Genomic DNA, 60,948 nt, shown 5'->3' with positions numbered 1-60,948 from the left:
CAGCCACAGATGGTCTAGGAAAGGTCCTGGTCCACTATGGTCAAAAAGGGGAAGAAGGGGAAAAATACTTCCCCTTCAGCTGGAACCACAAACACGGTGGCGTCCACGATTTCTAAGGCACCAGAGACGGCCAAGCCCAAATTGGCTGCCCCTCGCACAGCTGCAGTGGTGGTAACGCTGCAGCCAGAAGCGGAGCAGAAGGGCGTTACGTATGCCCAAGTTTTGGAGCGCGCCGAGCAGGGCGTGAAATTGCAGGACCTCGGGATTACTGGCGGACTCAAAGTCCGACGATCAGCTACAGGGGCCAGAGTGCTGGATGGAGTGGCCAGCGTCGTCCGCCCCATAAAAAGGGTGGATATAAAGGTGACGGGGCTAGACGACTCTAGACTAGGGCTAGAAAAAATTATCGCTGCAGTCTGTGCTGCTCGAGCAGGGAATTGCCCCACTGAAATGGTAAGATGTGGAGATGTGTCACGTGGACCCGGATATATGGGTATGGCCATCGTGACATGTCCGATAGCTGCGGCAAGAAAGGTGTCCAACGCCGGTCGTCTCCTGGTTGGGTGGAGCTCGACCAGAGTTTGCGTACTAGAGCAGCGCCCTCTGCGCTGCTTCAAGTGTATGGGCCTTGGCCATACAAATACAGTCTGCCCATCCAAGGCTGAACGCGAGGGCCTTTGCTTCCGGTGCGGCCTCGATGGCCACAAATCAGCGGATTGCAACGGAAAGCTGCGCTGCGCTGTTTGTGCAGACACCGGCAAGCCCTCCGGGCACGCGATGAGCACTAGGGAGTGCAATCCACCCATCACAAAGGGTAAGGTGGTCTTAGGCAGCCAGCACAATAACGTTGGACGGCGCCAGGCCGAGGAGGAAACTGCTATGTCGACATGAGAGTAGTATACAGATTCCTTCAGACGAATATCAATGTCACACAGGGGTCCGTTCTCAGCCCAATCCTGTGGAACGTCGGCTTTGACTGGCTCCAGCGTGCACCTGTCCTTCCCGGGATGGGGCTGTTGTGCTACGCGGACGACACTCTACTCACGGCGACGGGGCGAAATTTCCAAGAGGTGGCCATCCTGGCCGAACTTGGAACGTCGCTCACGATGGACTGGATAGAAATGTTGGGCTTGAAGGTCTCCATCTCTAAAACGGAGGCCCTCTTATTCCACGGTCCACGTCGGGGTCCCCCTCGTGGAGCGTGTATCACAGTCCAAGGGACAGTGATAAAGGTGAAGGCCCAGATGAGGTATCTGGGTCTGATCTTGAACGGAAGATGGAGCTTCAGGCAGCACTTTGTCCAATTGAGCCCGAAACTCATTAATTCCGCAGCCGCCTTAGGCCGCCTCCTACCTAATGTGGGAGGGCCGGAATCACCATGCCGGCGATTATACGCCGGTGTACTGCGCTCCATGGCGCTATATGGTGCACCCATATGGGTAGACGCTCTCACCGCTCGTAATAGAGCTCTTCTGAGGAGACCGCAGAGAGTTATAGCGGTGAGAGCGGTACGAGGTTACCGTACGGTGTCGTGGACGGCGGCGACACTTCTTGCGAGTGATCCGCCCTGGGAACTCCAAGCTGAGGTACTCGCGGAAGTGCATCGATTTCGGGTGGAAGCCAGGGCGAATGGCGACCGTCTAGGATCAGCGGAGGTGGGACGAATCAGGTCTGTAGCCCAACAAGCTCTCATTCGCAGATGGGAGGAGGATCTGGGATCCCCATCAGCAGGCCTGGCGACAGTGGAGGCGATCCGCCCCCACTTGAATCGCTGGGTAACAAGAAGCAGCGGCACACTTACGTTTAGACTGACGCAGGTGCTTACTGGGCACGGCTGCTTCGGTAAGTACCTGCACGGGATAGCGAGGCGGGAGATATCATACTCCTGCCATGAGAGTGGTGCGCGACTGGACACGGCACATCACACTTTGACGGAGTGTGCTGCGTGGGGGCCCCAGATGCATACCCTAGCGGCGATAGTTGGCGGAGACATTTCGCTGCCGAGCGTGATTAATGCTATGCTTGGCAGCGAGAGGTGTTGGATGGAGATGGTCTCTTTTTGCGAGTGTGTTATGTTGCAGAAGGAGGTCACGGAGCGAGAGCGAGAGGCGAGGTCAGCCGCCTCTGATTCGCTCCGCCGAAGAAGACCCGGGAGGAGGATTCGCTATGCTCACCTTCTTCCCCCACCGTAAGCGCCGCTGGGGTTAGGGGGGTACTCAGTACCCCGAGAACCCCCTAAGAATGGAGGCCGCTTGAGCGGGCCAACCGTCGATGCGTCACGGTAGGATGCGCAAGCGATCCCGTGACGCCCCTTCGACAAGACGGAGTGGGTACCACTGGTTTTTTAGTGGGTATTCCGGCGCCTTCAGTGCCGGCGAGCCCCACATACCCCCCCACCTCATGTGGGGGAAACGCGTAAATGCGTTTTTCCAGCGAAAAAAAAAAAAAAAAAACTTAAATGATTTTACAATAGGACTTTCTGAGTAATCAGGATAAATATATTCGAAAACATTAAAATATATTTAAAAGATAGCATAAAAAACTGTATATTATTTATTTATTATTATTAACTCTTTACAAATTAATAGTATAACCAAATTAATAAGACAAGGCATTGGCATAATTAAGCTGACATCGAAACTGGTATCCAGCATGTATTCAATAAACTGAAAAAAAAAAATATATTAGTATCCTATTTATTGATATTTTTATTCAATTAGTAACAATTAATAAATTCGTAATGTGTAATGTCAACTTATCCTTTATTCTAAAGTATATAATATGAGATGTGATCGTCTATTGTCAGTTATTTTTACCGTCTTCTAGATAAAATAAAAAATAATGTGCGATTAATCAGCGAGTGTATTTAGTTTCACACCTTAAGAAATAAACTTTACACATACTTACAAATTTCTAGAAAACAATGTCTTAGACTGTCTTAATATTTATTGTACTACGAAACTTATCGTTAGCTAAAAATTGGTACACTTTTTCAAATGGCTTGCTATTGTGAATTTTGATGTCAAGTTCATAAAACTTTTAATAACAGAAAAAAATATTTCGTAAAACATTTTGTTCATTGACCAACACTTTGAGAACTAAGTAACAAATGTATTGTTCTTATTTGACATACTATTTCGCACTTTACACTGTACGTGTATTTGTAAGTCTATGTACAACAGTTATTCTGTTGTGTTTAGTAAAAGCGCAACATTTTTTTAATTAACATCACCAATGCGCCACCAACTCTGTAAAAGCTATGTCCCTTGTGCCTGAAGTTTCACTTGCTCACTCACTCTTCCAACCGAAACACAACAATTAATGTGTTACTGAAACTGTCATTGTATGTGTGGGTGGTACCTATCCAGACGGGCTTGCACAAAGCGATACCACTGAGTGTAAGTATTTATGTAATTTTTTTGACAAATTTTTATCCCTGTATAATGATAGTTATGTTTTAGATGAAAAATGACGGAGAAAAATAAATAAATAAATTAGTAAATTATATATAAATCTATACTATTATTATATATATTATATATAATAATCGCTAATAATATTTGAATAACTTTGTGCAATCTTGTCTAGGTAGGTACCACCCACTCATCAGATATTCTACCACAAAACAGCAGTACTTGGTATTGATGGGTTCTGGTTTGAAGGGTGAGTGAGCCAGTGTAATAACAGGCACAAGGGACATAACATCTTAATACCCAAGGTTGGTAGCGCATTGGCGATGTAAGCGATGGTTAACATTAATTACAATGCCAATGTCTATGGGCTTTGGTGACCACTTACCATCAGGTGGCCCATATGCTCGTCCGCCTACCTACAATATACAAAAAAAAAACTATTATTTTTGGAACTAATAATATAATTGACATACAATTATTATATTAATAGTTTTTGCTTTACAAATGACCAAAAAAATACTTTATAATAGAATATCTCTTATTCAGCTCTCGCTGTCACTGATCAAATATTAATAAAATTATATATTAGGTCCTTATATTCATATATACGACAAAACGCTAATTATGAAATTATGAAATTAGCGTTTTGTCGCTAATTATGAAATTAGCGTTTTGTCGTACTGACATTTTGATCTGAAATATCCTTGGTTAAGAATTCCAAATTCCTATTTATAAATTCATTTAGCTGGTACATTTTTGAAAACTGTCATTCGTTTGTTTTTTCCTCATTATTTTTTTTTGGCGTCGCTTATTACCGCGCAATGGAAAACATGAAATATCGGTACATTTACGAGTACGAGTTCTACCGTGGTACCAGTGCTGCAGAAACAGCTCGAAGGTTTAATGATATGTACGGCGCTGGTGTCGAAAAAGAAAGCACGGTACGTTTTTGGTTTCAACGTTTTCGTTCTGAAAATTTCGACCTTCAGAACCAACCCCGTGGACAGCCTGAGACCAAAGTGGAAAATGAAGAATTAAAGGCTATTGTGGAAGCAGATCCATCACAAAGCACTTCAGAGATAGCTGTAGGCTTTGGGGTAAGTGATAAAACTGTATTAATCCACTTGAAGCAAATCGGGAAAGCAAAAAAACTTGAACGATGGGTACCTCATGAATTGAGTGAATCGAACTTGCAAACACGTGACGACTGCTGTGTTACTTTGCCCAACCGACACAATAATGAAGGGATTTTAAATCGAATCATTACTTGTGATATAAAGTGGACACTGTACGATAATCGGATGCGCTCGTCGCAATGGCTAAACCCTGGAGACCCAGCCAAATCTTGCCCTAAACGAAAATTGACTCAGAAAAAGTTATTTGTGAGTGTTTGGTGGACTAGCGCCGGTGTCGTTCTACAGCTTTCTAAAATCTGGCCAAACGATTACGGCAGATATCTATTGTCAGCAACTGCAAACTATGAAGGAAGAACTAGCTGCTAAACAACCGAGATGCACACTGAAGAACTACTGAGGACACTATTGAGAACACACATTGTACAGACAACCACTAAGTTAGATGAGCTACAATTAGAATGTATGCGACATCCACCGTACTCCACAGACCTTGCTCTAACAGATTACCATTTTTTCCGGAATTTGGACAACTTCTTACAAGGAAAAAAATTCAACTCCGATGCGACAGTCCAAACCGCCTTCAAAGAGTTTATTGATTCTCGCCCCCATGGTTTTTTTAGTAAAGGGATCAATGAATTACCTATAAGATGGCAAAAGTGCATAGATAACAACGGTGCATACTTTGCTTAAATAAATATATTTTACAAAAAAAAATTGACTTTATATTTCTCCCGTACAAAACGCTAATTTCATATGTAAGGACCTAATATTTTATTTTGCAATAGAAAGAGGTTTATCTATGCACCACTGTCAATAATATCGGTTAACTTTTCCTCATCACAGAGGACAATAGGCTAATATGCATAGAATGGAAATATAAAAAGACGGATGCTACGAGTGAGTCGTCGAGGATAATTATTTATCGATGGTGACATTCGATTATGATTTGTCGTCGACAGTGTCTCTTGGTCTCTTTAGTATTGTTATATTTGGACATACCTTGCTTAAACGCTTCATATATCCTATGATATAAACAAAATAAAAATATTAAATATAGCCTCTAAAAGTTTTTAATATTAAATTGAGCCTGGATGAAGCTAACTGCAATTAATACAATTATATTTACTAGCTCAAACCAAAATGACATCATATAATGCATAATACCAACAATTCTAGCCATTGATACTTCTGTAGGTGTGATTTTGCAACGCTTACAAAATATCATCGACCGTTTTGCTTTAGGTATCAATCATATGCATAGCGCGTTGCTTAAATTCAGCCTGACATTGGCCTAAAATATATTTTTGTCAAAGCATCTTAAGCCTTAATATACGCATGGAACAGTTTCAATACAATGATCTGGTTTCTTTAATTAAAAAGACCGTGAATGCAAAAAATAATAACTAAATTTATTAATTTGCGTAATTACTGAATTTTGAATATTGTTTCGATTAAATTTATTATTTTTACAATTATAGATAGATAGGAATTTAATGTTCTATGACCAACGGTATGTTGGTTAGATTTAGTAATAGTGTAGAGTTCTGTCTCCCCTAAGGTAGGTAGATATACCTACGTATAGAAAGTTTTGTGAATAGTTCCGCCACTAATGAACTTTATAAAATTGTAATAATAAAAGTTAAACTTAACTATAGGAAAGTGTCAAATTCGAATTATAGCTTTTTAAGGCCGCATAGCCTATAAAGTGCCAGTTCTAAATTGCTTTGGGTTGGATGATTCGGGACTTGTGATGTCCCTCAACAAGTGCTGACAGTAAAATAAAGTAAATATAAATTTATATAGTATATGTATATTGTAGAAGTATATTAATACCATAGCATTAACTTTACATCATCGCTTGCTTTCCTAAATTCAAAATTGGACTTGGTGCGCTTAGTCTACCTACCCACACTATGATCCTGACTTGATGCCCTTGGAGAACTAATGCAGTTCAAATATTCAATTATATTTAATTATAACTTATAAAATAATTTTTCCAATCTTTCGGTGACGATATTACAATTTATTATTATTTATATACATTTTTACACGACTCCCCAAATATGGATGTATGTTTTCAGGGTTCATGTATGTATGTATGTATGTATGTATGAGTATGTATATGACATTTCATAACTTTAAAATGCCTGATCAAATTTGGATGTGTGGGGAATCGTAGAATAATTCTGAGTGGCTCTAGCTTTAAAGTTCATTCATTAGGGCGGTCGTGATTATTTTTCCTAAATGTTATTTTATTATATAAGTTAAATTGTTGTTCTTCCGTTTTTTATTATTTTAAAATAAAAATCTTTTTTATCGCTGGAAAATGTATTAACTTCAAACATATTTAATTGAGAATGTATGTGCGGTTCTTGCCTGCGTACCAGACCACCAACTAAAAACCAGCGGTACAAGGTACTGGCTAGCTTTACAGGCCTCTTTCACATTGAAGGCTTCTCAGGGTATTGAGAACGCCATTAGCTATAGCTATTCTTTATTGGTGGTAGAACGCCAGTCGTATTCTTATAAAACACAAATTAATTCTAAGCAACTCTTGAAAAACTTTCGAAAATAGGATTCATGTAATAAATTCTATATTTGAATTTTAAAAAGTAATATCTAAATGCGCAATAAGTTATATATATTTTAAGCGTAAGTATTTATTTTGTATTACAAAACTAAATAAATTAAAGAATGTGATGCATGAACAAGATTTTATATCTACTGTATTGGCAGCTCATTTTCAATGAGGTGTTATATAGCTTGCCTGTCAGCAACTGTTACATACATCGTAGACAGTCATCAGTGTTGAGAAATTTATTGTTTATTTATGAGTAACCTTTGTAGGCTATACGTTTGTTAAGACGTCTACTACGAGAATACATAAACAATACAACGTGATTCGAACGCCAACCCAAATAAAATCTAAGCAATATCTATGAAGAGAAAGTGATGTATCGCTAGTAGTAGCTGTTATGTAATCAAAACGTGCTCTTAAGGATGTTATTGACCGAAGCTATTACATAAGTGGTCTAATTTACTCTTTCGTTTATTTAGATCGCTTCTGTTAGCAATTGATTTATTCGCATCGATTCGTGAAGATCGCTTGAATCGATTTTTTTATAATCGTCGATTGTGAAATTTTGGTTCCGATTTACGATGATGTAAGGATATATGATTATATAATAAAAATGTTTCTGTATTAATGAGTAGTTTTTTTATATTTTTAATGTTGTTTAAATCGCGAACATATTAAAATCAAATAGGTAACGAAAATATTTATTTAACTTTTTATGTATCGATGAATATACAAATTATTTACAATTAGTACTTGATTTTATTTATTTAATATGCAAGAGAAGAAAGTAGTAACATTTAACGTAAGTTAATATTTTTTAACACACATACGAAAAAAATTGCTAGCAAAAACGGACATATGCATAATTATAATGTATACATTCTATTAATATGTATTTTGTATTTGAAGTTAGTATAATTAAAAAAAAATCTACATGAATATTTATGTAATACTACAAATCATTTAAATAACAACTTTTTATATTGAATCGGGACATAGGACATAGCAGCTATGTCAATGCAAGGGCCTCGTTGACATCAAAGGCTTATAGCCGTCTCAAGCAAGTAACAGACAGAAACCTCGCACTTGAGTCAATACAGGGGTTCAAGCACCTTCTCGCTATGGCTTCAGGACTGAGCGATACTAGAAAGTCATTCCTTCAACGCGTTCAAAAGGAGCACTTTAATACCGAAGCGCAATTAATGAACTAGATGTATTTTTCTTCATATTGAGATATAAGACGATTAAATTGGTCATTATAATTTAGTAATTGATTTGTTCTCAATGCTCTGTTTTTCTAATTACTTTATAGGTATTTCAGTTCCATCGCTATTAGCTATTAATAAAAGTGGGTGGTATCCTGATATCAACCCAGACAAGCTTTCACCTACCTCTAGGTAAAGATTATTTTGTAATTTGTTTACTTAGAAATGTATTTTGTAATTTAATTTAAACATTCAATATTTAAATTGTTACTTGCAAATTTTTACGATTCCATTTTAATCTTTAGATATTCCTTGCTCTACTTGTGACTTTATTGTATTATAATAATGTATTAATTTCCTATTACATCACTATCAATGAATTATATAATATTTCACACAAGATTTTTTTAATGTTATAGTAAAAAAAATGCATTTCACTCTCACGGTAATAATTTATCCGTAACTTAATAACGTATAATTTCTTAAGGCGGGTCGCCAATATTAAAACCGTGAAATGTTAGCCAGTCAATTTTGGTAGGTCATCAGATAATATCCGAGGCGATATCTTCTTACGTTTATCTTGATAGCTCGAGTAATAAGATTTCGGGATCTTTGTCTTAATATAAATTGTAAGTTACAGCATCAGAATTACGTTTGTACGTCTTATACGCTATTACTCGGGTCGTTGGCTACGTCACGTAATCCAAATGATGTTGTATACCTCTGTAGGTAAACGAATTATGGAAAATCTTTACATCATAAACACAATATTTTGCAACCTCATACGTGCCTCATGTCAAGGGCAATTGATTACCGAGATAAAAAATGGGAACATAAAACAGAAAACATAAGGAAAACATGATATGACTATTATGTATAAGAAACTTATTTTGAAGTAGAGGTATTTTTAATTGCATTGTATTAATAATAATACAATGTAATGTTTGCTAACTTGCAACTTTTTGGCTATAAATATAGAGTATATATTTGTTCTGAAAGGGTAAATAAAATTTCTTCTAAAGTTCCGTAGCTATGCAAAAGCCACAATCAGGAGTTGGCTCTATTGTGACGATCTGCGGCAATCTTTTTTAATTAAACATTTTGCAGTTTTACAAAGAATATTAACAGCCTGTAAAAGTCTCATAGCTGAATTTATGACTCTTATTTAATGTCAACAGTGGCTTTAATGTTCCATGGTTACTTTCTTAATTGACTGCTTTGTTGTTCTAATGATTAGTAATTTGTCCTGTGTCCAAATATCAGTGGTCAAAAAATTCTAAGTAGCAGCCTGGAAAATAGAAATTTCCAGTGATTACACTTCTCCGTCTCAGATACTCTCTCCGCTTGTGTCGAATTGCTGTTCCGTCGAATTATAAACCTTATGTATATATATATAGGTTACCAGTGCTAAGCCTTTATATAGAATCTTCAGAGTATGTATTATACAATAGTGGGTAGTCATCAACTATTCTGCGCCTTACATTGTATTGTTCTGTTCCGGTCAGTAAGCTAAAGCGAATACAGGCACTTTGAATTTAATACCTCATATTCTCTTTCGTTTCCTCCTCTTCCTCCATCCTTAGTTTCATTGATTCTCTATTATAGGTACATATAAAAACGTAAAAATTAATCTTAAATAAAAAAAATATTTAGTGCTATAAAATTAAGGTAAAAATGCGGACTATATATCTCAAAAAATAATCTCTTCAAGTCAACCTTTTAAGTACCGTGTAAGATAATTTATAGTACTGGGAGAAGTATTTTATATTTCTAGTAGAAACAGTGTATATGACTGATAACCTGGTTGTTCATTAGGTAAAGAACTTGTATATAAAATTATTACATTACATATTATCATCCTTTATTTTACTACAAATAGTTAAAATTGCTTATATTAAAAACGAATTAATTAAAATATTATATATATTTATAATTCAAGTAAAATTAGTTCAATTAAAAATAAAAGTAGGAAATATAGAGATTTATTTTATATATTGTGATATCTTTTGATCATTCATAAAGCTTAAATAGTTACCATAAGTGTGCTCATTTGTACGTCTGCTTTATATTCTGTACACTATAAACTGTCGCGTTGTATGATATAAACTTGTACAAAATACATAGCAGTTGAAAATGTACAATTACAATCCGATTCGGTAGGATTTTTTTAGTCACACAGATGCACACAAATATAATGTACGATTTAAATAAAAAAAAAACATCTATTTACAATTATGAAAATCTAACAAATATTTGAATTATTGCTAAAGAATCGGTGTCATAAAATAAGAAAGTTTTAATATCGTTACATACATTTACGTAAGTATTAGATAAAAGCAAATAAAAACCAGCATAATATATGGTTAAAAGTTGGGCAAGGCCGAAATATTACTTCCCAAAAGTCACGCCACGGGGGAAAATGTAGGTACATTTTATGCAGGAAACGTTATACACGCGTCAGCTGGATATCGACTAACCCCACCTTAGTGGCTTCTATATCTCTATCAGGTTTAATATTGCCAGGAAATTTGTAATTAATTAGTATTCTAGATACAATTTCGCGAACACGTTACGAAACAAATTAGTAGTATTTTTTTAAATTATTTAATATTTTCTTGGCAGCTTTATTTTTTTAATATTTATCCACAAAAACTTTAGTGTTTTTTTATGAGTCTGACTCAAGTCTTCCACCAACTTTTAATTAAAAAGCGTAAAAGAATTATTAGTAATATTGTCTGGGTTGGAGACAGGCAGTCTTATATCAAAGTAATGTTACAAAAGCGAAAGTAATTTGGTCTGTAAGTATGTTTGTTACCTAATTCTAACTAAACCACAGAACCGATAGTAATTGTATGACTTAGAGGTAGCCTTAGGACCCGGATATCGACATAGACACTAACAAAGATTACGTGAGAAATAATAAATTTAAATTCAACTAATCAATGTACAAAATTACATTAAATATAGTTTATATAAATATTCATTCAAATTTTATAACTAATTAAAAACCAACAATATATGTACATATATAGTTATTTTTGTAAATATCATATGGTATAAATTAATTTATAAAAATACATTTTTATAAATTTAATATTTTCTTTGGATTTTAAATTTTCATGTTCAATCTACCTTGAATGTTTGGTTTTTTGACGTTTCCGTTCGAGAACTTGTTAAATAAAGGTTAATAATTTTATATAATATAATTTACCATTGACAAAATAAATTACGCAAAAAAAAATTCCGTCGTATTTATCCAGTGTCAACGTTACGAGTAACTCGATTGATCTATACTAATATCATAAGTGCGAAAGTAAATCTGTTTGACTGTTTACGTTTTCAAGGCTACTGAACCGATTTTGATAATATTTGGTATGGAGCAAGCTTAAGCCCAAGACTTATATGCTTCTTTTTTACATACTATCCCCTTACACGCGGGCGAATACTGGTAAATAATATATACGATAGTATTAACGCTACACATTATTCTATTAATATTATAAACATAAGTTTGGATGTTTGTTACTCTTCACGCAAAAACAGCTGGAAATATTTGGATGAAATTTGGAGTAGGCATAGTTTATGACGTAACACCAGCTGCCCTCTTCTCAAACGCGGGCAAAGGTAGTATTAACTATTTAACATATTATTGAGAGATCCATTAATTTGGTAATAGCCTGTGAATGTCCCACTGCTGGGCTAAGGCCTTCTCTCCCTTGTTGAGGAGAAGGTTTGGAGCTTATTCCACCACGCTGCTCCAATGCGGGTTGGTGGAATACACATGTGGCAGAATTTCAGTGAATTTAGACACACGCAGGATCACGATGTTTTCCTTCACCGTAAAGGACGAGATGAATTATAATCACAAATTAAGCACATGAAAATTCAGTGGTACTTATCCGGGTTTGAACCCATGATCATCGGTAAAGATTCAGGGGTTCTTACCACTGGGCCATCTCGGCTTTGTTCCATTGATTTAAAATCAATTAAATGTGTCTAAAATAAACAAGGATCGCTATCAGTTGTAAACTTTCTCTCTAAGCACTTAAAAGTTATCGATACCAAGGATTTACCTAGGCAGAGTTCAACTTGGAACCTGACACGCTGGTTAATGAGGACGTGACTCCATCCGGTCCTGTTTAGGTGCACTCTCTATCGAATAAATCGCTCAAAGCCACGCGGGAAAATAAATCAAATGATATACTAATACTATTTTTATTACCGTGTAAAAGTTTAATGATAAGATTAAAAAAATATTGTAAAAGCAAAACTGAGTTTGTTTGTTTGCTTGTTACCCTTTCACGCCTTCACTACTCTACCAATCATAATGATTTTTTTCATATACGTTGTCAGGGGAAAAGTAAAATGCAAAGGGTTTCTGACACACAACGAATCTAGTATTACCAATATATCAATTGAACAAACTGTACGGTTATTCGCTCCAACCTATTTGTCATTTAACATCTTCATGTTAGCTGCTCCACACGGTTGTTTTTATAGTATTATTAGTAGACCGTATAGACGTGATCTGACCACCTCATGGTAAACGGTCGCCACCATAGACATTAGATTTGTATGAAATAAACCATCCCTTGTGTCCCTTTTCGACATGTCGTTACACTGGCTCACTCACCCTTCAAACATTAACACAACAATATATGATAAGTGTGTTTTATCTACCAGACGGGCTTACAAGAAACCCTTTCACTAAAACCGTTATAACTCCCCCTTATGTGTAATGATATATAATAATAAATGGGCTATCTAACTATTCGTCTGCTTGAGAGTGGGGGGGGGGGGGCTAGCAAGGTGTTAGGTATCTCTTATGCCCTTTTCTGTACCTCTGACAACGTGTATGCAAAAATTCATAATGGTCAGTTGATTAGTTAAACCAAGAAAGCGTAACAAACAAACTCATTTTCGCATTTAGAATATTAGTAATCCTTACCAGTAGATTATACAATTTTATTGTATTAGTAATTGATATGCAAAATCTAAAATTGTTTAACATTGTTTTAAAAGAAAAGCTCAAGTAAGCGCCGAGACAGATCTATTTAGCATAAAAGGTCAACAACGGGAGAGCGTGGCATCGCATATCATTGTATCGTTTCGCGCTATACATTTAGTGGATATTCAGCTATAGTGCATTGAGAAAGACGATGCTGTATGAATATTTAGGTTACGTTTGACACGTGTCGTTGCGGTTAAGGGCTGTATCAGATTGCTAGATATCTCTATGCCTTATTTGCTTTACACAGAGACAGATTATTTCGGTCAAAATCAAGTGAATTGAATGAATAAATAAATGAAAGTGCTAAAGGTAGTACGCTAAGTTCTTAATTAATTTATAACAATGACAGTAAGCTTTATAAAATTTGTTGTCTATAACAAAACTAACAAAACTGTTTACATTTGACTTTTTATCATACGCATAACGACACTATTTTTATATAATACGTAGACAGACGGGCAAATGGACCACCTGGTGGTACCGACCACAGTAACGTATATACCCTATAACCAAGTGTACACGTGCTCGGGGTGGCAGGTCTAATGGGTCGGCAGTTACACATTTTTAAATATTCATTATTTGACTTTTCTAAACGAATTAGAAGAATCTACCTAACTAACATCACCTAAATACACTAAAGCTCATTATTACTTACTTACCTACTATTCATTGAAAATTAATAATTCATTAACACATGACGTGTTTTTCTTAAGAAGGTGCTGTTGTTTTTTTCGTGTCCGACGCTACAATTATTAAAAAACGCTAGTGGCCGACTGGTCGTAGATATTGGCGCGGTGAGAAATTTTATCCATTCCTTACATCGCCAACGCGCCACCAATTACGAATTAAGAACTAAGATGTCCCTTGTGGCTTTAATTATACTGAATCACACACCCTTCTAACCTAAACACAACAATATTAAGTATTACTGTTTGGCGGTAGAATATGTGATGAGGGGAGGGGGGAGGGGGCGCTACACAGGCGGGCTTGCACAAATCCCTATAACCAAGACATCTTGATTATGCTACGTTATATTAGTAGTTTTCTAAGTCATTATATAGTTTTTTTTAATTGTCATAGGCAAAAAATGTACCTTCATAACCAAAGATTACCTTTTTATATATAAAAATTATAAAAAATGGAATGTCTTGCACAATAATTAAGTTAACAGTGACAAAAATAATCACTCGACGTTTCGATCTGTTCACCAAGGCTAAAGACGTCGGCAAGGCAAACATTTCAGTTCGAAATGTACTGTAGACACGAACCGAACCGTTCCCAATCGAATTAAAGTCGATTTTTTTTTTGTTTCTTTGAATTCGACAAGGTTGTCTAACTGCTTTAAGCGGATACCTTAAATACGCTATTCATTACACTCTCGTTATGGTGTTCGTTTCACATTAGGGTCAAGTAAATCTGTTTCGTGGATAACCATAATTTAATTAAAGATTTGAACGTATTCATATGTTAATTAAAAATATAGCAAGTTCTTGGAGTTTGAGGTCCTGACTTAGAATCCTGGACGAGCCAATTAAAAATACATTTTTTTTGACAAAAAATTATTTGTAGCAGCCTGGAGTTAGGAGTTTGGTAGCGGCTCATTTCCGTGGCTCGGAAAGCACGTAAAGCTGTTAATCGTGAACTTCATCTCTCTCTATTATCGTTTTGGATTTTCAACATTATGAGAGTGAATAGAGAGTGCATCTGCGCTTGCGCGCTGCGCTTGAGTACTGTACAGAATGATATTTTTTAGAACGTTAAATACAGCTAATGGAATCAGTCAGGACAACGTCACGTAATTATTTTAAATATATATTTTATAATATTGCGCATCATTTGGAGTACCTAAGTAAGTAAGATATGCTACAATGTTTTAACGATGTTTTTATTAATAGATAATATAATGTAAGAATTTAATAGTTATTAGTAGGTTAAAGCACGTTAAAGTCTAAAGAAAAGGTTACTATTTGTCATTTAGTAAAGTATCCACTAGAAGTATCCCCTGTCTATTATTATACTTTTTCATTTAATATTTTAAATGTAGTTTTACTTTTTGTTTTTATAACGACCGATTTTTATGTTTTTTATTTAAATTAAATGATTGGATTACTAATTTCGCAATTCAATGCCCGTTGATACACATTTGGCAAAAAAATATCTGACACATGCACTTATGAGCCAATGTAATTACAGGCACAAGGGACATAACATCTTAGTTCCCAAGGTTGGTGGCGCATCGGTGATGTAAGCGATGGTTAACATTTCTTACAATGTCAATGTCTATGGACGTTGGTGACCACTTACCATCAGGTGGCCCATATGCTCGCCTTCCTGTCCAATAAAAAAAAAACTTACTATCACAACGTTTTCCTTCCTCACCGAGCACGAGACATATGAATACTCAGCGGTGCTCATCCAGCTTAGAACTTGCAATCTTCGTTTAAGATTCACGTTTTCTAGTCATTGGGCCATCTCGGCTTACAGTCAATGTCGATTTTATAATCGGCTCCGTAGTTACTCTATACTTTTACAAGGAACCCTTATAATACAGTCACCCTCATAGCTTCTGGAGTTTTTTAAAAGGTACAATTCATTCTTAATACTGATAATGCGTTATTTGTGATGTTAAAATTTCAAAGTACCCGCATAAAGTTCAATTTCAAAATAGTGCGTAGCAGCCAATACACGAACAAGAACCGTATCGATTAAACTATCAAACCACTTATGGTGTATTCATATACCTATTTTTTGATATATTTGTTACTAATCCAAATTTTAATTAAATGAATACTTAACCAATATTATAATATATCTATACTAATATGATACATACGAAATAAATCCTGTGTGTCTGTCTGTTTGTTACGTTTCATGGTAAAACCTCCCAACCGATTTTGATGAAAAGCATATGATTTGATATAAAGCAGTCTTTAACCCCAAGGAAAGACATACATTTTTTTCCTACCTAACGCCGTTTAATTTCGTTCTAACACGTAGGCGAAAATAAGTTATTAAATAAAAGTAAATGAATACGTATTTAACCTTTTAAAATTAAACAATAAACATGAGTCTATATATTCAATATAATATTAAGTTTAAGAAAAAGATACCTAAGATTATGACAGTTGGTATTTCCACATAAAAACCACATACCGGGTATCAAGCAGCGAGAATTCCCGTCAGCCAGCTTCCTTTGCTTCTATTTAAGTTTAAGTGTTTTTAAGATACAGCTGCATCCTTGTTTATGCGTTTAATACAAGTATTTTGAACCACTTTGTAATTACTTCTTTTAACACGTATAGTCTAAAACTTGTTTGTATATCAATTTTTATTCGTTGCGTATTAAATAATTTAATTCTTTGATACAAAATGACGATGATAAAGATGTATGAATTATATATAAGTTAAAATTTAGTATTAAGCAAGCTTGACTTTCAAGAAAGAATATAAGCTACTTTTTTACCTCATACCTGCCATAGTTGTGTTCAAGGCACTGAATAAAGTACCTTGAACATCATCATTTAGCTTGACTTTTAACTGCCTTGTAAAAGTAACGACCAAAAGAAATCTTCTATATAAATTATTATCGTTTTCAAATTTCTAGACGACTTTACTGTTCACTGAACCATTTTAATACTAGAAATTGAATAAAAAGAACCGCGTCTGAATTTTAAATAAAAAAGGTCCCTAATTGAATCTGGGATAAGTCAATCAGAAATATTAATCAACTTCTGACAATACACGATATACGGGTCGCTAGTTCCATTATATCTATTGCTAATAGAAAAAGGCAATTTACTTTTTTCCGTCGATACCAACATCCACATTTTTTTTAACGTAACTAATATTAGTTAATGTTTAACGTTTACTATATCATTTCCATCTAATGTTTTACTAACCGCAAATAAATCTATGTAAAGTATACTATGGATGTATGGTAATGTTGATTTTGAAATATTATATTATTTTGTCATTATTGTAAATGTAAATTCAAATATTTTTTCGTAAAGCTTTGATAATATTACACAATTTGATTTAAAAAAAAAACTTAATTTTAAAGAATAATATTATAGGAGGTAGGTAAGTTGTTAAATTTATTTGTAGCGACATCTAGTAAAAAGAAACAAAATTATTTGTGGAATAATATTTGTATGTAGTGACATCTAGCGATGAAATTTAGCAACGTTTAAAATATTGTTAGGTTGGTTCAGTCATTGTTATAGTTTATACAAAAAGCAATAGATGGCGCAAAATACTAAAAAAAAAGTATCAGTACTAATGTTATGTTATTAACAATAAAAATAATCTTATTTTATAAATAGCATCTCCTTTTGTGTATTATAAAATAATTATTATCATAGCATTTAAGTACAAAATATTATTTAGAAAGTGAGTTCTTGAAACATTATTTTGACAGGCGATAAAAGTACATTGAGTAACATTTTTTTAAGATGAGAAAAATAAGAGCAATTTCGCGCGTCATTGGCAATACTTCCGATTGAGTCTAGGCGCTCGGCTCTGCGCTTTGCCCATTTATCACGACATGAAATGCGAAAAAAAATCACGGGCTTACTGACCCGTTCCATTTCCATTTACAGAGTGTTCTCCTTTATCTCATCCGTGTAATACTCTTTACCTCATCTGGATAAGGCGCGATGTTTCTAGAATACAGATAACATTTTTTGTAGCGGAAAAAGAATTGAGTAAGCACTTATTATGTTAACAGTTTTACAAAGGCTTATTTTTTATTTCTATTATGTAGTTGACTATAATTATTATTTATCGTTTCCAGGTTTGAAAGAGCGTGTTATTATTATAATATATCTGTTACTCCCTTTGATAAATAAATTATTTTCATGTGATGAATGATTTTCAGATGATTAATTATTTTAATTGGTTAAGTTACAGAAATTATACAATAGCATTAAATTATAGTGTGATTTATAAGGTTCTTAGTTTTTCTTGTTTGAGCCAATCAATACAATAAATAACAAAAAATACCAATGAACCTATAACATGAAATGTAAAATTAAATTGGTTTTAGGTAAAATTCTGTAGAATGGTTTTGTGTTGTGTTTGTGTTTGATTTATATATAATAATTTAATTGGAATAAGCTCCAAACCTGCTCCACAAAATGGGAAAGGAGGCCCTAGCCCAGCAGTGGGACATTCACAGGCTGTTACTACTACTACTAGAGTAGCCTTACTGCTTGTGTAGTAGCATATTATAGCAGAGCTATTAGCAATTGACATATCGTACGTAGGTCGAAGATTTATTATCTTTACTCCTTCTTCAATTGCAAGTATAATATTATTATACTACAGCGTATATAGTATATAATATTATTTACAGAAAGCATGATAGTCAAATACGTCCATTCGTCTTATCGTTTTTTGATTTTATATTAATGAATATATTTTTTTGGTTTCTAGCTCTCTTTTTTCTTCTCCTACTTTACAAAATATATTCAAAATTTAATAATGTGTCTGCCGTATCTACGTATATTATATATAGCTGAATATTGATTCGCAAAGGACATTAGAATAGAATAGAATATGCTTTATTGTACACCAAAGGAGTTACAGAACCATTTTAAACACAAACACAAAAGAAACGAAAACTATTTTGTACAAAAGGCGGTCTTATCGTTAAAAGAGCGATCTCTTCCAGACAACCTTTGGGTGAAGGACATGAAATAAATAAATAAATAAAGCGGTAAGGAGGAACTGTACTGTACTGTACTAATCATCTCAATATTAGTGTAACATATTTAAAAAAAGATTAATATTTTTTTCATAATAGATAACACATATCCATCTTTATATAAGCCTATTAACTGTTATTAATAATATAATTGAAATAACTTTATAATATAATGATTAACTTTGTAATAAACAACAAAAATATTGGATTACTTCATTGTTTCATTTGCAGCTCTTATTTGAAAGTATAAAATAGCTTATCAAAAACAATATTAGTCTTTTCAAATGGTATGGTCTGTGCCGCAGTGACCTTCATTACAAACAAAGATGTGACCGCAACAGCTGGCACTATTACAGATTATCTATGCCTTCATTAACATAGAAAAGTTTTCGACGACAGAAACGTATATTTCACATAGCATATTTTATTCATTTAAAAGACTATTTTGTGCTTTGGTTAGTTGGTACTGTACTGATTTTGAATTTCTTACCGTAATAATTACCCGGCGCCTAATCTCAATAACGGTCTGCGTAGGAGATAATTATTATGTTGAACAATTAGACGTGTGAGAAAAGCTTCACTTCTCTCATGCTTAAAGTTTAATATCACGACCGACGATATTACTTGGTGGTATGGCTTTGTGCAAGCTCATCTGGGTAGATACCACACACTCATCAGATATTCTACCGCTAAACATCAATACTTAATATTGTTGTGTTCCGGTTTGGCGGAATGGGAGGGATGGTTATCACTTCTTACATCGCCAATGTCTATGGGTGGTAGTGACCACTTACCATCTATTACATAAAAAAAGAAACTGCTATCCGACCCATTTGGAGTACAAAGGCGATATCAACGGTTTTACGGGCTTTCTGATGCACTGGAGTGGTAGTGTGTGTTTGGAATGAGTGCTACTGTTATTCATCAACAGAAAATCTAATCACTTTTTATAGGCGGACTCTTGATTCGAACCCAGAATCTTGACATCGGCAGTCTTATAAAAGTACTAGTTACTACGCCGAGGCTTTAGATTCTATATAACATAATTTTAACATTTTTTTCATCATATTAAGGTGTTTTACTGAATGTATAATTTAAACAAAAAACTCAAAAATAATATTGTTTATCAGAATGAAGAACATTTGATAATGATGTAACGAATCTGCTTATTAAAGGGAACTTATTATTATTGCATATTATTTGCATTGTTGAGTATTATTGTATCTTGTTTATTATTGAGGAAATACTTTTCAGGACAAATCAAACGTGTTGTATTGAAAACGAAATATCCACTCAGTTTGTATGATATTGAAACGAGACACAAATACTTAAGTAATATAATTAGTTAAATATGTTCATAATAACGAGTACAAATAATGACATAAAATATTAAAAAATCAATCTCCTTTACAACAAAATGATTTATTATACAACAAATATATCTTTAAGCGATATCTGAAATCCAATTTAAAATCTGCGTGTGCCACCAGCTGAAGCCGCTTGTGGAAATATTGGAACGGTAGTATAAATATGTATTAAAAATTACGTGCCGCGTGTATTGGATATATGTATTTTTATAGCACGCTTAAGTGATATACTGTTAAATGCTAGCTATATATCACTGGCTTTCCCGTATAGAAATTTTATGTTTTAAGAGAACTAACCTAAATGTAATCAACATTAATCGCTTTAAAATTTATTAACATAGAGGAACGTGGTTTATACGCAACCGTTTTAAGTTTGAAAATGTTTTAAAATTTCACTCTTAAATTAAATAAGGTAATTTTTATTAGGGTAAAAGTTTAATATTATTACGCTACAATAGTATGCTAAAGTCCCAATGTCGGGCAAAGGCTATATTTTCTGTTAAAAAGAAGATTTGGAGCATGAGCTGGCGTATAACCTGACAAACATTTCATCAGTCACATGTTTCTTGACGATATTTTCTTTGATTCTTGATGATTGATCTCTAAGACTTACTTACTTCTCTCTCTCTTACTGGTGGTAGAGCTTTGTGCAAGCTCGTCTGGGTAGGTACCACCCACTCATTAGATATTCTACCGCAAAACAGCAGTACTTGTTATTGTTGTGTTCCGGTTTGAAGGATGAGCGAGCCAGTGTAATTACAGGCACAAGGGACATAAAATCTTAGTGCCCAAGGTTGGTGGCGCATTGGATATGTAAGCGATGGTTGACATTTCTTACAATGCCAATGTCTAAGAGCGTTGGTGACCACTTACCATCAGGTGGCCTATGGGCCACGAGCATATGTGCTCGTCCGCCTTCCTATTCTATAAAAAAAAAATCTTTTTTATAAAAAAAAAAAAATCTTTTTTATAAAAAAAAAAAAATCTTTTTTATAGAATAGGAAGGCGGACGAGCATATGGGCCACCTGATGGTAAGTGGTCACCAAACGCCCTTAGACATTGGCATTGTAAGAAATGTCAACCATCGCTTACATATCCAATGCGCCACCAACCTTGGGAACTAAGATTTTATGTATGTTATGTATCTTTCATTTTAGTACGCAATTTTCAACTCAAATTTTGTTTGTTCTATCTACGGAGTTATTTCGAATCTTTAATAATTAACTTTACATAAACATTAATAATGGTAGGACTATAACATTCGCTTTAAATTTACACTATTAATGTGACAAGCGTGAATTTAATGTTGTATAAAATATGTAACAAAATTATATTATTTCAAGGTTAGCCTTATAAACTACGATATACACGTAGAACTTTTTGCAAGAACAAACTCGAAACTCACCACAGAAAACGATCGTGAAATATCGGCAAGTGATATGCGACATTGACTAAAGTAATTATAACATATCAAGAATATACGCATCAAAATAGTATATCAACGTAAGTCGGTTGTCAATTCGCGGGTGAGTAATAAAGTGAGTTCTTATATAATAATTATTTAAGTATGATTACGTAATACTACACATTACATAAGATTTGATGACATGATTTTCGGTGTGTGAATATCAATATTTTTATAAAATGAATGATCTCTCAATCAATAACAAAACTTACATATATATTCATTGAATATTTCACATACGAAAAGGTAACAGTTTCCAACTAAAATATATTTATATAAAATTGTGCTTTCGAAAGTTTTTAATGATTACATCAGCGGCCCCTACAATGTTTCTGAACCGACCCATAATGAATAGTAATCTGCTTTGTCAGGCTTAAGGCTGACAGTATTGGTATAAAATACCTATTAAAAATTTATAAATCGACGATAGTTCGTTGTTTTTAATTAATCTATATTTAATGAATAGATTACGGAATGAATATATTTCTATAATATATAGAGTAAATGAGGTGTGAAATGTTCTTTTTTTTTCGAATTGACTTGTTGCTGTTGGTCCAAATGGCCTCGCCAGCGTCACCGGGCGGGGACAAATGTTCCGTGTGAAAAGATTCTAAAAGATTCTACAATTAAGGACGGAAAAGTATTCCTTATTTATTTATCTAAAAATATCGTTCCAACTAACAATCGCATTTGAAAGAGTCGACCCGTATTTGATATAAAAACTTATAGTCAACAGCAACGGACTTACGTGCTATCCGAGACACCATTATTTAATGATTGCTAACTTCTGAGCTCCGGGGAGCTACTATTAATTTTTAGTGTGACAAAAACAAAACATAGACCCGTGAGTCGAATTTAGACATAGGGTTAACAGCCTTATAAGTAAACCACTAGTCCTATGAAAGATCAACGTTCAAAATAAGATGGAGCAATATAGTTTGCGATTTATAAATAATTTGTCGTTAATATAATATAAAACTTGATATACGCAAACTTCTGGTAGTTAATGATATTTTATTGATATCTTTTGATATAAATAATAATTTATCATACGATATATTTGTATTTTGATTTTACAAAGAGTATGAAATAACAGAACGTTGCCTACATAGCCAGTTCCAATTGAATGAAGAGTAAATATAAACGAACTTTGTATTTATATTCCATGCGATTTGCAAATAACTCAGTAGAGTAGTAATGCTTTTCACTATTTAATTTCACTGATTAATGTATTGTTACGTATAATTATACAACACTATTAGAATTTATTGCTTATATTTCGTAATTTTACTTCAAAAGTTCTGACAACGACCTTTTGCGAATTTAGCTATTTTTTCGAGAATCCATAATTAATATTCAATATTATCCAAAATCTCGACCAATGATATTGCTTCATTTTATTGTTATATATTTGTCTTCGCTCCTCTGTGGTTGGAATAGGCTAACAAGTCCTTTTTCTCTTAAGGAGAAAGTTAACATATGATGAAATTTTGATAAATTCTGGTTTGAAATAAGCAAAGGTCACATGTTTCTTTGAAGCTAAGCCATAAAGTCGACTATTTAATTAGTTGGTGACGATGTTTGTTACATAGATTTCCATAATGTTATAGTTGTATAAAAAGTTATTTATAACGATGTCCTTGCGAATATGGATGCAAAGCCAAACAGGAAGTTGAAAGTAAAATATTCACTAAAAAATATAAAACGCCCCATACAAAAGACTACAGCGCCACTTCATATCCGGCGTAATGTTCTGAATCTTAAAACGAAAAAAGGACAGTTCCAAATAAGCACCTCGGAAGATCCCTTCGTGCGTGCTGTTTCATAACCCCGCAGAGATATTTCGTACTGTAAACGAGCGTAAAGAAAATATTTCATTTGCCCCGCGAGCCGGCAAAGCTAGCTCTGATCCTTTTTATGAGCTCTTACGTTACTAGCTCGCTGGCCAATGAATGTCGCGGAAATGTGACGTTTACTGTAATAATAGTGGAGCCTGTTGTCAGGAGCTTTTATCTAAGATCTTTAATTAAAATGTTGTTGGGTCATTTTTCATTTTTGGGGTCATATTAATAGCGAATGTATGCTTATCCTTTTTCTATTATTTTCTCTTCGTTTGCTCGGCGTTGCTTATGATTAACGGTCAATAGTTTTGGCATAATGTGGTTTTCATTGAAGTTTATAACCAAGAAAACCTGTACGTTATATCTGTACTTGTCTAAAATCAAGCTGTGTCAACAGCGCTAAAAGATCGAAATAAGACTCGACATTTATTTTATTTGGTTAGCCAGCTAGATACAATGACATAAAACTAAAAAAGAATATAAGGGTATCTCTGTCTAGCATAATATATCAGCTTAGAGAATATAATTAAATTAGACCCCTTTTTTAAGTATATGAATTAAAAAGGAAAATTGGTCTAAGTAAAGAATGCTATGTCAAAATTGTAAACTAAGATTACGATCATATGAAAAAGAGAACAATTTAATCAAACTAATGAAAAAAACATGTATTAAATTGAAATAATTAAATAGATTTTGAAGATATGGGTGTTGACGGCAGGATTACTGTTAAAAGAAATACGTTACATTCCAAACTATTGGTAGTTTTACATAAAATATTTCAACTTCACTTTTGATTCAAGACAAATCTGATTATTTATTAGTATTTACGTCTACACCAGTAAGCACGACTTTAATGGATGTGTTTTGTTTTTAACGCAATTATAAAAGTATTAGCGGAAAACCATTACAGTAGACCGTTTATTTATATTTTTAGCGTACAGCCATCTTTGCTATCAGTGTTGAAAAAATTTTAATTGAACCGAGATTAGAAAATATGTTCAGCCAAAATTATTTTCAATTATTTGTGAAGCAACAAATTTTAGTCACCTAAAATAATACCGTGTGAACTTGATGTTACTATAAGAAAGCTATTGCGCAAAAATACAGCGAAAACAATTTAACATAGAAATAAAAAAATCATGCAGCAGAAGCTATTCTAACTATAATAAAAAAATGACATTTAAATTATACTTACGTATATAAAGTCTAAAAGCAAAACATATTTATATTTATAGAAACATAATATTATTATTATTCAAACAAAGATAATTGAATTTAGGACAATCATATTTTATTTCGTGTACCAAACATAACCCATTATAATACATACAATTTTCCGCTCGGAGTAATCTAAACCAACTTAGACAGGATAAACCCTTACTTGAGCACATCTACTAACCAGAACCTGTTGTTTTAGAAGGCTCCGCTGATCTAAATCACTAAACGTTGAATATAATCCTATTCCTTACGGTTTCATGGTGAAACTTCTTAGTACTTTTGAAAAAGGATTTTGGAAATAGAATTAAATTAATTCAAGAAATATATATAAAGCAGAAGATACAAACTCCTTCTTTTTTGATTTCGGTTAAAAATCTAAAAGCAAAAGTAACAGCCCGTTAATGTCCCACTGCTTTACTTCTCCAATGTGGGCTCCAAAAACCTTTGATTTATATATTTGGAAAAAAACAGTAAGATTTTGTTGAAACGGTAAATGATAACCACAGATTTATCAGTTTTTAAGTTGTATATTTTGTATTGCAATGTTTTGTTTGTTAGCGCATAGGGGTGAAATTTAAGAATCATTTAATATTTCTTACAATACAAATTTTTATTTGAATACTGATCATTTACCAGATACTTTGTAAACAATTTGTTGCTTATTATTGAAATACATAATTTATAAATTATTACAAAGTATTAGGTACTTAAAATTATAATGATCGAATTATGTTAAAAAATAATAAATTTAAAATTCATTATTGTTTCGAAAATATTTTAGTTCGCTCTTTGCATCTTCATATTGGTATGATATTAAAATAACCAATGGACAAATGAGAAATATTAATGCGATACACATTTGATACCAGTTATTTACAAGAGCTAGGTACTATAATTTATGGCATTACCGTCATGTGGCTGTTATTACTCGGATATGAATTACAGCTGTCCAATCATAAGCTTTAATCGTATCTCGATAGCGTTTCATTTCACGTGAACCCAACTTTTCTTTATTACGTAATTATTTTCACACATAAGCATCATTATTGTTTTATTTTAGTCTCAATGTACGTGAGAGATATCGCTGAAAGCAGTTTTATCTCGTTGCAATCTCGGGGGTATCGTAAGCGCCGTTGTTCCTAGTAAATACCCATTTTAAAAGCCCAACAAAATTATCTTTGGGGAAGATAAAGTCTGTTTATAAAATCTAATATAAAAACATTTTGTTGCAGAAAATTCCAGTTTACTTTGCTGTGTGCTTAAAATATATTTTTCTCATTTGAACGACCTAATTATTGAGTCGGAAAACCTTTTCTAATTAAGAAAATTCCTTGACATTGTTTAGTCCGTATTACATTACCTGTTATTGTTATGAACATAGCATTGTCTTTAATTATGTATCTAAATTAAATTTTAATTACAATGTACTACCGGTTGCCGCAGTAATTTACTGTAACGCTAAGAAAGTAGTTTGCAAAATTTTAATTTTATTACGTTGTTATAATATACGTTTTTTAGACTAGATATAACGCAGATAATGTGATCAAATATATCATCAGTGGCCTAGTGCACATTTGTACAGAATTAACACATTCACAACAAATCTTATTTATAAAGAATGTCCCCGTTTTTGAAGATTATAGCTTAATTACTGATTCAATAATTAGTTGAATTAATAGGTACTACGGATATATACTATAATTAAAATTTTAATTAAATTAAAATTTGAATTATCAATTCAATATACCATAAATTGATCCACGATTCGCGACGACTCTACTAACAAGTATTAAGCTTGTTCATGGAATATACATTTATAAATCGAGGTTCGATATAATATCTTCTAACATAGTGTATAAGGAATGATGCGTGGAATTTGTGACGTCAAAGTAATCCTAGCTTTCAATTTTATCTACTAATTATGCTTTTCCCTTGAAATATTACAAAACTGATTATAATTAATATTAGAAATGTTAAAATTTGTTTGTTACGTTTTTATGTGTTAATCATAACAATGTTAATGTGTTAATCAATCAATAAATATCATCGTAAAATTTTGCATACAAGTTGTCACGGATTCATAAAAAGATATAGGCTCCTAACACCTGATCTCCTCACACTCAGAGTTTTTTTAAGCTGTTGCGTTGGTTAGAAAATATACTACTATTTTTTATAAGTAAAATAATCTTTTTGTTACAATTTTTTATTGATTAAGAGTAGGACAATAAAATAAAAAGGAATATTAATAATAATGGACGGAGAACGACTGGAGATGACTTATGCACCTAAAATAAAAGCTTCATTGTAAAGGTGCTTCATTGTAAATAAGTAAAATAACAAAGAGGATGTTTATGTATTCTAAAGAATAATATGGGAACGTAAAGAAGATATGATTTCAGAAGTTAAAGTAAAATGATAAAAAGTAATGTAGTAAAAAATAAAAAGTAAGAAGGAAATACAGAGTTCGCAATGTTATAAAACGTGACGGAAAGAAATTTTGAATAAATCAAAAGTTGTATCAGATTTTTTCTACCGCCTCCATGCCTTCCATCACGCAAATTTAAACAAGAGAGTTCTAAAATATTATCCTTAAAGATATAAGGCTTTGAAGGTAAAATTCTTGTGAAGACATCTACTATCTCTTTGACATTCATCTAAGCATATTTCTTCGAAGTTCATGAATTTGACATAATCTTATGCCTTTTTCTAAAAGCTAGACTACATCACCTGAATACTTGATAGTATAAAATTTAAACAGCTTCCTTCCTGAGGCTAGGAGGATATACATTTAAAAACAAAATATTTAAATTAATAAATTCCATAAATTAGGATTGATTGCTTGACAAGATTAGAGCAGGTGATGAAGTCCTCCTGACCAATTTCAGTCGTCAGACCAATGTCAAACCTCAAAAGAGATTAGCCGCCGATAACTGCGCAGGATATATTATAGTGCACAAGTGTGTGCGCAAACACATGTTCACTGTCTATTCCCTCACTTTCATAATCTGATGGGACGGCAATCCGACAAGAACGGTTTAAATCAACGAGCCAGTCAGTAGAGAAGGGTCCGAGATATTTACTAGTGGTAGGTACTTTTAATAGCTTCCAATATTTTATTGTTCTCTTTGAATAGTGAGTGAGCCCGTGTTATACAGTCACGAGGGACACAATAACCTTAGGTGCCGTAGTCGGCGTATTGACGATGTAAGCACAGGACACCTGACATCAGGTCCTTTTGCTTGTTCACCTCTTGAAAATAAATAAAAATAATTTACTTTTAGTACATTTTATTAATAAAATAAATAAATTACCATATCAGCTACATATACTTTTTGCCTTAAGCCCAAGGTACAATAAAAGGGAAAAAAAATTGATCGTTTATAAATTTGATGAATCGATAATTTGATCTATCATAAAATATATTTAATGATACCTTTTGCACTTAAACACTTACTTACCAATAGCAACATTTTAACCAGACTAACATTGTAAATTATTAAAATCAACGTTAAAAGTACACGTAATTAACTTCTCGTGTAAATATTGTAATTTCAGAAGGTTTATTATTTGTTGCATTTTATATAACTTTGCCTATTCCGATGGAAATTAAAACATTATTTGTTTTGTACATAAAAAAATAATATTAGTACTATCGCAACTAAAGGCCGTTACGCTAAGAGACTTATAATAATCGCATGACCATAAAACAGTTCAAACGAAGCGTGCTAAAAATGATAACAAAAATTAAGTTATAATTTTAGTTATACAGCGGCTTAAACAGCGAAGTTTTTGGTATTGTTTTCGGTATAACTTTACCTTTTAATACCAAATTATAATGAGTTACTTATAATTAAAACCCAGACCGTTAAAGAACGATAAAAGAATATTGTATTAATTTTAATTATTTAATAATTAGAAAATAATTTCGTTTACTTTTTCTTTTGTACAAAAAAAATGCTCACAGCAATAAAGGCGCAGAAAATACTGAAAAACTTTTTTAATAAAATAATAATGGCCGAAATATGATCACCTCGAATTTCTTATTCAAAACTCTTTCTTTTAATATATTATTCGTAAGGTTCGTAATTTATAAAGAATTTTTAATAATTAAGAAGAAAATCATTAAATAATTAATGTTCTTTATCGTTATTGATATAGGGCTGAATTGTAATAGTAATAAATAATAGCAATTTGTCAGTTAATTAACCATTTAAAGGATTATAATATTTTGAAATACGAATGCTGCTCCAATGCGGGTTGATGGAATACACACGTGGCCGAATTTCAGTGAAATTAGACACATGCAGGTTTTCTCACATGTTTTCCTTCACCGTCAAGCACGAGATGAATTATAATCACAAATTAAGCACATGAAAATTCAGTGGTGCTTGCCCGGGTTTGAACCCACGATCATCGGTTAAGATTCATGCGCACTTATCACTGGGCCAACTCGACTTGTCCCTCTAGAAATATTTTGATATTGAAATATATTCATACAAAACTTATTAAATGTTAGTATATTACAAAAGTCAATTAATAATTTTACATAATGTGTTATAACTTTTATTAATATATACATTAAAGTAATTTTATGTTTTACATACGTTTCTTTGTGAAATAACCTCTAAATCTTCTCCTATAAGATAAAAGACAGTATCTGTAAATATCACACAACTTCGCTAACCCATTAGTAAAACAGGTTGTTACTTAATACATGAAACGCACTGAACAGTATCTATTTATGTAATCTTGAGATATTATTAAGCTATAATTATTCAAATGATATCACCTGATTTTTATTCTAATTAGAAGTACTTTTTGCTAAATTAAGCTTAAAATAATATGCGTCTTCTTTTTATAATGAATTTAAAATTCTTTTTTATCGATAATATTTTTTGTATGATATTTTAAGATATATTTAAAAATACTGATAACCCACAAGTTTTGTGATACCTTGAACAAAATCTTAAGTTGTTACTCAGTTAAATTCAAATTGGGAAACTTTCATAATTTATGCTCTCAATTTTAAGACACTTATTACAATCACGTTAGTCGTTAAAGCGTCTCTGAATTTTTTGTCATACTGATAAATTATCGTACAAGATTAAATGTACATACATTTCTGGTCATTTCTATTGTATTTTCATGATAATTTGAAACTATTTATAGTTTTCACACCAAATATTATGATGAATATTTCATTAGGTTAGTGTCTTAAATACAAATTTAAACTTTGCAAACTTCAAAAACAATTTTGGCTAAAGAGAAACGCTGAACCTTGGTAACCCAATCTCATTTGAGATAAACGAGTTGTTCTTAATTTATAATGAAGGCCTCGATGAGGAAACTTACCTCGGTTAATTAGTTCGTAATTTGACTAAGGAATGAAGGTATACTTATTAAAAAAACGAATATTTTTTTTACAAAATTCTTATAAAATAATTAAGATCCCTTTTCTAAGAAACCAATTACGTAGGATTTCATTTCATGGATAGTTGACTGGAAGAAACTTGAGCGTTGAGAACATCTTTTGAGTATTTGTAACTTTCAAAAGACCGAACGTTCGATCCGACGGGATATCGAGGAAACATTTCTTTATATCTTCTTATGGAGCATTGAATGGTAACGAAATTAGATTCATATGATTCTGTTTGAAGCTCATATAAAGTATTTTGTAACAACTATTAATGCAAATTGAATTGGAATAGTTGGCAATGTCTGTTTTTACAATTCTTTAGAGTCAGAAATTTTTGTTTTCATTTTGTCTCCATTAGGGTTTAATGAAACTAACTAAACTGTCTACGCTTACACGCAAAATAAAATAAAGTGCTTAAAAAAACTTTACTCAAGAAAGGCCAAGTAATAAACAAGAAAGGTTTTTAACATCTAAACATAATCTTGTATTTATATGATATCATATTTAAAAATGATTTTTAACACACAATTTAAATTTATTTTATTACACAAGAACAACACTCGTATTCCTTTTTTATATTTATCGCCTTGAGGTTTTAAACTTAACACAATTCACGATATGTTTACAATTATTGTCGACAACTTTAAGTCGGTTGCAGAAAATTTCATCATGAACCAATATTGACAGCACAAAAGTTGCCAATTTTCTTTTAGTGGGAACTCAGCTTTAGGTACCATAGATATTTTAAAAAGAGTTCTCGCAACACTGGGAGATAATGCTTCGGTTAATGGAGTGTCGCCGATGCAGCGATGTTGAAACGCTAAGCGACTTTTACCATTATGGGATTTGTATACGTGGAATATTAAGGACTTGTAACGCGGAAAACTAAAAGATTTTATTAATTTATGGTTCTGAAAATGTATTTTTTATTATCATACCTGTAATAGGTTTAGTGTAAAAGAAAATTGCAGTGCATGCTTAGTAAATAATATTGTTGTACTATACACTACAATTAAGATTACTTCTCTCTATACGTCATCGTTTTACTCCCCGATTTCATCTCTTTATATTTTTAAGGTATTTTAGTGATTATTATTTTCAATAAAGTTCAACTAAATTATATAAATTACAATAAACAGATTATACAACAGCATTATAAAGTAAAATGAATGAATAATATAAACAAAAATCGTGCTAAAAATCACAATTGAACACTTCTCGAAATTACACTCCATTACGTAACAATACTAATAATTCCATTTTAAGCAAGGAACGTATAATCAGATTACGTACGGTGAAACCTCTCGCTGCCAGAATAAGGCAATGATCATATTTAAGGCCTCACTAGATTTTGCCTAAGCTCCTTTGAGCATAGACGATGTCACCGCCACAAGGGATACTGTCTCTTCAGTTTGGGTCAAAGCAAACAAGACGGATTAATGCTAACCTTTTAGAATCAAACCCGCACAATATAGATATAAAATTCAATATTATATTAGTTACTTTGAACAACGGTCTGCTCCTGATATTCTGTAAGCCCTAAATATAATCCTTCATAAATTTATTATGAAGAAGGATTAAAAGGATCCGTAAAACTTTATTGTTTTGTTTATGTTTCAATTTGATCAGAGTATTTTTTGATTTATTTCAATCAACCAAGATATTGATGTGTAAAAGTGAAAAAATGTAAAAGTGTCCCTGCTAAGCTAAGGCCTTCTCTCCTTTCGAGGACACCATTTGGAGGAGACGGATTGGTGGATACACATGTAGCAAATTTTCATCTGAAACAAGCAGGTTTCTTGATAATGTATTTCGTCACCGACTAACGAGCGCGAGATGAATTATAAAAATTAAAAAATATTTTTCTATATTAAAACTAATCAACCAAGTAATAAACTAAGTATTTATATTAATGGTTAATATTTTTTCTTTTATATCACATCGATACATTCAAATATGAAATACAAGAATTCGAGAATTTGGTTTTAAAGTTTGATTTTGTTTTGGTTTAAATATTAGGGTCATATCACACCGCCCAAACGATTGCCAGTACTTTATGCCGTATTTTTATGACTGCGGACAGAGCAACGACATTTTTGTATACATTTGTAATAAAAAGTGATTACTGATATATTACTATTTATATACAAATAAAAAGTACATTGCTTTTCTTTGTATAGTCTGCGATAGCTTCATGGACCGTAAACGAATTGTGATGATTTTTTTATATTCAATTGGGTTACACCGAAAAACAAACACACCTGAGTATATATAATATAATAAACATAGCAAACTGGATTTGATACTAATTTTATGATTAGTATTAATTTATAGTATGCATGATCCCTTGTTAATTTTAAAAAAACGACCACTAATTGTGGGAAATTAACTATCATTCTTAGAAAAGAGTTGTGACACTCAAGCAACGCGCTTAAAATATATTTACGCCATTCGTATATATTTACATAGATTTAGTATACGACTATAAGTTAAAAAGTAAATTAAAATAAATAAATAAAAATAAATATTCGTTTTATTCAAACTTTCTATAAGTGTTTGTAGAATATGGCATTCCAATTCAGAGAGAGTAGAGTAACATCTACGTTTGGCAACTCGAGTAACACCAATATCTCTTTTAAAAAAAAAACAAATAAAAAAATGTCTTTATCTAATTCCACAGATTAATAATCGGGAAGCTCCCTACGTGTGTTTCAATTTACAAGCGAAAATCATATTCAGCTGTTTCGAAACGTCTGTATAGCAAGATAACGCTACAAATGTCAATCTCCGTAGGTATCCTTCATTTCGGAAGGATCAAAGTTAGGGTGGGGATTATAAGGGTCTAAGATAAGCTTATTTTCAAATGGCTAATTTTATACCTAAGGTTTTTGTTGAAATTTTAAGCCCTGTCTAAGATTTCAAGTGATGTCTTTCTTTTGCCTTTATAATATTTTAAATATAGTTATAATTAATTCGTTGTACTTAGTTTTCAAGATCAAAATATTTCATCCTATTTATATAACAGGTATACCGTATTTCATCATTTTTTTTTTTATTTTGATTAAATTTTAATATGTGCTGATATTGCTATGCTTAGAACGCGTGAATCTTAGTGATCATGGGTTCAAACCCAGGCAAGCACTACTGAATTGTCATTTGCTTAATTTGTGTTTATATTTCACGCTCTGCGGTGAGTAAAACTTCGTGAGGAAACCTGCGTGTGTCTTTCACGGAAGTTCTGCCACATGTGTAACCACCAACCCGTGTCGGAGCAGCGTGGTGTAATAAGCTACAAGCTTTCTCCTCTTATGAGGAGTCCTTAGCCCAGCAGTGGATGTCCACAGGCCCACTCGACTTTAATATGGAAGATCAATTTTTTTATAGAAGAATTAATCGAATTTCGAAAATTGTATTCCGTGAATGTAATGTGTGTATTCCACACACATTACATTCACGGAATACAATTTTATGGAACCGAGCACCTTAAAAGCTGAACTTTGTGTTATTACTCAGACCACTTACCTTAACGAAAATAATGGTAACGGAAAAAGAATTTCGTTTATGAAAATGCGAGTTAATTGCTTCATAACACGTTTACTCGTGACGAGGGTCTGGGTGAGATACAAAAGCGTCTCCCCTAAAACCTTTTAACGAGCTCGTTAATCTCGTATAGCATAATTTTTGACATATCATAAGTACTGTTTTTATCTGAATACCGTTATAAAATCTTCAAATCTTTTATAAGAAAACCATAGACCATTTTTTCGCTCAAAATTTTAATTTTAAGGATTTATTTTAGGACGTTGACCGCTTATTTGGGGGAGAGGGGCAGACGTGAGGTGTCCTATGTCATCGTCTGTAACATTAATAGCATGTTTGCAAAATTTTGCGATGATCAGTAATGTCAGTAAGTATTATATTATGTACATATACAATAATAAGAATGTAATAATAATCATGTTTCGATTTCTTAATAGGTATCTAATACATGTCGCCTACGATAGGCAAGGCGAGCCGGTTGGCATGGTTGGTAGATTGACTTGCCTTTCACGCTGAAGGTTGTGGGTTCGATTCCCACCCAGGACAGACATTTGTGTGCATGAATATGTCTGTTTGTCTTAAGTCTGGGTGTAATAAGTACGTATTTACAAAAGAAAAGTAATATATGAAGTGTATCAGTTGTCTGGTTTCTATAGCACAAGCTTTGTACAAGCTTAATTTGGGATCAGATGGCCGTGTGTGAAAAATGGCTCAAGATATTATTATTATTAAATATATTTGTAAACAAGTAATTAATATTAAATACAGATGACATTAATACAATATACATATATAAATAAAATTTTAAGGTAAAAAGTCTTAAGCTACGATCGATTTTAATATTAAGGTTGTGTAGTTTCTACCGGTTGAACCGATTACAAAATAAACTAAACGTTAGTTTTCAAAATGTTTCTTAGAGTACTTGGTCGAAATCAACATGTTTTAGTATTTTTAATTTACATAGAAATCAAATACAAATCAGATACAAGATAGGTACGGTACGTAAATTGGCATTGTAAGAAATGTTAACCATCGTTCACATCGCCATTGCACCAAAAATCTTGGAAGCTAAGATGTTATGTCCCTTGTGCCTGTATTTACACTGACTCACTCACACTTTCAATCGGAACACAACAATACCAAGTACTGCCATATTGCGATAGAATATCTGATGAGTGGGTGGTAGCTACTACGAGCTTGCACAAAGTTATACCACCAGTAAATTATATTTTATTTCGTCACGTAAGGGCTAACCCTAACGTGAAGTAACGTGAAGTGAAGTAAAGCAATGTTGGTTAATATAAATTAACAAATTCACTATCTGTGTAAATAGAACTGCGAGACTTGTTTCCAAGTTGAAATGGAAAAGTTTTAGCTTTAAAAGAGGCAGACGGAGTGCACTGTTAAAATGTTGAAGTTTTTTTTCTTGCAATAGCTATAGCGTATTTTTAACATCGGATCCTTTTAAATTGTGGTTTTCATTTTAAATTCAGATTGTATTTCAAATCGCAAAGCATATTTTACTTGCAGATGAAAATGGTGAAAATGTTTCTTTTTTTAAAATTAACATGGGTCGTTAAGAGTTTTCAATTCCCTATTTAAATGTTTTCTTTTTCATTAAAAGGAAGATAATATTTTTCTCCTTTTGTCCGCCCTTCATTTCTTAATCGTTTCGCAAAACAACGAAAACAATAGACTATTTCTGAGAACACTTTTGCTATTTGTAAAGTTTTCTACCTGTTGATTACGCGATAAAATTATAAGACGGTTCTTATACTGCTCTTTGAGTAAGAATTGCTATACGATATATTTGATTTTCATTTGGCCTTCAGAAATGAAAATGTCTTAAGGAGATATCCCTTAATAAGTGTACATAGGTCAGTGGGTTGAAATGATAAACATCGTTTACGACACTGAAATTACCTGATATCTGCCTTCTCGGCGAAATTCTATAAGGTCAATAACGTCCCTAAGATGTTCGCCTGGAGCGGTTTTATGGGAATGAGCGCAGATATTGCATCCAGCGAATATTAGTGCCTGCTATTTGATCCACCGAAGTGCCATCTTTTACCATCTTTTTCCAATATCCTTGAATATCGACTGCGTCAGTAACTACTAACATCGTCGGCAACTTGCCACATAAAGAGGATCGTACACTCCGTTATTGTTTTCTGCATTCAACAAGTTTAATATAATGATGTTGAGGCAAAATGTATAAATATATTTATACTTGTAAACTAAAGTTCAAAAGTTTAGAAGTTGTGAAGTGTTTCAATGATATCAGAGTTTGTAAGTTAGGGAATAGAGAGTTCATATAATTATATAGTTATCATAATATCTCCTAAAGTCACAATATATGGACAATATATTAATATTTATTTTTTATCGGATTATACTGGTGGTAGGGCTTTGTTTAAGCCGTCTGGGTGGGTACCACCCACTCATCAGATATTCTACCGCGAAACAGCAGTTATTGTTAGATTCCTGTTTGAGGTTGGGTGAGTGAGCCAGTGTAATTACAGACACAAGGGACATAACATCTTAGTTCCCCCTTGTTTGGTTGGTTGGTGGCACATTGGTGATGTAAGCGATGGTTAAAATTTCTTACAATTTCAATGTCTATGGGCGTTGGTCATCAATTACCATCAGATGGCCCATATGCTCTTCCACTAACCTGTACTATAAAAAAACCGCATATATTTTAATACAATTTAATGTTTTTTTAATATATTAAAGTAAAGGCATCAACACAATGCGATATGTGTTCTCTATTAATTGTGGGTATATTCAAACATATATATAAAAGTTGTATTTTAATATAAACTTCATTTGGAGCTCCTAACTATTGAATAAATTAATTAAAAACTATGGAAAGATTGTCCAATTTATTTTAATGGTTGAATTATAATTATTAGAGAAATAAAAAATGCTTTACCTTCATTTCTCTCCTTTATATAAGAAGTCGTATTAGCAATGCAAAGATCATTGCGCACGCCCGCGCCAAAGGGATTAAGATTATACGAAGCAAAAGTTAACTGCTGACCGAGTTTTGTTGAACAACTCAAACTAGTGACTGCCCGTGATTTCTTAGACGGGTTGCATATTTTCATTAATTGGTAATGAAGAAGAGATGGAAACATTTCTATAGAAATGTCTCTATTTACTTCTTTCTTTTAGAGAGAATTAGTTTCGCATTTATAATATTCGTATGGTATTTGTATCGTATATTCGTAAAACATACGGCCTTACTTATAAATGTTAAGTTAAACACAGATTTTTCTGTCTATGCTAATCAAACCAAATATTTTGATGCCTATGAATCATCAAGCGCTACCACTGGCTGAATGTGGATTCTACCGAGAAGAACCGGCAAGAAACTCGGTAGTAATATATTTTCTTTTTTGCCTAATCGTAAGTACTTTGTACAAATCGCATACATTTAGTTCCTGTACGAGATCCAGCATTCATTCAATCCATGCATTTTTGTCAGACAATACATTTGTACATAGAGTTACTCTTCAAGAGAGAGAGAGCGAGATATTCTTTGTTTGATGTTCAAAATAGAAGACATAGCATTAGTTAGCAAATCACCCACAAAACAACGTTAATAAGGCCGATAGTGTTACATAAATAACCTTAATAGAGAAATACAATTATATTATTACGATAACATAGAATTCACGCTTGTCACGTCAATAATCTTAACAGCCGAGATGGCCCAGTGGTAAGAACGCGTGATTAACCGATGATCGTGGGTTCAAATCCAAGCAAGCACCACTGCATAATCATGTGCTTAATTTGTGATTATAATTCATCTCGTGCTTTAGGGTGAAGGTAAACATCGTGAGAAAAGCTGCATGTGTCTAATTTCAATGAAATTCCGCCACATATGCATTCCACCAACCCGCATTGGAGAAGCGTGGTGGTATAAGCTCCAAACCTTCTCCTCAAAAAGGGAGAAAAGGCCTTTGTGTCCAGCAGTGGGAAATTCACAGGCCTTGTTACCTTACCTTACGTCAATAATTTTAATAAAAAAACAGAGATGAGCAGCTACTTTTATACCAATATTATATTCATAAACCTTACGTGTAGTAGTTATTTCAGTCAGACTTTACAAAAAAGTATTCTTATTTATTAGTATATAGAGATAACAAACTCAGAAGTAAAACGAGTTTCTAATGAAATAATGCGATTTAGTAATTTTGGGTTGTCAAGTTGACAATTAGTATAAAATATATTGTCTTCTTTTGCTGTTTCAGGCGGTATTATCTTTTAATTATCAACATGATACTGGCTAGTCTCTTGATTAAAGTCAAGGTTAACTAAACGACTGCTATAATTTATAATATAATACCATTATAAAATTTAATTATACGAAAACAACCCTTCTGTTATATGATTATAAATTGATGGCAGGCTTTATACAAGCTTGGGTACCAGCTTGGCCACCAACACGTGACATAATACATCAAACAGCAATACTTATTAACGTTGTGTTTTTTTGAAGAATGAGTAAGCCAGTTTAAATGCACAAGGAATATAACATCTAAGTTCCCAAGGTTGGTGGCGCATTGACGATGTAAGGAATAGGTAATATTTCATACAACGCCCATGTCTATGGGCGGTGTTTGGCGTCCCATTTGCCAGTCTGTCTGCCAGTTTTCAATAAAAAAGTTAATAATATATAGATCTATGAAATATTTTTACTTAAAAAGCGAATTGCATCAGTGTGTTTGTTCAGTTTCACAGATTATACAGAAATATATCAACATCCAATTACTTTTGGAGTGAAGAGTTAAATGTTCATCGAGATACTAAAGATAATAATGCCAAAACACCGTTTGAATTCTCCGATGCGAATTTAAAGGTATACAGTTCATATTATTTAGATCAATTCAATAAATGTATTTTATTTTATTTATTACTTCATCAGTCTGCTTACTATAGCATTAAAAATAATCAACATCGAACCAAGCTATCTATTCGAGTTCTTTGCTAATGGGTTCTTTAATATCTATAATATAAATTTTTGCGGTATACAATGTATATATATCGCAAAAATTACCAAAGAAAGGTTTGATTTTAATATGACCTTTTATAAAAGGTCATTGTTTCTATCCATAAAATAAATTCTTTAAGAGAAGTTTTATTAGAGGCTTTAAAGTAGATGTTATTATAGATAATAAACTATGAATATGTCAAAGTTTAAATTGTATATTTTGTAGTTTTTGCATTTACAACGCTAATCTTTTTTTTATATTTCATTTCTTGCCCAGCATTGTACGAAAACATCGTTAGGAAAACCGCACATGTCGGATGAAATTCTATCATCATCCCCTTTGTAAAAACGTAGTGGGTTAAGCTCTAAACTTCGTCGAGGAGAGAAAAGGCCTGCCTGTTAGACACTCAATAGGATATAAGATGTTATGTATGTTAGGAATATGTCAAACTTTAAAAAGTACTAAAAGATGTCTATGATCTCATCTTGATATATTTCATAAGATAGTATTGGTGCAAGGTCTATGCCTGTCAACTCAATAACAAGTAATATGTTAATAGTATATAGGTAAATAAACAAAGAATAAAGACCAATTATAAAAATAATAAAATGTACAAAACCCAAGTAACATTTGAAATACTCTGACAATGGTGTTGCATTTTAGAGACTGACAGCTATCATTCAGAATTATCCCGAGGGATTTCAACGATCTGCAACGAGCGCTGCTATGGACATCGTACAAAGGCAGATGGGATGGGTCCCAATATCTGCTATGCACAAAGTGGCGGAAGTACTCAATATACCCAGGATGAGGATCTACGAATGGGCTACATTCTATACAATGATTAAGAGGTAATCATAAAAATAAAACTTTTTTTAGTATAGGTGGGTGGACAAGCATATGGGCCACCTGATGGTAAGTCGTCACCAACGGCCATAGAAGGCATTGTAAGAAATATTAACCATTGCTTACATCGCCAATGCGCCACCAATCTTGGGAACTAAGATGTTATGTCTCTTGTGCCTGTAATTACACTGGCTCAATCACTCTTCAAACCGAAACACAACAATACCAAGTAATGCTGTTTTGCGGTAGAATATCTAATGAGTGTTTGGTACCTATCCAGATGAGCTTGCACACATATACAGCGTTGACGTTAACTATGATTTGTTTGGAATTTTGATTACTGGCAGTAGATAACTGTGTCAATCACGCATTTGCTTTCATAACTCGCATTAGGCACACTTTTTGAGATTAATATTTTTGATATTGCTTGGCAAGTTCTTTAAAGAATTATTAAAGTTGGTACGTATTTTTTCATGACAAAGATTTATTTAGTCAATTGCCAATTCAATCGATCACCATGAATTTTATTTTTACATTGCACTCGGAGTATAATTTAACGCGTAGTAACGTAGATTACAAACAAATTTAAAGAGCCATTACAACGTACGCCAGATAATAGCTAATATACGTATAATAGGTATATACGAATATAAGAAAAAGCCTAAATACAAATATAAGTATAAGCATTACTCAAAGACGTTCAAAAGATAAAGGAATTTTTTTATCAACTCAGTGTCTGGGCACTATTTGGAAATCAATAAAAATAGGATATATTTTAAACCAAAATACATACTATATTTATTATAGATATTTTTTTATATTATATACATTAATTGGATAAAAAATAAGATCAGAAAAAAGAAAAACTTGAGTATTATACGGCTTCATTAATTGTTTTTTTTTTCTTGTATTTTATAATTCATTTACACAATTAGGTACATCTTGTCCTTAAAGTGAGATTCAACTTATTCCCTACAGACGATACAGGGGAAAGTTTAATGTAAAAGTTTGCGTCACAACACCTTGTATGCTTCGTGGAGCGGACACTATTCTTCAGGTGGTAGAAGAGACCACACTGTGCTGTGCTGGCGGCGTGTCTGCTGACGGTCTGTTTGGAGTGGATATTGTGCAGTGTCAAGGGGCCTGTGTTAATGCCCCAGTTATAGTTGTGGATGACGATTATTATGTACGTATTTAAACGTTTTTCATTGTTTCTATTTGTTTATTGCAGTAATGTATAAAATGTAATATAAATTATGGGCTGGGTGATAACCAAGACAAGAAGGTCTCTGTTGTATTTTTTGTATTTTTCTATTTTCTAGACTCTAGAATGGAGTTTTATAAATAGTAAGAGTAAAGTAAATCAGCCTATAAATGTTCCTTTCCTGGGCTAAGGCCTCTCCTTTTGAGGATAATTTTTGAGGCTTATTCCACCACACTGTTTCTATACGGGATGGTGGATATATATATATATATATATATATATATATATGGATATACATGTGAAAAAAATTCATCCGACATAGACAAGTTTTCTCACGATGTTTTTCTTTACCGCCAATCACGAAATCTGTTAAAAACACAAATTAAACACATTACAATTCAGTGTGCTTGCCCGGCTTTGAACCTGCAATCAATCACGGCTAAGATTCACGTGTTCTAACCACTTGGCCATCTCGGCTCTCGGGTTTTATAAATTTAATTTGATTAAATACCTATACGATAAAGCTGCCGACATATGCATTTTTAATTTTAGAATACATATTTTTTCCATATCGAAATCATAATGTTAACGCATGAAAAGATTTTAATATAATTTTCGGACAAAATTGATTATACTAGAACGTCTGATTAAATGTAGGACATGAATAGGCTCAAACGATCGTGCATGTATCCAAAATCAAGCCGTATAATCTCTATGGTTATCCAATGAATTAGCTAGGATTTCAATTTCCGAACGTATAATTAGATGAGATGATATACTCGCCTTAGTAATATCTATCGGAGTGAAGTTTATTAAAAATATTTATCCTATTAGGAGGACGTCAGTGAATACGATGTACATAATATTATACAAACGTTGAAATGTGGAAGAATTCCACCGTGGGGCCCTCAGTAAGTTTCATAAATTTATTTAATATATATATATTTTAATTACGAATCAATTAATAATGCCTTCTCATTGAATATCAATTACATAAAATGACTAAATGTACTAAAGTAAAGTTTTCTTTCCTGTTAAAATAAAGGTTTTGAAGTTAATAAAAAAAATTATATAACTTTAAAAAATCGAGAATAGCTAATTCTGATTTAAAATTCTGTTAATACTTATTTATTCTGTTAAACCTTTTGTTAATACCAATATATATGTACTTGTATAAGTTCTTGTTCAGCATATTTTTGGGTAATTACTTTGATGAGTTTATATATTATAATAGATCGGGCAGGTTCGCCTCTGAACCAATAAGTGGCAAGACAACTTTAATAGAAAATCCACCCCCGCCTGGGTTTGGTATACAAGCAGCGTTATTTCGTCCAGTTTGACCGTATATAAGCTAACGAAATGATTTATAAAATCCCTTTAATAAAGTCTAATTATCAGTTTTGACGTTTGTTATTTTATCCATTTTTTATTTATTTATGTATGTAGTTATTGTAAAGGTTGGTAGTAGTATATACAATTGGGATTTTTTAATCCCTACCTGCCCACAAAAAGGAGAACTAAAGTATATATATGTATGTATATATATTATATGTTTCATTTAGTTGGGCTGTAACGGTTATTTAATTTCATTGCAAATACAAATTTATTGGAGATGATATATATTTAACGAATTGTTATTGTACGCCAGTAACCGAACGCTTATGAGTTACGAGTCGTTAAAATCGTGCCTATAGGTCACATACATGTGACTTCGAAATGTACGAAATGTTTTTTAAAGGGACGCTTTTGTAATACCCTCGTGGACTTGTATAGGGACTGGACATAATATGTATTTCACAGAAATCGTATTAAATTCTGACATTATGATTAAAAAAAATACATATTTTAACGACAAACCTGAGCCCGTATCCTGTCCTATTATAAATCATTCAATTATAGTTGACTTTTTGGAAACAACAAATTTGCATTTTTGGATAATCTTCTAAGATATCCAGAATTTCTCTGGAAATTAATTTTTCCTTCACCAGTGTTTAAAATTTAACTAATTTGAATTATTTAATATTAGCGAATGATTATACGAAGAAAATGTTTTACAATTTCGTTTTTCTCTATAAATTATTCTGCAATAATTTTAATAAAAATAAAAAAAGATATAAAGGGAATTTTTAATAAAGATATATCTCGTCTTGTTTTATTCAAATTCTCAAATCAATCTTCTTTGTGGTACAATATTGAAATATTGCCTATTTAGAAAAATTAAAAAAACGAAATTTAACCAGTAATTGCTTGAAACAACAATTCATCAATCTTAATATCTGTAGCACAGAATAAATACATTAAGTTTGTAATGACAATTGATTAGGATCTCTGAAAACGTTATAAGTGTACCATTGGAGACGTAGATCAAGTGGGGTCAAGTGCAGTAAATCTTTGGAGCCACTCTCAAGGCGAGGTCTCCGATAGCTTCCCCCGGGAACATCCCATCCCGTAATTAAGTAGTTCCAGGCAATCACAACCGATATTATCTTACCCGCAAAGTTTAATTACAGGTAAAACTATCCGTTACATAGAACAATGAGTGTTTGTTGAGTGCTAGTATTTAGATAACAACATTCTACAGACCGACGCCCTGGGATTTTGTCAGTAAAGGCAGGTCTCCATGTGATAGTATGGTATATAAGATATTTTGCTTAGAATTTTACCTAAAATTCTCTCTAGAATGTTTGCGGAGTAACGAGCAATGTACGTGAAATTAAGTAACGTTAAGAGACTTTAACTTAAAAAAGTGTTATTTTTAGACACGATTAAAAAAATACAATATTATGCTAGCTTCTTTATGAAAAACCTCTAGCTATTTAGGTGAAGAAAACATACAAAACTTCTACTCGGTGGTAGGGCTTTGTGTAAGCCCGCCTACGTAGGTACAATCAGTTATTCTATCGCTAAACAGTATTACTTAGTATTGTTGTATTCCGTATTTTATGAGTGCGTGAGCCAGTGTAATTACAAATACAAAGGACATAGCTCCTTAGTTGGTGGCGCATTCAATGGCTTAAATTTCTTACAGCGCAAATGTCTATGAGCAGTTGTGACCCCTTACCATCAGGTAGTCCTTTAATCAGTCCACCTACGTATAGGTATATGAATAAAAATAATCAAGTTTTATTTTATTGAATAACCAAATTATTCCTACATAATCTTATTTCGTTTTTTTTATAAAACACAATAAAATTGATGAATTGAAAATACTAAAGATAATCGAAATATTTTCGAACTCAATCCAATATGATAAAAACAAAATTCCATCGAGACGAGGTACTCGTCATCGGTGATAGATAAATTGTTTTTCAACAATCGTCCCAGGCACATAATTTCAGAGAGCTGTCGTCTCTTTTGCCCATGAGACCGATTTGTATGTCAGCAGGGTTCTACGGTGCGAGATTATATCATAACGCTATACGAAATTTTTCCAACTATTATATTTTTCTGTCTTTCAATTGTTTTATATTAAAGTATAAACACATGTGAATATCTTTTTGATATTAGATATCGTTGTTGACTATGGCTTAAATATATGTCTGCGATCCACATTTTAACACAGTATTTAGACTTTGTTTTTATATTTAGATGAGTTAAATTAAATTAAATAAACTAATTAAAAATATACCGATAATTAAAAATGAAATTTATGAATATCACAGTACATGTCGCGACAAATCAGTACCGAAATTCTAAACAAAAGTAATTCAAAGTAAGTCTTTAATTGACACATTGCAACCAGCCGTTGCGTTCGATTCACACAAATTTCAAAATCCTTACAGTTATATGTTCATCTAAAGTGGTAGTTATCAAGGTAGAGAATAATGTTTAATATTAAAGTATAATATTATTAGAAAAGTTTAAGTTTGGTTTTTTAGTTATTTATTTTTTTTTTTTTATATCGCCGGGAGGGCAAATGACTCTACTCCACCTGATGGTAAGTGGTAGTAGAGTCCAAACGCGACGACGGCCAGTACAGACGGGAAAAACGTTCTGCACTAGCCGCCTTCGCCTTGCCGGCCCGCAAGATGCCTCTTCACGCCTCGTTTGAAGGAACCCGGGTTGTAAGAGGAGGGGAATACGTGAGCTGGTAAGGAATTCCATTTTTTGGAAGTGCGACAAAGAAAGGAGTTGCCAAATTTCTTTGTTCGCGATGGAATTGATGTCACAGTTAGGCGGTGACATCGAGAACCAGCTCGCGTGGACTTAAGAAGGAAGGGGGAAGCAGGAATTAGAGAGAATAATTCCTCAGAGCACTCGCCGTGATACAGTCGATAGAAAGCGCTCAGTGCTGCTATCTCACGACGCAATTGTAAAGGTTCAAGGGTGTTTGTGACCTTTACGTCGCCAATAATGCGTACGGCACGTCGCTGCAACCGGTCCAAGGCCTCAAGTAGGTACTTAGCGGAGCCATCCCAAAGGTGCGAGCAATATTCCACGCAAGACCGTACCTGTGTTTTGTACAGCAGGCACAGTTGTTGTGGCGTGAAAAAGCGCCGCACCTTGTTCAGAACTCCGAGTTTCCGTGAAGCTGTTTTTATAACAGCCTCGATGTAATCCCTTGGACTAAGGTCGCAGCGAACGTCAATCCCCAGCATGGCGATTTTGCTTTGCATCACCAGCGGAGTACCACAGAGGGAGGGAAGAGGGGAAAATGTTGACTTTTTCGCCGTGAGAGCGCATACCTGTGTTTTCTTGGCATTAAACTCAACAAGATTATCAGAGCCCCATTTGGCGATGAGATCTAACGTCCTATCGAGTTCAATGACAATATTCTCCCGCCTCTCCTCAGTTTCCGCCCGCCCAGCCACTGCGCGTCCGTGGTATCCACCATACACTGTACTATCATCTGCATAGCAATGTATGTTCCCAAGGGAGAGCATATCATTGATATGCAAAAGAAAGAGTGTGGGAGATAGCACAGATCCCTGGGGGACCCCAGCATTCACTACATAGAATTGTGAAGCGCAACCATCTACTAAAACACGAAGGCTACGCTTGTGTAGGAAGCTGGCAATCCAGGTGCATAGCTGAGCAGGCAGACCATATGCCGGTAGCTTGGAGAGAAGACTTCTGTGCCAGACCCTGTCGAAAGCCTTGGAGATATCGAGGCTGACAGCCAACGATTCTCCATGCTTGTCGATAGCTTCACCCCAGAGGTGTGTTACGTACGCTAGAAGATCACCTGTGGACCGTTTTGGTCGAAACCCGTACTGACGATCATTAATTAGACAGTGATCTTCTAGGTAATGGATCAGTTGGTTGTTTAAAATCCGTTCCATCACCTTACAAAGTACTGAGGTGATAGCTATTGGCCGATAATTTGCCGGGTCAGACCGATCCCCTTTTTTGGGAACCGCTTGCACATTAGCTCTTCTCCAAGCCTCCGGCACACTTCCCGAAGAGAGAGAAAGTTGGAACAGGCGCGTTAACACAGGAGACAGCTCCGCTGCGCACTTCTTCAGCACTATGGCTGGTATTCCATCGGGACCGCTAGCTTTCCGTACATCAAGTGATTGCAGCTCCGCACGCACATCACGTTGCCTGATTTTAATGTCAGGCATCGTATGGCCACATGCAGGTATTGTAGGTGGCAGTGCACTACAATCATCGATGACGGAATTGTCGGCAAAGAGTTTAGCCAGGAGATCAGCTTGCTCTTGCGGACTGTGAGCTAGCGATCCGTCTGGATTTCTGAGCGGTGGCAGCGAAGGTTGGCAGAAATTGTTTTGCACAGACTTGGTCAGACGCCAGAAGCTACGGGAGCCCCTAGGATGCGAAACAAGGTCATGACCAATCTGTACAATGCGCTGTGCATCCGCTCTCGTGTATGCCTTTCTACAGGACTTGGAATTTTTATTATAGTTTGCTTTCAGTGAGTCAATGTTAGATGCCCCGCCAATGCAGCCGTTGATCCACTTGCGATATGCCGCCTGCTTAGCTGATACAGCATCGGCACATTCACGAGTGAACCAACGGTTACGCGTACTCCTACTGACGAGATCTGAGCTAGGAATGTAGTATTCCATTCCCAGCATGATCTCGCCAGCAACAGCAGCGGCACTAGCTGTCGGGTCATTCCCACTGAAGCAACGTTCCTTCCAAGGGACCGACGCATAGTAATCGCGCACACCGTCCCAATCCGCCGACTTATAGTGCCAAACGCGACGTTTGCATACCGCTAGTGGCGGCAGCTTGGCCTGTGGCACTCTGGTAGAAATAAGGCTGTGATCCGAAGAGCCAAGAGGAGCCCGAACCACAACCTGATATTCCACCGGGTGAGAAGTCAGCAGAAGGTCCAGTAAAGAAGGTGCTTGCCCATCAATGTCTGGGATCCTGGTGGGCTGATCAACCAGTTGGGTCAAGTCATGTGTGAGAGCAAAAGCATGAGCAGTCCTTCCAGCATGGTCAGTTTTGAGGGATTTCAACCAGGATTCGTGGTGAGCATTAAAGTCCCCCAAAAACACCAATTCCGCGTTAGGAAATTGCTTTTGCGCAGCATCTGCCACCCGACTAAGATGGTCAAATAGTCGGCTTGTCTCCAAGTCACCATTGTGGGATCTGTAGAGGCACACGTAGACTCGGCTCTGACGAACCAGGTCCACACGTACCACCAACATGGAGAAGGAGGGGTCCTCCAAGCAGCGCAGTCGGTGACAGCAAACATCCGTCCTGACGAACAAGCATACTCCGGCTTTCGCTTTGAAGGATTCTTCAAGCGTGTAGCCGGGATAATTAAGGTAGCTGGTATCGGCAGGACGGAGTATTTGTGTCTCCGTGAGAAACAACATTGCTGGCCGTGCTGTCTCGAGATGGTGGTGGACAGCGTTGAGGTTAGTGTGGAGTCCTCGGATGTTAGAGAACTCGACCTCAAACAGCGAGGGTATGGTGGGGGTGAGCACCGCTGTACGACCGTTATTTCTTTTTTGTTGCGCCATTTGGGAGAAATTAAATGGAAAAGAGACGTGAAGCGAGCGATGTATTGCCACGATAGGGATGGGCAAAGTGTGGAGGCGTGTTTCCCCAAGTGGTTGCCAAAAGGACACTGACCCGCCGGACGGAAGGGCCCCCGAACCCCCCCGGAAGTGGCCGCCGGGACCCCACCTACCGGTCACCAACCGGCACGACGGTCCACCCCGAGATTATGCGTGGCCTGGTGGGGCAGCCTCACGAGCTGGTTAGGCACGCTCGGGCCCCTGTACTATGCCACGGGCGGCCAGCGGAACAGCCGTTTCTTCGGGTCTCCCTGACCGGCAGGTCAATACAGTTTCCCCCGGCATTGGTTCAACAGCCGTCTCCAAACGGACCAACACCCATCGCGGCAATACTCGCTCGGGCTCTGGCTGTACGCTGGCTGACCTCGAAACGCGGCTGCAAGCCACTTCACGAGTTTTTCACCATGCGTACGGTGGTAACAAGCCAGGCGGATGTTAGCATCCTACCACCAGATGAGCAGATGGTCGCTCAGATATCCCTTAGTCGCCTCTTACGACACCCATGGGAAAGAGAGGGGCAGTGAAATGTATTCTTTCTCCGTCACTGCACGGATAAAGAATTTCAGATACATGCCAAAAGTACTGATCTGATATGAAACTTTCATAATATTATCAGACAGCAGTCGAGATGGAATGGCAACGGGGCAGTTATAATGTACTAGATTATATGGAAACAGCGTCGTCGCGCTCGGCCGGCCACGTCCCGCCGTCTGCGTGACTTCTATATGAATACTCATAGAACACAACGCGCCGCCGTCATGCCAGCGTCGCGTCGCCGTCCTGCCTTGTGCGCTGTCTGACCAAGGTTTCATATTGCTTCACATTATGATAGGGTATATGTCAGGACGGCTATATAACCATTTAAAAAAAAGTAATTATCTTAATTTAAATAAAACAACAGCAATTAATATAATATTATTAGGACATTATAAGAGATTACGTTGACGACTAGACTAGTGTTAACTGTCAGAATCGACTAACATAAATACAGCTGTTAAGTTCCCTAAGTAAAATATAATAAATACATCAAAAGTACATATATTTTGTAAATATTCATATATAATTATAAAATATTCGCTTCTTCACGTCATATGTATTTTTTAAAGTCAAGCTACAGAAACTAAACATTTTTAACCTTGCTTATAAACGTTGTCTACCTAGTGATTAGTTAAATAATGCTATGTCGTCTTCTTTCGAATTATAAATCAATAATGATAGAAAGAGAGAAATTCCTATTTAACTAAACAGTAGCAGTAGCTAAGCAACGCATATAAGACCGTAAATGTTTAAAAATGAAAATAAAATTAATATTTATTTTAGTTTAATTCGTCGCGCAGTATCAATAAATCAATATTAATAAAAATAAAAATATTGACTGTTTTATGTAAATAAAAAAAACTGTTTACACTTTGCATTTCAAACCAGTAGCTGGATTTGCTTATCTGTGTGTATATTTAAAATTTTCATGGGTAAAAATTCTTATTTTATCTGTGCTAATTCCCGGTATCTAATTGTATAACGACTCGTCCCTGTTACAGTTTTTATGGTCGGAATCAAAATTTATATTATTGTAAAAGCTATATTTGTAATGATTATTAAAAGTTATTTTACATCCTATGTTATGAGTCCTATTTTATAACCAAGCTGTTTTATAGCTATTAAAAACTAGATGTGAAATATAATAATAAAAAATATAGATAATTCGTCTGTTTTCCCCCCATTTATGTGCTACGGTGTGTGCACAACTTCAAGAAAGAATATTTGACTGATCAACTCTCCTTGGGTAGGCTTGGCTCGATCCAAGGATCCAATCATAACGGTATAACAGTAACAACCGTGATGGTCTTCAAGTATTTTTTCAAAATCTTAATTACAATGCAGATTTTAAATTCTTAATTCTATAACTATTTCATTTATAAATCGTTTTTTTTTAAATGTTTTAGTAATATTCAAATACTTAAGTATTTTTTTAACAAACCTTCATTATTATGCTATTAATTTGATTTTTATTGACCTAAAATATGTGTATAAGGCTTTATATATATTGGAGATTGCTTTAATGGTTTTAAACCACTAATATATTGTGTCACGTCGATACTATCTGCCACATTACAGCCGAAACAGCGACAGTAAATGGGTTCTCGTTAAAACACAGGATAATAGGAATATATACTATCAATTGCTTGCAATGCTTAGTTAGTATTGTGTTTTTATTTTCTCTTTGAAGACTAGACGAAAACAACAAATCGTTGTCTTCTATTTTCGATATTAGAAAAGACAAATTTAGTCATTTGTAAGAAATCTAGTTTGATAGAAAGTGTTACCAATGCATAATCTTATAAACTGTTAATTAATATGTAAATGAAGGCGTAGGCATATGGACTCGTTATTTAGGTATTAAAAAATAATAGTGAGTTTCATGAGTTTTCCACAACGTATTTTATTATCCCTTTGAACTTGTGATAAAAGTAAGCTATGCTGGGCATAGTCCTTATTCCTTGTTAACACGGCTTAGATTTGTTTGACGTTTTGTCGGCTAGTTTAGGCTATTCGGTTATGGGTTTGTGAGTTTACATACAGTAGAATTTAATCTGATATGTGTAAAATTCCTCACGATGTTTTTCTTCGTCGACGAGCAAGAGGTGAATAATTGTTATTAACATAAATTAAGCACTTGAACAAACAGTGCTTGTATAGTTTCGAACGCGCGTTCAGTTTCAGTTCTTTTTTTCCTATAAGTAATGATTTCTAACATAACTTTATTTAAAAATGTTTCGAGGTACATGTAAACTTTTTGACATAAAATTTTGTAGGTATACGCCGTGATATTAAATAAATAATAAGCAAATATTTGAGAGAGTTAATGGCGCTCCGGACGTCGTGGCTTCGCTTTTATTACTTTAGGAAGCTGCGAGCTGAGATGTGTATGTATGATACAAAACACCAATTTTATACATTTGGTTGTCTTTATTAAAACAAGCACACTACAAAACCAATTTAAAATCATGTTTAGTTATTTGATTTATATATTCAAAACTATAAATAATTACATTTTCTCAAAAATAGTTCCAATTGTTTGGTCCTTAAACTATCTACAGATGCAATAAATCTGTAACTGATCGCTGTCTCCCATGTACGCATGTGTGTGTACATGGGAGATATATGAGTAAATCTATACTATATATATATTATCTATTACTGCCTTTATCAATGCAATAGAAAAATGATTGTTAGAATTTGTTTATTTGTTTGTCTGTGCGTTTGTGCACGCTAATCTTAGAAACGGCTTAACAACAATGTAAGTTGAACTCAGATCTATATGATCTATTACATTAAATAGGGCTCAGTTTATGCTGGTATATGTCGGTTAACTCGCCCATGCGTAGATATATGTCTATCTTATAAGGTTGACTATAACCTTTTGTATGGTAATTAAAAAAAATCTTATTTAAGATATCGAAATAAGACCATAAACAGTTTTTAGTACTTTTTATAGTTTTGACATATTATTACATCGGGTAGTTAAGTAGGTTGTTTAAAAATACTCATACATACATACGTATTCATTTTCTGTTTGTAAATAACTTTGTAAGTTAAAGTTTATAGGTTATGTAGGTATTTTGTTTCATTTATACTTAGTCGGTTAGTTTGACAAGTGAAGTAAAGCCTTTACACAAATAAATATTAAAAATAGTACAAAACGTGACAGCATTTTGAATCGCAATTTCGATTCTCTGGACGAAAAATGAACCGGTTAGTCGATTACTTGATAATAGGTATTTATTAAAAAAAAACAGATTTACGTTTTAATTTTAAAAGGACACAATTTCCTGTGAAGGCGTCTTTTTTAGTCACAATAAATAAAGCACAGGGAAAGACATTCAAGTATGTCGGAATAGATTTAAGAGAATGATGTTTTTCTCATGTATGATTCCAATTATATGTTGCCCTATCAAAATCCGGGTGTGTCAATAACTATTCGGTTTATACTAATATCCAACGAAGATAAAACTAAAAATGTTGTATATACTGAAATATTATAAGTCTAGTCTTAGTGGTTTTTTTAAGTTATACGTGGGTGAAACAGCGGTACACAGCTTGTATATAATGAATGTGTAAAATTATCTATATAAATGTTATTAATCTCACATACATAATCATCATAACAATATACATACGATAAAAATAAATTAAAGAATAAATAAAGTTATTTAATAAAATACAAACGCATTATATATTCTGAAATAACCACCGAGGTTTTATAAGTACCATCAAATCTACTTGAATGGGCCTGGGGATATCAGTTCTTTATTTAGACAGCTCTTGGAAATCAATCGTTTTCGTTCGGATCACTTACAATATTTGGTTGCTTATTTGATCTTTGAAATCGATCAAATGACGTATACAAAAGTTTTAACCTCCCATAAAAAGGAAAGTCATTACAACTTTGAGGGTTGTTTTATGAGAAAGTTGATGGTACGTTTGTCATTGATTAAATATTGCGGAAATTTGTTTTTCAAGTTTCTTTTTGAGATTTAAATAACATTTATTAGATTAGAGAAAAATAACAATCGACTTAATAGGAAATCAATATTAGATTTACTTGACTAAAATATCTTAAACTATTCTATTTCATTTAAAAAATTGAAAAAAGTATTTTCAATATATTAGAAATTTTCAATGGCGGCAGTCTCCAATAAGATTTCTAACGTCATGATCAAAATTCTTTAGCAATTGATATAGTGCATTCGAAAATTGAAAACTGGAGCATTTTCAATATTCGATGAAGAAATCGTAATTTGGCCACAGTTGTCTAGATTTTTATCTCAATTTTATTTTATGTATTCGATATTGAAATATTTTCAGAAACCAACAAATACGACAGAATAAGATACGACTTAGGACAACGGAAATTGAAGTAATCATATCGCCCGTGTTGTAATATTCGATTTAAAAATGTATTTCGTTATCCAGATTAAGAACATTGTTACGTAAGATTTATAAAAAGAATTGTTTAAGCGATAGGCATTTCATTACCGCCTTTTTCGAAGGCTGTTCATCGTTAATCTTAAAAACAAAAACAGCAAGTTTGGCGCGTCGGGCCCAGCTATATTTTACGCGAACAAGTGCGCTCGACATGCGGCCGTGCTAGTTCTGTACACATTGTCCCGTTTAAAATTTGGTTTACATCGTTACCTGTATTTGTTCTTGTTGGCATACGTTTTAAAAGTCTATTGTTTAAATAGATATGAAGTTTTGTGTGGATTCAAAAATATCATCAAACGATTTTTAGAAGTTTTTTATAATTACAACTTTCTCTTAATTCGTATTTCGTGAATGATTTTAGTAAACGACGTTATTACATACAGACGTTAATATATAACAGCACAAACTATTCCCTAACAATGTTTTAAATATAAGTACAATAAATATTTAAATTCGGCTGGTTATTTAAAATAAAATAATATCATTATATTTTTTATTCAAGTTGGTAGGCTTAGATAGTTTTTAATCATCGTGATACAGAATTAAATCAAATGTTAAGTTCTGTTCCACCGGTTCGAAGTATAGATTCTAGTGTGAAGAACCGGCTAGTCAGCTAAATACTTAATTTATATGTCCTGTACGGGAATCAACGAAGATGAACTCTGCGGTTTTTTATCATCTATGATCATATTTTTTTTTATATAGGAAGGCGGACGAGCATATGGGCCAACTGATGGTAAGTGGTCACCACCGCCCTTAAACATTGGCATTGTAAGAAATCGCTTACATAGCCAATGCGCTACCAACCTTGGGAACTAATATTTTATGTACCTTGTGCCTGTAATATAATATAATTACATTACAGCATATTCTTATATTGTGTAATAATTCTTATATTTTAATGTTTCTTTTTAAATATCTGCAGAATCTTTTGATAGTAACGAAACACATATATCACCTCAGAGAGAATGTATTAACTTTGCGGTTACTTTTTGCAATATTGGTAGGCGAACTTACAAATAGGTCACCTGATGGTAAGTAGTCAGCACCGCCCATAGACAATGGAACCGTAAAAAATATGAACCGTTCCTTACATCACCAATGTGCCACTTTTTTTGAAACTATGATATTATGTAATTACACTAGTCTTCCAACAGGAATACAGTTACTGCAATCCTAAGTATAGCTGTTTTATTCCGTTAATATATTATTAAAATAGATTGTATACTATACCTAATTGACTTATATACGCTGACTCGACTTTTTAAATATTTCGGACAATATTATAAATTGATTCTTGCTCGGGACAGTTGGTAACATTTAAAATAAGAAAAAACATTTAAAATAATTACTTTTCAAAGACGTATACTGGAAAGCGCTTGCTCATTCTTGGAACCATCTGATGCAGAACTGATTCTCCCCAGTGCGCGCACTCACGATTTCAAGTGACGTGATAAATGAATGTACGTGGTTCTACTTCGGAAAAATATTTTATATATATTTTTATATACTGTTTTACTTCAAGAAATTGCTTCTACAAAGGGTATGAGTATATACGGTATTCATTACTTATATTATTTTTTTATGTGCATGCAAAGCAAAAAGTACTTGTGTTGATTTCAACTTTTGAGTTTCTTGAAACTATTTTTAACAATTTTAAAAAGAGCTATAATATCGGAATATCTCAAAAACTGCGTCTGCAGCTACAATGAAGCTTCGAACTACTCTTTCGTTTTAACATATGTTTTTATTCACACACACATTGACATGCAGAGAAATTGGCTTGTAGACGTTTAAGCGTTTGTAGTAGTGTTGATTACACTAATAAATTGTCAAAAATAAATTAGAAAGAAATTGCTTAAAACATTTTTTTATGTATTACACAATTTGTCATTACTTACAAGCTTAATTGGATACTATATTTATGAATATATTTGTAAATATATTGTAATTTTAGATGTGCAAACATCTTAGCTTAGGGTCAGACGAGTAAGCGTAAGATTTCAAGAGTCAGATGACGTCGGCGTAAGATTTCGAGCGTCAGATGACGACAGTAAGATTTGTTATTGTATGTGCGTTAATATGTGCGAGAGATCGGTATACGATAAGAGCTAACTGTTATTTTTTTTTATAATATTAAAAAAAAAAGTTACAAATATTAATGGAATAAATTATGTTTTTTTTTATACAAAATTACGTGTGTTCTTTAAATAAAAATATTAAGTTGAATAATTTATCGATTTATGTAAAAAGAGGGCTCGAATAATCTACTTGTGTCCATTTAAGTGCAAATTCGGCTTTTCGGAAACTGATGGGTCTCCGTACGAGCTATCAATCAAGATTCGGAACTTCGACTCCCTTGTGCCTGAATAAGCCTTGCAAATTAAATAAAAACAACCACGATTGAGCTGTAGGATAGGGAAAATGGTTGAATTTGAATTATGTTATTGATTTCCAGTTTGTAAACAGCCACAGAAATAAAATTTAATTAAATATTGAGATCATGAACTTGATATTTCTGGCGGCTTATTTGCGATCTCGTCTAGATAGGTTAGACTAATGCAGATGACGAATTTGTATTCTGCTGCAAAAAGATTAATTCTTTAGATTGTAGTTTTATTTTGTGTTTTATAAAAATTGGATAGAAAAAATGGGTGTTATTTAAGTTAAATGCTCGCAATTCTAAACACCTGCACCGTCAATACACCAACAATGGCAATTAAGATACCCTACGGCAATAATTTGTACTGCTGTGTTCCGGTTTGAAGGTTAAGTTATCCGGTATAATTTACTGACACAGGGACTTATTTATTCGGTAGGTGGCGTACTGACAGTATCACGGTTTTTATTTTGAACGGTGGATAGAGAGATATACCATTAGGTAGCCCTTTTCTATAGGATTTTCTTTTTTATATTCGTTCTGGAAGATGACGAGCATGTGAGAGGATTATAATCGTGACATGGAATAGGTTTATTATCTTCGATGAGAGTGTTTTATTATATTATAACTAATATTGAACCTAATGCATTGAGAGTGACAAAAATGAAATCATAATATACTAGATCATACATAAGAGATATTTTATTTTAAATATATATTATGAACACTTAATTTAAGAAACAAACACTATGAGAAAGGCTGCATCTATCAATGAAATACTGCAACATTCACCTTCATTCCATTTAACAGCTACATGCTAAGAGTTCCGAAGCTATCGGAAGATGACTTCTAAAGAGCAGAAAAGGGCTTCGTATAGTAATGGAATATTTTACGGGCTCATATAAGACACGTTAACCTTGATTATTCCAACGATCGGGTATTTAAGGATTATTCTACCAGATTACACAGGGTTAGTAAGTCTTTTATAGGACAATGTATACGCTTTTACAACAGGATTCGAGAAAACGTTCAAAAATATTCAATTGTTAAATTAAAAGAATCGTTAAGGAACGCTTTTGTGCTAAAGGATATTACACATCCCATGAATTTTTAAATGATTGCGTACCCTGGGTATGAAACGAACGCCTCCAGGTTATCTCAAATTAAAAAAAGGTATATATAATTTGGCTAGTATTGTATATGTATTGCACTTCTTGTAAAGAAATGAGATATAAAAAAAATCTGCTGAGTTTCTTTTGCCGGTTCTTCTCAGGTCTGAGGTGTTTATTTCCGAACCGGTGGTAGATTTATGACAATCAATAAGCAAGTGTAACGCTTCTATATTGAATAAAGATTTTTACTTTGACTTTGACATTATTGTATGCTGATATTTTTGAAACTAAAAACAATAAATGAATTGAAAAAATGGAATAATGCTATTATATATGATGAAATATTTACTAGAATCGGATAGTGATACAATACTTTATTTATAAATAAAAAACTAGTATCCACCCGCGGTTTCGTCCGCGAATAAGAAGGAATGGCGCAGGCATTAGATAAAAAAAGTATCGTGAAAGCGTAACAGATCACAGCATTACATTTATAATATTTCTATAGATGTATTTAAAGCTTAAAAATTCGTGTCAATTTACGTACAAAGCGAGATTTCAGTCAATTTTCTAAAGTGATATAGGCTGAAGACGCCCCAGCTCAGAGATTGATCGTGCGAAATGGTTTGTGATGCGGAGCGCTCCGCGTGATGGCCGGAGGCGGCGTGCCGTGAAACTTTACGAGGACTCGCTTCAATGAGGGGAGCCGAACAACTGCCCATATAAATGACGCTTCTTGTAAATAATTTGAGAGAATTTGATTTTATTTAAAAGTACTACTGATATCATTATATTTCACTGAATACATATTATCACTTTGTGGCTAGTTCAAGACTAGTTGATAGTTTTCTGCTTTATCTAAATTTGTGTGGATTTTATTCTTAAATGAGTCATATATATATTTACTATTAATAAATACCTTATTTCATGAAAAAAACCAATTTGATAAATACATAGGTTTCAATATCTGGTTTAACTTAATTTTTCTTTCATTGTTAAAAAAAATTTAAATGCCCATAAAAGCAGTTAGCCTTTAATGTTAGTTGTTATATTATTTCAGTAACCCATTAAGATTGAAAAAAAAAACAATTAAATGACTATACCTTATTTTTTTGTTAAAAAAGTTCATAAAGTAGTTAAATGAAATTTCATAATCATAATATAATTTTAGAGCGAAACACTATAAAACACCTACTTATGACCGTGGAGGCAGTAAAAATGGTTTCAGTGTGGAATAAGTCTCGATATATGAGTCTATAAAAAGCGAGGAAACATAAAAATTTTCAGTAATATATTAGCAATTTCCTATATGGGGCTTATAGCGCTTTGCGTTAGAAACCAGCGTTTTTGCCGTTAAATGTGTCTACTTAAAAATTTATATGCGATTACCGCATTAAATAGTGATGGGTCAAATAAAAAATTCATCGAGTACGGCGTAGACGTGTTTGGTGTGGTGCTACGGTAATATTCACTTACCTGATTGATTTTCATTTTCCAAATGGTTTTACATTTACTTTAGTCCATTGTGCATTTATATTTATATAACAGAGCTGGATTGTTTATGTTCTATATATAAATAGGCAAAGACGAGAGTTCAGTACTTTTTTGTTTTCCGTTGGTTGAACGGTTTTTTTTGTTATTATTGAGTTATAGTGTTATAAATAAAAAAAATGGAAATAAGATTAGGAAAAAAATAAATGCGTTTCTTCAGCGATAAAACAAAGGCAAAAAAATAGCGTCTGTCCTAGTATTTGCTTTATGAGATGCCCATATTAATAACCTGTTTATATGAAAAAGGCATATGTCATTTAAAATCTAACGCGTATGAAACCGTGGGGCAGATGTATGGATTTATTATACATATATATGTTTATATATATATATAATTTGTCCACATTCGAACATTTTTTAATATAAAATTGATATATGTATATTGTATATAAAATTACAGTATATATAAAAGAAAAATGTTACTTAGTATTAGTCTTACTACAGTATAGTCAATATCTCGAAATGTTAAAGTTAAAATTCAGCGAGAAATAACGATGATAAATATTCAAATGAAAAGTGTTCTGGAGAACGTCGAAAATGTGTCCGCATTTGGACAAATTTGGGTGAAATTTAACCTCAAATGTAGAAACTGAACGAACGATCCCTTACAACCGTAATATTGTATTCAGTGAGGACTTCTTTTGGAATATTGAATGTGTATCGGCAAAATAAATGAAATACATATTTTGATCAAAAGAGTATCGTCCTTACGGGAGAAACCTCATTATGAAATACGACATGTTATTGATCTTTTTTCCATTGTGAATAAAGCCTTTTATATTTTTTTTTTCAAATTAAATGGCAACGGAATAATTATATTATTGTGCTGCCATTAAAAGATGATTTTTTTAAAACCTTAGTCATTAATATGCCTTAAAATGTGAACATTAAATAAGAATGTGACAATTGAAATAAAATTAAAAGTAAGTATAATAAAAAAATTATAAAAACTGGCATTCGACAAAAAGCTTTTAAAAAGTAAAAAAATTCTGGCTACGCTGCAGTCCGTCAGTTTGCCAGACTAATTTTTTTTTTCAAATCTTTTAGAGCATTTATGTAATAACTCTTTTATCTACTTAGCTTTCGAGTGCCACATTTGTTTTCAAAAGCTAGTGTTAGTATGATTTTCTAGTATAGTTGGTTGACGTTGAAAATATTTCATTTGTTCTATCACTGCACTTTTCAAAACCCTAGAAAATATCACCTCCGTTAAAAATTATATCATAAATTTTCGTTGAATAATTTTAACCCTAATAATCACTTTAATATTTCATTTAGGGCCAATTTGGGTGTGCCATTTAAATCTGTCGTCTTACACTGTTACTGTAACGAGTCGGCTGGCAAAGACTTTTTGTTCCTAAGATTAACGACAAAGTATGGGTCACAAAAAAAGCGTCACCGACTACGGAAATTACCAAAACTTCGTGTCGAAGCCCGAAATTTTCTTGTTCTAAATGTCGTCGTAAATGAATGATGGCTCTTTTAAAATCGGGAAAGAAATTAGGAACAGACGTTTTTGGGATTACGAGTTTCGTAACAACTTGGAAGTCGAGTTTTTTATATTTTCAAATAGATCAACGTGGTTAACATGTACCTTGATTTAAAACTTTATTTAAAATAGCAACTGTTACAGTTTTATTAATTACAATAAAATTTATGACAATTCGTTAAGAATATTCAATATCATCACACTTACTGAAGGAATTGTAAAAAAAAAAAATACATAATATCACTTTAATGTGGTCTTGGATACTCTAATACTGCAGTAATTAATGCGGGTCGTTAAGAGTATAGCGTATATTTTTAATTAATTTTTAATTTGCGCCTGTGTCATGAGTCGTAGCAGCCGTTCAATTCATCTGAGCACGTGCGCATACGTGACGAGCCTGACAACCTTCCAGATAACAGATCTATAAATGTGAAGACGTGTATACATTAACTACGTTTGTAACGACAGAATTATGAACGAAACTTTTGTGCACTCCGTAAATAATAAAATTTAGATTTTATATTTTTTTCATTAATTCTAGCCAACATTCATGAACCATACCATGAAAGTATCTAATGATTTAAAAAAAACTAGCTATAGACAGAGCAAGGTATTTTCTCTTTCCGATCATCCATAAAAAAGGATGACTCAATAAGCTGCACAAATATTTATCACAAAAACACGGGTTAACTAATGTGGGACGCTAAATTAGGCTTACATATGAAAAGTTACATAAAGGTTATTTAGAAGAATTTCGGCTGTGTGGGCAATGCGGCGTTTCTCTGCTAATGACGACCTCCGGCCCACGATAAGGGTTGTCAGTCAAATATTTGTAGAAAATTATTAGAGTACCAAAAAACCACAAAAGCATATTGAGGCAATGACTCACGAGCTTAAGATAAAACTAAAGTAATCACAAACAACATATCTTCTATGGTTAAATTGTTACGTTTTTACAATTGTTTTGGCTTCCATCCGTATGCCGTTAATCGGAAATTGAAATTGTCCAGCCGAATACCGGACCTGACAACCCTGCCTACGACATATCTCTCGTAGTTAGGCGCAGAAATCACGGCAACTCGTGCGCTTGATTGAGTTTTCTTTTCCATTGTGCTCCATTAACAAAATAGCTTTCTCCCCCTATGCTCTCAGGACGCCATGTGTTCGCGGAAAATTATATCAGCAATTTTTCTTCCTTGCCGTAATAGAGGCCACAATACGCAGTTTTTATTCACATTATGCTTTATATTCAACGTTGCTTGTTAGAAATTATACGTTAGTTATTTATATAAGAACAATGAGTGACAGAGAATGACTGTTTGCAAATGGTTATAATTAAAAGCGTTCATATTGTGAATAATTTCATTCTGCACTACATGTTTAAATCATTCCAGAGTTGCTTTGAATAAATAAATGAAAATAGAAATAAATTCACATTTTCACCAACGATATATTTCCGTAACAAATTGTTATCTTTCTCTTAATATATT

At 33.6% G+C, this 60,948-nt stretch overlaps 1 protein-coding gene across 1 annotated transcript; it reads left to right on the top strand.

The window, feature by feature from the left end:
• The first annotated feature begins 1,007 nt into the window (after window positions 1–1,007).
• LOC126781661 (probable NADH dehydrogenase [ubiquinone] flavoprotein 2, mitochondrial) lies at window positions 1,008–42,285 on the top strand. Its single transcript, XM_050506620.1, has 6 exons — window positions 1,008–1,136; window positions 38,637–38,762; window positions 39,559–39,746; window positions 40,720–40,927; window positions 41,780–41,856; window positions 42,180–42,285. The coding sequence occupies exons 1-6, from the start codon at window positions 1,008–1,010 to the stop codon at window positions 42,283–42,285; spliced, it is 834 nt and encodes a 277-aa protein (XP_050362577.1).
• The last annotated feature ends 18,663 nt before the right edge of the window (window positions 42,286–60,948 follow it).

Source organism: Nymphalis io, chromosome 1 (genome assembly GCF_905147045.1).
Source record: "Nymphalis io chromosome 1, ilAglIoxx1.1, whole genome shotgun sequence".
Lineage (NCBI taxonomy): Eukaryota > Metazoa > Arthropoda > Insecta > Lepidoptera > Nymphalidae > Nymphalis > Nymphalis io.
Note: the sequence above shows the minus strand (reverse complement) of the source record. Positions and strands in the feature narration are given on the sequence as shown.

What these genes read in the sequence shown, in the direction of transcription:
- LOC126781661 (XM_050506620.1), top strand. Translation starts at nt 1,008, where the DNA reads ATGGGGCTGTTGTGCTACGCGGACGACACTCTACTCACGGCGACGGGG. An exon ending in TAGAAATGTTGGGCTTGAAG is followed by an intron (nt 1,137 to 38,636) that starts GTCTCCATCTCT and finishes GTGTTTGTTCAG; the next exon opens with TTTCACAGATTATACAGAAA. An exon ending in ATTCCACCGTGGGGCCCTCA is followed by an intron (nt 41,857 to 42,179) that starts GTAAGTTTCATA and finishes ATATTATAATAG; the next exon opens with ATCGGGCAGGTTCGCCTCTG.